Here is a 69,436-nt window from a genome sequence, read left to right as displayed (position 1 = left end):
TTGGGTTGTTTGGAATCCCCCCACCCCGCAACTTAACGGTATGTTTTGGAACTCACTTGGTCTAGATACACCTCTTTCTTAACTCCGTTATGATATTCCATGCTTTGCACCTTCATTCCTGTCGAGCATTCTCTGTTGTTTGCTGTTTTTCGTTTGTTTCCAGTTTCTCTCTATTCAGCTATTCATCCCAAATTCGTTTCTGGGGCACCTGCTGTGTGCCAGACCCAGACCTCTCCTAGGTTCAGAAAGTACAATAATGAACAAAATAGACACCACCTTCCTGGGCCTGACCTTCTACAAGGGCAACTGACAAGTATACTGTAGGTGGGTCAGGACGGGTATTTTATTTTTTTAAATAGGGACGGTTCCAATCACTAATATGGTTCAAATATCAAGTCAGTATAAAAAAGTACCGAGGGAGGACTTCCCTGGTGGTGCAGTGGTTAAGAATCCACCTGCCAATGCAGGGGACACGGGTTTGAGCTCTGGTCCGGGAGGATCCTACATGCCGTGAAGCAACTAAGCCCGTGCACCACAACTACTGAGCCCGCGAGCCACAACTACTGAGCCCGTGAGCCACAACTACTGAAGCCCATGTGCCTAGAGCCCATATTCTACAACTCAGAGAAGCCACCACAATGAGAAGACCGCTCACCGCAATGAAGAGTAGCCCCTGCTCGCTGCAACTAGAGAAAGCCCGTGAGCAGCAACGAAGACCCAACACAGCCAAAAATAAAGTATGAATAAATAAATAAATTTATATTAAAAAAAAGTATTGAGGGAAACGTCTTACTCCCGCACTTGCCCATCGGACACACGGGTAGCCACTCATTGGTTCCTTGTGTTATCCTTCCAGAATTTCCTTATGAAAATGCAAGTAGAAAAGAGTTGTTATGTATACTTCCCTTCTTTCCCGTGTAAAAGGAAGCTTGCTTACTTATATGTCTTGGCGCTATTTTCCTGTCATCACAAAGAAAGCTTCCTTGTTCAACTTTATTTGTAAATTGTTTCAGGTACACAGTGTTCTATCAATATGGTTTATTTTACCACAGTCTATTTGTGCCCTGTAACACAGGGCGTGACACAGGGTGTTTCCTGTCTCTTGCCCTATAACATTGTTGCAGTGAATAACTATACAAAGGTCAATTTGCCCACCTGGAAGTCAATCAATAGAGTGGATGTTCAGAACTGTGATAGCTGGGTCAAGGCCTTGTGTGCGCACAGTGTTGATGTGTGTTACTGCTTGCCCTCTGTATTAGGGTTCTCCAGAGAAACAGACCAATCGGATATAGGAGATATACATACATATACATACAATTTTATATATAATATAATATAAAGTAATAATTATAAGGAATTGGCTCACCGCTATGGAAAACAGTATAGAGGTTCATCAAAAAACTAAAGATAGAGCAATTCCACTCCTAGGCATATACCCAGACAAAACTATAATTCGAAAAAATACATGCACCCTTATGTTCATAGCAGCACAATTTACAATAGCCAAGACATGGAAACAATCTAAATGTCCATCAACAGATGAATGGATAAAGAAGATGTGGTGTATATATATATATATATATATATATATATATATATAATGGAATATTACTCAGCCATAAAAGGAATGAAATAATGCCATTTGCAGCAACATGGATGGACCTAGAGATTGTCATACTAAGTGAAGAAAGTCAGGAAGAGAAAGACAAATACCATATGATATCACTTACATGTGGAATCTAAAATACAGGTCAACACATCTGCAAAACAAAAACAGATTCACAGGTATAGAGAACAGACTTGTGGTTGCCAAAGGGGAGAGGGGGTAGGGGAAGGAAGGAATGGGAGTTTGGGATTAGCAGAGGCAAACTATTATATACAGGATAAACAACACGGTCCTACTGTATAGCATAGGGGACTATATTCAATATTCTGTGACAAATTATAACGGAAAAGAATATGGAAAAGAATATATATATAAGAATATATATGTATAATCGAGTCACTTTTCTATACAGAAGAAATTAACACAATATTGTAAATCAACTATACTTCAAAAATTTTAATCTTTTTAAAATAAATTTATTTTTTATTTTATTTTATTTATTTTTGGTTGCATTGGGTCTTCGTTGCTGCGTGCGGGCTTTCTCTAGTTGCGGCAAGCGGGGGCTACTCTTCCTTGCGGTGTGCAGATTTCTCATTGTGGTGGCTTCTCTTGTTGTGGAGCACGGGCTCTAGGAACATGGGCTTCAGTAGTTGTGGCATGCAGGCTTCAGTAGTTGTGGATCGCGGGCTCCAGAGTGCAGGCTCAGTAGTTGTGGTGCATGGGCTTAGTTACTCCACGACATGTGGGTTCTTCTCAGACCAGGGCTTGAACCCATGTCCCCTGCATTGGCAGGTGGATTCTTAACCACAGCACCACCAGGGAAGCCCTTCAATAAAATTTTTTAAAAAAGGAATTGGCTCACATAATAATGATTTGCAGTTGGCAAACTGGAAACCCAGAACAGCCCGTAGTGTAGTTCCAATCCGAAGGCCAGCAGCCTCAGGACCCAGGAAGAGCCAATGTTTCAGTTTGAGTCTGAAGGCAGGATAAAAATTGATGTCCTTCTTCCAAAGCAGTTAGGCAGGAGGAGTTCTCTCTTACTCAGGGGGAGGTCAGCCTTTTCTATACAGGCCTTCAACTGATTAGATGAGGCCCACCCAAATTTGGGAGGGCAATCTGCTTTATTTAGTCCACTGATTCAGATGTCAATGTCATCTAGAAACCCCCTCACAGACACACCTAGAATAATGTTTGACCAAAGTTCAGGGCCTCCAGTGGCTCAGTCAAGTTGACATATAAAATTATTCCTCATACCCTCACCAGTGTGTCTTTTTTAAAGTAGCATTATCAAAATACAATTCATGGGGGTTCTCTGATGGTTTAGTGGTTAGGATTCCGGGCTTTCACTGCCGTGGCCCAGGTTCAGTCCCTGGTCAGGGAACTGAGATCTCACAAGCCGTGCAGTGTGGCCAAAAAAAAGAAATGCGTGTGTGTGTGTGTGTGTGTGTGTGTGTGTGTGTAAAATTCACATATAAGATATAATTCATCCATCTGAAGTGTATTTTCAATGGTTTTTAGTATATTTACAGAGTTGTGCAATGATCACCACAGTCAATTTTGGAAACTTTGCATTATCTGCACAAGAAACCTCCTACCCCTAGCAGTCACTTCCCATTTGCCCCCAGCTCTCCCAGGCTTAAGCACCAATCTACTCTGAGCACGAATCTACTTTAGGTCTGTATGGATTTGCCTGTTCCGGAAATTTCATGTAAATGGAATCATACAACGTGGGGCCCTTGAGTCCAGCTTCTTTCTCCGAGCGCCGCGTCTTTGAGGTTCATCTGTGTGGTGGTGTATGTCAGTATTTAATTCTTTCCTGTGACTGAATGTTGTCTCATTGTATGGATGTACCACCTTCAAAAATCCATTCATCTGTTGGTGGCTACTTGGCTTCTTTCCACTGTTCGGCTAGGCACCATCTTACATTCCCATCAGCAGTGTACGAGGGCTTCACTCTCTCCACATCCTCGTCAACACTTGTTATTACCTGCAGTTTTGATTTTTAAAAAAAATTTTAAATTATTTATTTATTTATTAGGCCACATTGTGCAGCATGTGGGATCTTAGTTCCCCGACCAGGGATCAAACCCGTGTCTCCTGCATTGAGAGTGTGGAGTTGTAAGCGCTTGACTGCCGGGGAATTCCCACTGTAGTTTTGATTATAGCCATCCTAGTGGATATGAAGGAGTATCTTATTATGGTTTTGATTTGCATTTCCTTGAGGGCTAACCAATTTGTCTTTTGACTTTGATTTTTTTTAATAAATTTTTTTTCTATAAATTTATTATTCTTTTATGGCTTCCAAATTCTGACTTATGGAGAAAATTGTCCCCACTCTAGGGTCATAAAGAAAATTTCCTATATTCTCTTTTAGTACTTCTATGCTTTCAAGTTTTACGTTTAAAAGAAGAAGGAAGAAGATTACTGATTTACTACAGCAAGAGGAAGAAAGTTTTCTCCTAGCCCAGAAACCACCCCAGCCAATGAGAAACCACCACCACTCAGCCAATGAGAAACTATCACCACCCTGAACTCTGGCTTTCCTCCAATGGGCTTTTTGTTTATAATAGCCCCTCCCAAATCCCTCCTTTCCTTTATAAAAGAATGCTCCTCTCCTTAGTTTTCCAAACTTGCCTGTGGTTTGCCATAGCTTGCATGTCCCAAATTGGAATTCCTGAATCATCTTGCTGGTAAAATAACTGGCTATTTTATTTTAAGGTTGACACAATAAAGTACACATAATTATAGTGTATGATTTCGTAAGTTTTGACATCTGTATACACCCATGAAACCATCACCACGATTAACATAGTGAACACATCTAGCGCATCCAAAAGTTCCTCCTGCCCTTGATGATCCCTCCCCACTCCTTCCCCTTTGCAGGCAACCAACAATCTGCTTTTTGATAATGATTCCATAGTTTTTACTATATGACTGTTACATAATTATTTGAGCAATTCTATATTGTTGGACATCTGCATTTATCCCATTTTTGCTATTTATTAATCCAGCCATGATGCACATCTTTGTACAAACATAAATCTCCACATATCTGAATATTCTTTTGGGACAAATTCCTAGAACTGATATTATCAGACCAAAGGTTATGAATGTTAAGACTTTTGGGACAATTTGTCAAACCCTCTTTGTAAAGCTTGCTAGGTATGACATTCACTTTACATTTGGTTTTCTTTCTGGAAAGTTGAATCGTTTTGTTTTTATTTATTTTTATTTTTTCTTTTAATTTTTTTCTTTGTTGTTCTTTGTTGTTTCTTTCTTTCTTTCTTTTTGGTTGAATCTTTTTAATACAAGAGAAGCAGCAGCAGCAGCTAACTCTCCAAGTGTGGCTCAGATGTTTCTGCTTGGAATAAGGGCTGGCTGTTTGGGGGAGGTACTTTTGTGGCTGTGAAAGCAACAAACATTAACATCTGATGGGATTGCCTCTTTCCTGTGACCCAACAGCACTCTGTACCCTGGTAGGGTCCTGCCCAGAGCAGGCTGTAATGGCACCAGCAGCCCTCCTTCAGCCACGCCCCACCCTACAGAAGTCTGAAGACTTCTGCATCAAGGATGGTGAGATAAAAACCTTGGATCAACTTCTTTGAGCTCAACAGGCTTCTCTGATGGAGTCTGGGCCTCCAGGCACAGGGTCCTCAGAGTGGCTGAGAGCAGTTCTGAGGCAGGTGGAGGCACCAGACATGCCACTGCAAACTAGGCCCCTTTGGCCTTTGAATTATTTTGACCTAAAGGCCATTGAGAACCAGTAGACACAGGAAAAGCTCTAAAGATGGGGCACAGGTTTTCCTTTGTAAAGGAAATTTTAATTAAGTAATTAATTTTATTTTTGGCTGTGCAACACGGCTTGTGGGATCTTATTTCCCCAACCAAGGATTGAACCTAGGGCCATGGCAGTGAAAGCGCCGTGTCCTAACCACTGGACCATCAGGGCATTCCCGGAATTTTTTTTTTTTTTTTTTTTTTGCGGTACGCGGGCCTCTCACTGCTGTGGCCTCTCCCATGGCGAAGCACAGGCTCCGGACACGCAGGCCCAGAGGCCATGGCTCACGGGCCCAGCCGCTCCGCGGCATGTGGGATCCTCCCAGACCGGGGCATGAACCCGTGTCCCCTGCATCAGCAGGCAGACTCTCAACCACTGCGCCACCAGGGAAGCCCATTCCCAGAAATTTTTATTCATAAAGGCAATTTCCTTTTGTGAAGAGTCTCCTTCTCCTGTCAAGGAGGTAGAGAACTTGAAACTCTCATCAATAGAGAAGATAAGACTTAAATGTGCATAGCGGGACTTCCCTGGTGGCACAGTGGTTAAGAATCCACCTGACAATGCAGGGAACACGGGTTTGAGTCCTGGTCCGGGAAGATCCCATATGCTGTGGAGCAACTAAGCTCGTGTGCCACAGCTACTGAGCCTGTGCTCTACAGCCTGTGAGCCACAACTACTGAGCCTACACCACAACTACTGAAGCCAAGGTGCTCTAGGGCCCGTGTGCCACAACTACTGAGCCTACATGCTGCAACTACTGAAGCCTGCGTGCCTAGAGCCTGTGCTCTGCAACAAGAGAAGCTACCGCGATAAGAAGCCCGCACACCTCAACGAAGAGTAGCCCCGCTCGCCGCAACTAGAGAAAAGCTTGCGTGCAGTAACAAAGACACAACGCAGCCAAATAAATAAATAAAAATAAAATTTAAAAAACAAACCTGCATAGCAAACCTGACTAAACAACGCTTGGTTATCATTCTTTCCCAGTCACCTTCCTATAACTTGTACCCTGCCACCTCAAAGCCCAAGTACCCTTTTCCTCGGTTTTAAGCTAAGATAGTATTTAAGGTCAAGTTCTAATGAACGCAGTGGGTTACTCATCACTCGTGCTCCCTTGTGTCCGCATGAGATGACCATGTTAATAAACTTCTTTTTGTCTTTTTATTCTTCTTGGCTGCACCGCCCAGCATGTGGGATCTTAGTTCCCCCACCAGGGATCGAACCCGTGCCCCCTGCAGTGGAAGCACAGAGTCTTAACCACTGGACCAACGGGGAAGTCCCTGCCTTTTTCTTATTAACCTGTCTTTGGTCCGTCTCATTTCTAGAGCCCTGGCTGGAGAACCTATGATGGGTAGAGGAAAATAGTTTTTTCCTCCCCTGCTGGCACAAACCTCCCCAGTGAGGCTCGGGACACAGGCCACCTGGCCTCAAATCCAGGTGCCTCCACTTACTCGCGGTGTGGACTTGGATGTGTTTTTTTAACTTCTCCCAGCTTCAATTTCCTTATTTGTATTGATAATTAAAGGATAATAAAAGATTATTGTAAGATTATTGTGAGAATTACATGGGTGTGATGGTCAATTGTATGTGTCAACTTGACGGGGCTGAGGGATGCTAGTAAAACATTATTTCTGGGTGTGTCTGTGAGGGTGTTTCCAGAAGAGATTAGCATTTGAATCACAGAGTGGGTAAAGAAGGTGGCCTTGCCCTCATCAATGAGACCATCCAACCTACAGAGGGCCTGAATTGAACAAAAAGGGAGAGGAAGGGAAATTTTTTTTTTTCATAATTAAAAAATATATTTATTTATTGGGACTTCCCTGGTGGTGCAGTGGTTAAGAATCTGCCTGCCAATGCAGGGGACACACATGCTCCCTGAAGAGCGTGCCACTTCAGTAGTTGTGGCACACGGGCTTAGTTGCTCCGTGGCATGTGGGATCTTAGTTCCCCGACCAGGGGTTGAACCTGTGTCCCCTGCATTGGAAGACAGATTCTTAACCACTGGACCACCAGGGAAATCCCCAGGAAGAGTGAGTTTGCTCTCTGCTTGAGATGGGACATCCAACCTCTGCCCTCGGACATCAGTGCTCCTGGTTTTTAACCTTTGGACTTGGAGTGGGACTTACATCATTGGCTCCCTTGTTCTCTTGCCTTCAGGTTTGTAGTAGAATTATACTTTTCTGGGTCTCCAGCTTGAAGATGGCAGATTGAGAGACTTAGCCTCTATAACAGCATGATCCAATCTCTCATAATACATCTCTTTCTCTATATCTATATATATCCTATTGGTAGTTTCTCTGGACAACCCTGACTAACACAATGGGATTTTTGGGGGGATTAAATGTTGTTAACCTAAAACAACAAAATAGCCAGTTATTTTACCAGCAAACGGGTTTATTCAGGAGCAGCAAAGAATTGCAATACAGACATGCAAACATGGCAAACCACATGCGAGTCCAGTAAAGCAGAGGAGAGGAAACCCTTTTATAGAGGAGAAGGGGGAGTTGGGAGGGACTGTTATAAACAAAAAGTCCACTGGGGGAAACTGGGGGCTGGAAGTGTAGTGGCCTTTCATTGGCTGAGTTATGACAGTCTCTCATTGGCTGAGCTGTTGCCAGGCAAGGAGAAAATCTTTGTTTCTCCTGCTGGATGTAGTAAGTAAGCAGTGTCACTTCCGGAGGAGAATCTGAATTAAGGTCAAGTGGTGAGAGCTCCCCCTTGTGGCCTCCTGAATCCATTTTAATGAGGTTTCCCTTTACTAATTTTCACAGCATGGTATCTCACGGCAAAGTGCCTGGCACAGCACCTGGCCTACAGCAAGCACTGGATGAAAGGTAGTGATGGAGTGGGCGGAGCCTGCATGCTTAGCTTGGCCTGGGGCGGAGTCAGACACCTTGTAGAGGCGGAGACCTCCCACACCTGCTGTGGGTCACTAGGCAGTCCACCTGTAAACTGACCTCCAGTGACCTCACCTGCCAGGTCCCCTCCACTTTTCAGAGGTGGAAATTGAGGCTTAGAGAGGGTCGAGCACTGGCTCCAGACCGTAGCCAGTGATCAGTGGAGGCTGGAACCGAAAGTGGTCTGGGTGCGTCCGGGCACAGGATGAGATTCGGGTGACACAGGAACACAGTATCGATTTTCACAGTTAGGCATTTGTTTAATCTGTGTCAATAAACAGCTGCTACATCAAGGCTAGGACTTCATAGCTCTAATGGCTCATGACAAAGCTAAAGGAAGGGTTTAAGTAAAAATACAAAAGTGAGGGAAATTAGAGAGAAGTGTTAGGTATTAACACCCATGTTGGTAGGCTACAGCAGAAATCAGGAAGGTCAAAGTTGAAGGGAGCCTGGGAACTGCCACCTCGGCCCAGGCAAATCCCTTCCTTCTGGAATAGACATCAGGTAAGAAGGACAGGTGCGGAATGGTGGTCTTAAGTTTCCAGGTGCCCCACTCTTTCTGGGGCAGCAAGACAGGTCTCATCATCCTAGCCCTGCACCCACCCCTGGACCCCTCCCCACTCTTCAGGGAAGGACAAAGGCCACTGGTCCCAGGGGTCCAGATACCCATCCCCAGTGGAAGGATGGGGATGTGACAAGAAAGACAAGGCAAGAGTCTCTAGGGGAGGGGAGGTGTTTGGAGGGTGCCAGGTGTCCAGCTGGGACCACTTTGGCCAATTTTCCTTTGATGGGACCTCCACAATGAGTCCCCATCCTGCTGTGACAGCAGTAGCCCTCCACGGTCCCAGAGGGAGCTCTGGGCCTTCCTTAAGACCTCCTGGCTGCCCAGCTGCCGCTACCAACACCCATCAGATCTGCAGCTGACTGAGAGCTCCCGTGAATCTGACCCTTCTCTAGTCCTTCCTTCCTGCTGGCTTTTCCTGCAAATCATCCTAGAAACGTTACCGATCCTCTCGAATTTCCTTTAACCATTTCCCTGCATTATACACCCTGTACACCAGCAGTCCCCAACCTTTTTGGCACCAGGGACCGGTTTCGTGGAAGATGATTCTTCCACAGACCAGGGGTGGGCGGATGGTTCAGGCAGTAATACGAGCGACGGGGAGCGGCAGATGCAGCTTCGCTCGCTCGTCCACTGCTCACCTCCTGCCGTGCAGCCGGGTTCCCAAGAGGCCACAGACCGCTACTGGTCCACGGCCCAGGGGTTGGGGACCCCTGCTGTACACCATTTCCAAGCTGTGTTGCGATTTATAATAAGGAAAGTATATCTGGTCTTCATCCTTGTTTCTGGGGCAGAGTTCCTAAACATACTCTTGGAATTTCCTAAAGGATAAAAGTCACCAGAATGGAACGTGTGTCTTTTGTTATAACTGGTCCCTTTCAGCCACACCTGATTTATGTTAATGGGGTGACTTTCGGAAAGCTCCTAGCTCGAACTTCAAGCCTCACCCCCAACCTCTGAGGAGCAGAGAAGGGCTGGAAGTCGAGTTAATCACTGGCGGCCAATGATTTAATCAATCCTGCCAACTTAGTAATTATGGGATGCGGTGGAGGTGTTAGCTGACGCCATGGTGGTCAACATTCTGCAATATCTACGTGTATCAGATCATCATGTCGTACACCTTAAACATACACAGTGTTCCATGTCGATTATATCTCAATAAAGCTGGGAAAAAATCTTCCCCCCCACCCCCCGCCAAAAATAAATGTCATGCCTCTATAATGAAGCCTCGTTAAAAATCCTTAAAGCGCGGGGTTTGGAGAACTTCAGGTTTGGTGAACAGGAACATTCATGTGCCAGGAGGGTGGTGACTCCAAAGTCCACGGGGGCAGAGGCTTCTGGGCTCAGGGTCCGTCCAGGCCTGTGCTGTGTGCCTCTTCACCTGGCTGTTCATTAGCATCCTTTAGCATCCTCTGTAATAAGTGAGTAGTAAGGAAACTGTTTCCCTTCATTCTGAGGCTTGCTAGCAAACAGTCAGCCCTGAGGAGGAAGTCACAGAAATCTCTAGTTTATCGCTGTCGGTCAGAAGCACAGGTGACAACCTGGACCTGCCATGGGCGTCTGAAGTGGGGCTGTCTTGTGGGACCGGGTCTGGGCTCTCCCCAGGTGGATGGTGTCAGAATTCAGCTGTAGGACCCTCAGCTGGCGTCCCGAGATTCTGAGGATTGCTTGGTGTGGGGAAAGCTCCACACTGGGGGGCCAGACATGAAGTCCTGAGTGCGGAGCAGTGTGAGGGTGGTCGTAAGAGCAGAGCAGAGAAGAAACATACAGGTGTTGTTTCTATTCACAGGTCTCTTACAGTTTTTCTTTGTGCATTTGCTCATTTTCTTTCTACTTCGTTGTTGTGTTCTCAGAGGCATTGTTTCACTTTTTTTTGGCCATGCCGCATGGCTTCCGGGATCTTAGTTCCCCGACCAGGGCTCGAACCCATGGCCCCTGCAGTGGAAGCGTGGAGTCCTAACCACTGGGCCGCCTGAACCGCCAGGGAATTCCTGTTTCACTTTTTTAAAAAAAATTAAAGTTCTAAAGTTTTAATTAAAGTTCTAATACTCTTTTTTTTTAAAAAAATATTTATTTATTTTTGCTGGGTCTTAGTTGCGGCATGTGGGATCTAGTTCCCCAGCCAGGGATCAAACCTAGGCCCCCTGCATTGGGAGTGCGGAGTCTTACCCACTAGACCACCAGGGAAGTCCCCCCAAGTTTCACTTTAAAAAAAAATGTTTTCATGTATTTATTTATTTTTGGCTGCGTTGGGTCTTCGTTGCTGTGCACGGGCTTTCTCTAGTTGCGGCGAGCGGGGGCTACTCTTCGTTGTGGTGTGCGAGCTTCTGGTTGCGGTGGCTTCTCTTGTTGTGGAGCACGGGCTCTAGGTGGACGGGCTTCAGTAGTTGTGGCTCGCGGGCTCTAGAGCGCAGGCTCAGTAGCTGTGGCACACGGGCTTAGTTGCTCCGCGGCATGTGGGATCTTCCTGGACCAAGGCTCGAACCCTGGTCCCCTGCATTGGCAGGCAGATTCTTAACTACTGCGCCACTAGGGAAGCCCCTGGCAGGTGGATTCTTAACCACTGCACCACCAGGGAAGTCCCTTCATGTTTTTGAATTAAAAAAAATTTTTTTTCGGCCGTGTGGCACGTGGAACTTCCCCAACCAGGGATCAAACCACTGCCCCCTGCAGTGGAAGCGTGGAGTCTTAACCACTGGGCTGCCAGGGAATTCCTGGAAGGTTTTCTTAAGGAACTTTTCATATCAGGTGAAATACCAGTTTCAATTTCAAGGTATGGGTTTGACAGTAAAGCAGAGTCTTCCTTAAAGGAGCAGGCAAATCACATCTTTCCTTTTGTACGCATTGCACGGTCCTGTGAAGAGAACTTTCTGGAAGGTAAGAAACTGTCAGTGAGCCGCTGAGCAACGTGCCTTAACAATTAGCCATGATGCCCACGTTCACCCCAGCACACCCACTGGTGCAAGGCAAGGCAGGTGCCTCTAATGTCCCCACTTTTTAAAAAAAATGTAATTTTTTAAATTTTAAATTAATTAAATTTTGACTGCATTGGGTCTTCGTTGCTGCACGTGGGCTTTCTGTAGTTGCAGTGAGCAGGGCTACTCTTTGTTGTGGTGCACGGGCTTCTCATTGTGGTGGCTTCTCTTGTTGCGGAGCACGGGCTCTATGCACACGGGCTTCAGTAGTTGTTGCACACGGGCTCAGTAGTTGTGGCTCGTGGGCTCTAGTGTGCAGGCTCAGTAGTTGTGGTGCACAGGCTTAGTTGCTCCACGGCATGTGGGATCTTCCCGGACCAGGGCTTGAACCCGTGTCCCCTGCATTGGCAGGCAGATTCTTAACCACTGCACCACCAGGGAAGTCCCGCTAATGTCCCCACTTTACAACAAGGAAACCAACGCACACAGTAAGAACTTGCTCAGGGCAAAGATGAAATAAGTGGCAGAAGTGGGGTTCAGCCTTGCCGGGCTGGCAAGACTCCACTTTTCTTTAACATCTTTATTGGAGTATGATTGCTTTACAATGCTGTGTTAGTTTCTGCTGTATAACAAATAAAATCAGCTATATGTATACACATATCCCCATATCCCCTCCCTCTTGTGTCTCCCTCCCACCCTCCCTATCCCACCCCTCTAGGTGGTCACAAAGCACCGAGCTGATCTCCCTGTGCTATGCGGCTGCTTCCCACTAGCTATCTATTTTACATTTGGTAGTGTATATATGTCAATGCTACTCTCTCACTTCATCCCAGCTTACCCTTCCTCCTCCCCGTGTCCTCAAGTTCATTCTGTACATCTGTGTCTTTATTCCTGTCCTGCCCTTAGATTCATCAGAACCATGTTTTTTTTTTTTTTTTTTTTTTTTTAGGTTCCATATATATGCGTTAGCATATGGTATTTGTTTTTCTTTTTCTGACTTACTTCACTCTGTATGACAGACTCTAGGTCCATCCACCTCACTACAAATAATTCGATTTTGTTTCCTTTATGGCTGAGAAATATTCCATTGTATATATGTGCCACATTTTCTTTATCCATTCATCTGTGGATGGACACTTGGGTTGCTTCCATGTCCTGGTTATTATAAATAGTGCTGCAATGAACATTGTGGCACATGACTCTTTTTTTTTTTTGAAGATGTTGGGGGTAGGGATTTATTAATTAATTAATTTATTTTTGCTGTGTTGGGTCTTCGTTTCTGTGCGAGGGCTTTCTCTAGTTGTGGCAAGCGGGGGCCACTCATCATCGCAGTGCGCGGGCCTCTCTCTATCGCGGCCTCTCTTGTCGCGGAGCACAGGCTCCAGACGCGCAGGCTCAGTAGTTGTGGCTCATGGGCCTAGTTGCTCCGAGGCATGTCGGATCCTCCCAGACCAGGGCTTGAACCTGTGTCCCCTGCATTGGCAGGCAGATTCTCAACCACTGCGCCACCAGGGAAGCCCCCATGACTCTTCTTCAATTATGGTTTTCTCAGGGTATATGCCCAGTAGTGGGATTGCTGGGTCGTACGGTAGTTCTATTTTTAGTTTTTTTAAAACCTCCATACTGTTCTCCATAGTGGCTGTATCAATTTACATTCCCACAATAGTGCAAGAGAGTTCCTTTTTCTCCACACCCTCTCCAGCATTTATTGTTTGTAGATTTTTTGATGATGGCCATTCCGACTGGTGTGAGGTGATACCTCATTGTAGTTTTGGTTTGCATTTCTCTAATGATTAGTGATGTTGAGCATCCTTTCATGTGTTTGTTGGCAAGCTGTATATCTTCTTTGGAGAAATGTCTATTTAGACCTTCTGCCCATTTTTGGATTGGGTTGTTTGTTTTTTCGATATTGAGCTGCATGAGCTGCTTGTATATTTTGGAGATTAATCCTTTGTCAGTTGCTTCATTTGCAAATATTTTCTCCCATTCTGAGGGTTGTATTTTCATCTTGTTTATGGTCCCCTTTGCTGTGCAAAAGTTTTAAGTTTCACTAGGACCCATTTTTTAATTTTTGCTTTTATTTCCATTTCTCTAAGAGGTGGGTCAAAAAGGATCTTGCTATGATTTAAGTCAAAGAGTGTTCTTCCTATGTTTTCCTCTAAGAGTTTTATAGTGTCTGGCCTTAGTTTAGGTCTTTAATCCACTTTGAGTTTATTTTTGTGTATGGTGTTAAGAAGTGTTCCAATTTCATTCTTTTACATGTAGCTGTCCAGTTTTCCCAGCACCACTTATTGAAGAGGCTGTCTTTTCTCCACTGTATATTCTTGCCTCCTTTATCAAAGATAAGGTAACCATATGTGTGTGGGTTTATCTCTGAGCTTTCTATCCTGTTCCATTGATCTATATTTGTTTTTGTGCCAGTACCATATCGTCTTGATTACTGTAGCTTTGTAGTATAGTCTGAAGTCAGGGAGCCTGATTCCTCCAGCTCTGTGTTTCTTTCTCAAGATGGCTTAGACTATTTGGGGTCTTTTGTGTTTCCATACAAATTGTGAATTTTTTTGTTCTAGTTCTGTGAAAAATGCCATTGGTAATTTGATAGGGATTGCATTGAATCTGTAGATTGCTTTGGGTAGTATAGTCCTTTTCACAATGTTGATTCTTCCAATCCAAGAACATGGTATATCTCTCCATCTGTTTGTATCATCTTTAATTTCTTTCATCAGTGTCTTATAGTTTTCTGCATGCAGGTCTTTTGTTTCCTTAGGTAGGTTTATTCCTAGGTATTTTATTCTTTTTGTTGCAATGGTAAATGGGAGTGTTTCCTTAATTTCTCTTTCAGATTTTTCAACATTACTGTATAGGAATGCAAGAGATTTCTGTGCATTAATTTTGTATCCTGCTACTTTACCAAATTCATTGATTAGCTCTAGCAGTTTTCTGGTAGCTTCTTTAGGATTCTCTATGTACGGTATCATGTCATCTGCAAACAGTGACAGCTTTACTTCTTTTCCGATTTGGATTCCTTTTATTTCTTTTTCTTCTCTGATTGCTGTGGCTAAAACTTCCAAAAGTATGTTGAATAATAGTGGTGAGAGTGGGCAACCTTGTCTTGTTCCTGATTTTAGAGGAAATGGTTTCAGTTTTTCACCATTGAGAATGATGTTGGCTGTGGGTTTGTCAAAGATGGCCTTTATTATGTTGAGGTAAGTTCTCTCTATGCCAACTTTCTGGAGAGTTTTTATCATAAATGTGTGTTGAATTTTGTCAAAGCTTTTTCTGCATCTATTGAGATTATCATATGGCTTTTAATCCTTCAGTTTGTTAATATGGTGTATCACACTGATTGATTTGCATATATTGAAGAATCTTTGCATTCCTCTGATAATCCCCACTTGATGATGGTGTATGATCCTTTTAATGTGCTGTTGGATTCTGTTTGTTAGTATTTTGTTGAAGATTTTTGCATCTATATTCATCAGGGATATTGGCCTGTAGTTTTCTTTCCTTGTGACATCTTTGTCTGGTTTTGGTATCAGGGTTATGGTGGCCTCGTAGAATGAGTTTGGGAGTGTTCCTCCCTCTGCTATATTTTGGAAGAGGTTGAGAAGGATAGGTGTTAGCTCTTCTCTAAATGTTTGATAGAATTCGCCTGTGAAGCCATCTGGTCCTGGGCTTTTGTTTGTTGGAAGATTTTTAATCACAGTTTCAATTTCAGTGCTTGTGATTGGTCTGTTTATATTTTCTATTTCTTCCTGGTTCAGTCTTGGAAGGTTGTGCTTTTCTAAGAATTTGTCCATTTCCTCCAGGTTGTCCATTTTATTGGTATATAGTTGCTTGTAGTAATCCTTTATGATTCTTTGTATTTCTGCAGTGTCAGTTGTTACTTCTCCTTTTACATTTCTAATTCTATTGATTTGAGTCTTCTTCCTTTTTTTCTTGATGAGTCTGGCTAGTGGTTTATCAATTTTGTTTATCTTCTCAAAGAACCAGCTTTTAGTTTTACTGATCTTTTCTATTGTTTCCTTCATTTCTTTTTCATTTATTTCTGATCTGATCTTTATGATTTCTTTCCTTCTGCTAACTTTGGGGTTTTTTTGTTCTTCTTTCTCTAATTGCTTTAGGTGTAAGGTTAGGTTGTTTATTTGAGATTTTTCTTGTTTCTTGTGGTAGAAGTGTATTGCTATAAACTTCCTTCTTAGAACTGCTTTTGCTGCATCCCATAGGTTTTGGGTCGTCGTGTTTTCATTGTCATTTGTTTCTAGGTATTTTTTGATTTCCTCTTTGATTTCTTCAGCGATCTCTTGGTTATTTAGTAGCATATTGTTTAGCCTCCATGTGTTTGTATTCTTACAGTTTTTTTTTTCCTGTAATTGATATCTAGTCTCATAGCACTGTGGTCAGAAAAGATAATTGATACGATTTTTTCAATTTTCTTCAATTTACCAGGCTTGATTTATGACCCAAGATATGGTCTATCCTGGAGAATGTTCCATGAGCACTTGAGAAGAAACTGTATTCTGTTGTTTTGGGGTGGAATGTCCTATAAACATCAATTAAGTCCATCTTGTTTAATGTGTCATTTAAAGCTTGTGTTTCCTTATTTTCATTTTGGATGATCTGTCCATTGGTGAAACTGGAGTGTTAAAGTCCCCTACTATGAATGTGTTACTGTCAATTTCCCCTTTTACGGATGTTAGCATTTGCCTTATGTACTGAGGTGCTCCTATGTTGGGTGCATAAATATTTACAATTGTTATATCTTCTTCTTGGATTGATCCCTTGATCATTATGTAGTGTCCTTCTTTGTCTCTTGTAATAGTCTTCGTTTAAAAGTCTATTTTGTCTGATATGAGAATTGCTACTCCAGCTTTCTTTTGATTTCCATTTGCATGGAATATCTTTTTCCATCCCCTCACTTTCAGTCTGTATGCATCCGTAGGTCTGAAGTGGGTCTCTTGTAGACAGCATATATACGGGTCTTGTTTTTGTATCCATTCAGCCAGTCTATATCTTTTTTTTTTTTTTTTTTGTGGTACGTGGGCCTCTCACTGTTGTGGCCTCTCCTGTTGCAGAGCCCAGGCTCCAGACGCGCAGGCTCAGTGGCCATGGCTCACGGGACCAGCCGCTCCGCGGCATGTGGGATCTTCCCGGACCGGGGCACGAACCCATGTCCCCTGCATCGGCAGGTGGACTCTCAACCACTGCGCCACCAGGGAAGCCCTAGCCAGTCTATATCTTTTGATTGGAGCATTTAATCCATTTACATTTAAGGTAATTATCGATATGTATGTTCCTATTACCATTTTCTCAATTGTTTTTGGTTTGTTTTTGTAGGTCTTTTTCTTCTCTTGTGTTTCTTGCCTAGAGAAGTTCCTTTAGCATTTGTTGTAAAGCTGGTTTGGTGGTGCTGAATTCTCTTAACTTTTGCCTGTCTGTAAAGGTTTTAATTTCTCTGTCCAATCTGAATGAGATCCTTGCTGGGTAGAGTAATCTTTGTTGTAGGTTTTTCCTTTTCACCACTTTAAATATGTCTTGCCACTCCCTTCTGGCTTGCAGAGTTTCTGCTGAAAGATCAGCTGTTTACGTTGTGGGGATTCCATTGTATGTTATTTGTTGCTTTTCCCTTGCTGCTTTTAATATTTTTCTTCATATTCAATTTTTGATAGTTTGATTAATATGTGTCTTGGCATGTTTCTCCTTGGATTTATCCTCTATGGGACTCTCTGCATTTCCTGGACTTGATTGACTGTTTCCTTTTCCATGTTAGGGAAGTTTTCAACTACAATCTCTTCAAATATTTTCTCAGACCCTTTCTTTATCTCTTCTTCTTCTGGGACCCCTATAATTCGAATGTTGGTGTGTTTAATGTTGTCCCAGAGGTCTCTGAGACTGTCCTCAATTCTTTTCATTCTTTTCTCTTTATTCTGCTCCGTGTTAGTTATTTCCACTATTTTATCTTCCAGGTCACTTATCCATTCTTCTGCCCGTTATTCTATTGATTCCTTCTAGAGAATTTTTAATTTCATTTATTGTGTTGTTCATCATTATTTGCTCTTTAGTTCTTCCAGGTCCTTGTTAAACGTTTCTTGTATTTTCTCCATTCTATTTCCAAGATTTTGGATCACATTTACTATCATTATTCTGAATTCTTTTTCAGGTTGACTGCCTATTTCTTCTTCATTTGTTTGGTCTGGTGGGTTTCTACCTTGCTCCTTCTTCTCCTGCATATTTCTCTGTCTTCTCATTTTGCTTAACTTACTGTGTTTTGCATCTCCTTTTCGCAGGCTGCATGTTCCTAGTTCCTGTTGTTTTTGGTGTCTGCCCCCAGTGGGTGAGGTTGGTTCAGTGGCTTGTGTAGGTTTCCTGGTGGAGGGGACTGGTACCTGTGTTCTGGTGGATGGGGCTGGATCTTGTCTTTCTGCTGGGCAGGGCTGCGTCTGGTGGTGTGTTTTGGGGTGTCTTTGAACTTTGTATGATTTTAGGCAGCCTCTCTGCTAATGGGTGGGGTTGCGTTCCTGTCTGGCTAGTTGTTTGGCAAAGGTTGTCCAGCATTGGAGCTTGCTGGACGTTGGGTGGAGCTGGGTCTTAGCATTGAGACGGAGATCTCTGGGAGAGCTTCTGCTGTTTGATATTACGTGGGGCTGGGAGGTCTCTGGAGAACCAATATCCTGAACTTGGCTCTCCTACCTCAGAGGCTCAGGCCTGACACCAGGCCGGAGAACCAAGACCCTGTCAGCCACACGGCTTGGGCAGCCATCCTGTCATGGAGTCACCTGAGAGCTGGGCGTCCTATCAGGGGCTCCTCTCCTCAGGTCCCAGAGATGCCTGAGGGGCAGCCTCCTGTCAGGGGCTTCCTGGTCAGGTGCAGAGGCCTGAGGGCCGGGCGTCAGGTCTGAGTCATGTGGGGTACTGGGCACTTGCCTTCTCTGCTCCAGACTGCAGCGTTGGGGGGTTCGGCTGGTGTCTGAGGCCCAGATTACGGCTTCCACCCAGGTTTACATCTGAGCCCCAGGTTTAAGACTTGGGGAGTTTCAAGACACCACTTTGAACAATTCAAAAAAGCCCCTCAGGGACTTCCCTGGTGGTGCAGTGGTTAAGAATCCACCTGCCAGTGCAGGGGACACGGGTTCGAGCCCTGGCCCAGGAAGATCCCACATGCTACAGAGCAACTAAGCCCGTGTGCCACAACTACCGAAGCCTCCACACTCTAGAGCCCACGAGCCACAACTACTGAGCCCACGAGCCACAACTACTGAAGCCCGTGCGCCTAGAGCCCATGCTTCACAACAAGAGAAGCCACCACAATGAGAAGCCTGCGCACCGCAACGAAGAGTAGCCCTCGCTCACCGCAACTAGAGAAAGCCTGTGCACAGGAATGGAGACCCAACGCAGCCAAAAATAAATTTATATTAAACAACAAAAAAACAAACAACCCCCCCCCTGAAAAAAAAACCCCTCAGTTTTATATTTGTCCAAACCTTCAGCCCCAAGAAGGCCTCCCTTGGCCTCGGTTAAGGGGGGAGACTTGGCCACTGAGCCTCCTCAACCCCGGCCGCCCATATCAGAACTATCTGGGGAACCAGAAAAACACCTTCACCCCTCTATAGTTTAGTTTCTTTGTGTGTAAAATGGTGAGAAATGACAGTACCCACGTTGCAGGGCTCTTGGAGGCTTAGATGGTTTAGTGCACCTGGCACAGAGCATCTCACAGATGTCACCGTTGTCAAGGTCTGACCTGCATGGACCTCCCAGTAACGGCCTCAACTCTGCTCCTTTGTTCCCTCAGGGCAGGGGCTGCGTCTCCCCACCCTGCACGGTTTCCTCTTTGGCTTGCTGGCTGCAGGCAGGCCCCACGCCAGGCAATTTTACTTGAAAATGATCCCTCCACGAGGTGACCTTTGTCCCCCCGAGATCGTTCCAGGACAACCTGATAACGACTCTGCCAGTCCTGAACTTCTATCAGGAGACTGGGGTAGGGCCGGACTCTCTTTTGCAATTCTGTACTGCACACCGAGGCCTGGAAGCGTTGCCCGGGTCCCAAGGGGACGATGTGTCTCTGGTGGCCGCCCACGGGAGCAGAGGAAGAAGCAAGCCGGGTGGCGTCCCCAGGGAGGTGAGCATTCCAGGTTCTGCATTTCCCCATCTCTGCCGCGGGGCCTCGCAGGAAGTGGGTCAAGGGGCACCCAGCCGCCAGGTGTGCTGCCCTTATCTCCGAGAACCAGGCCCTGCGGGTTTGTGCCCTGACTCAGCAGAAGTGGCCCCAGGAGTCCGAGGCCCCAGGGGTGGGGAGACGTCGGGAGGAAGCTGCCCTCCTGACAGCTGGGCTCACCTGCAGGAACCAGAGCAGCCCCGCCGGCACTGTACAGCAATTTACATCTTTATTTAAAAAGTATTAAAAAAAAATTTTTTTGGCCATACTGCATGGCATGTGGGATGTTAGTTCCCCAACGACAGATCGAACCTGTGTCCCCTGCAGTGGAAGCACCGAGTCTCAACCACTGGACCGCCAGGGAAGTCCCAACTTACATCTTTAATGTTTGTAGAGCGCTGTCTGACTGTGGTCCTGCTGGACACCAAGGACTCCATCTTTTCTGTAAAGCTGCTGCACCAGCAGCCTCACCCGACGCTGGGCAGGCTCCACTGACCCTCCTCCCCCACTAGCCCGCATGCCCCCACGCCTGCGGCCCCAAGCACAGCCTGAGACCCACCCTGCAGACGGAAGGAGCCCCTTCAGCCCTCCCCTGGTCAGCAGCAGCGTGGAATTAGGGGTTGTGACAGAGACATTCGTGCATGCACCTGCATCCCTGCCGCGGGCCAGGTGTGGTCCTGGATGCTGCGTGTACATTAGTGAATAAAACAGATACGCTCCCCCCTCCTGGAGCTAGTGGTCCAGTGGGGGAGGGAGGCAGAGGAGAAACCCGGGACAGTAAAATACACGTGCGCTGACACCAGGTAGAAGACGGGGAGCAGGGACAGTGACCTGGGGGGGGACCTGCTGAGATGGGACAGCTCCACAGCCCCATCTGAGCCAGTGATACGTTTCAGTAGCAGCCAGGCCCCCTGGTTACTAACGGAGGTGACAGTCTGATCAAAGCCCTGTGCCTGGCCCGGGGCTGGCCTGCATCCCATCGTCCCCTTTCACGCTCCCCTACGTGCTCCACCCTCACTATCTGTCTGGACCTGCTAGGTTTTGGGGTGACAGCGGACTCGGGTCTCGGGCCACACCTGGCCCCGAGAGGGTTAGCCCTGCAGCCTGGCGGAGTGAACTGGGCGGAGGGTGGAGGGGCAGCCTGAGCTCGGGAGCTGGGCGAGGCCAAGGTGGTGCCCGCTGGGCAGGGGTCTGGATTAATGGGGTGGGGGGGGCAGGGAGGCAAGCAGGTGCTTGGAGGCCAGGGTGAAGGCCCCACTGCAGACGGAGCAGCAAAGTAGTCCTGTGAAAAAGGGAACAGAGACACCGGCCTGGGAGGACCCCGCAGGCAGCGAGGTGACAGGCGGTGAGGGTGGTGTGGCTGGAGCCCCCCGCCAAGCCCAGGTGACCTGCAGCTGCAGTGTCCAGGCACTGGCCAAGAACAGCTGGAAGGGAACAGTCATCAACAACAGCCAGGGGAATCCAATTTTTGCCTTTTTTTTTTTCAGTCAACTGATGTGACTCACTAACCTAGTGGGCTTTTTCCCTATGTTTAAAGAGTTGTGGTGAAATATACGTAACATACAATTTACCAACTTAACCACTTTTAACTGACAATTCATCGGCATTCATGACATTGACAAGGCTGTGCAACCATCACACTATCCACTTCCGGACTTTTTTTATGACCTCAAACAGAAACCCGGTGCCCAGGAAGTGAGAATTCAAGTGAGAATTCTGCTTCCCCTCCCCCAGCGCCTGATGACCTCTCACCTACTTTCTGTCTCTGAATCTGCCTAGCCTGGGTATTTCACATGAGTAGAATCATACCATATTTGTCCTTTCTGTGTCTGGCTTCTCTCACTCAGCGCACTGTCCTCAAGGCCATCTGCGCTGTGGCAAGTGTCAGAATGCCGCCAGTTCTCTCTTTTTTTGGCTGTGGCGGTTTGCAAGATCCTAATTCCCCAATCGGATTGAACCTGTGCCCCCTGCAGTGGAAGCGTGGAGTCCTGACCATTCCTTTCTTATTGCTGAATAAACACGTCCATTGTACGTGTAGACCACATTTGTTTACCCATCAGGATGGACACGAGCTATTTCTGCCTCCTGGCTATTGTGAATGTTGCCTAGTCCAGTTTTTAAAAGGAGTAATCTTTCACCAGTTCGACACCGATGTCAATGCTTTATGGGTACGTCACCAGTTCCCCAGAGCACAGTGGCTCTGCCCCTTTCTAGGATCACAAATGCTGACTTCGGCTGAGCAGTTGCTGTCGCCCAGAATCCTCACGGCGGTCCAGCGTGGGGTACTAGTATCGCCCCCATTTGAGGGATGAGGAAGTTGAGGCCCAGGGACCAGATAACGTGCCCAAGGACTCCTTGGAGGGTGGGTGTGGGGTTCACATCAGGTCAGTCTGGGTCCGGAGCCACCCGCCCCCTCCCCAACTACGTAAGCTGTGCTGCTGCACTACAGCAGACGACTTCAGAACCTGTTCTGTATTTCAAGCATATGGATGTGCATAAGATGAAGGATGTGGAAGGTGATTCCCACCTTACCTGCACAGGTTAAAAGGACCACAGGAGTGGGCCCTAGGCCGGCCGAGAAGACCCGGAGAGAGCCAGGGCCCGGGATCCGGAGCCGTGGCTCTCAGAGCAGTCCGCACGAGCTACAGCGTGTGGAAAGTTATCACAGATCCTGACGCGGCGGTGTCAGAGGGAGAGCACCCACGCTCTGAGGTGGGCCCACCACCCCTGCCGCCCACCCCAGGGGCACTGCAGCCAGTAACCGGCGGCCGGAATGCAGAATCTCCGCATCCAGTAGGACTGCTGCCCCCTGCTGTACATGGAGGGCACTGCAGGAGGGGGAGCGTCCCCACAGCCTGGCCAGCCAGCGTCCCCCAACATCCCTGAGGGAGACTGGGTACCTGAAAGGGGCAGGGAGGAGAGGGGTAGGCCTCCTGGTGCAGTGCCGCCTGCCTCACTCACTCCCCCGTCATGGGACTCTGGAAGAAAGTATTAACTACAGTTTGATAAAGGGTTTTATTGTATCCCTTGAAAGCCCTAACTTTTCTCTTGGAGGAAGCCCGGCCTCTGTGAAGGACACAGAACCAGACACCTGGGCCGCCTGGGAGCCCCCCGCTCCCTACACTTGACCCCCACCTCCACAACCTTCCATTTGCCCTCCAGCCCTGGCCAATCTGGTTCGGGATCCCTCCCTTGTCACAGGGGTCAGCTGCCGGCCTGACCCGCCCCAGACAGCAGCCCCCAACCCTTCTGGGACAGGAGGCTGCCTTCAGGATCAGGTTCAAAACTGCTCCGGCCCCTCTGCTCTGTCACTTCACATCCAGTTCCCAGCACGTGCTGCGCTGCCCCAGCTCTGCAGCCCCAGCGCCGTGCCCCGGCCTTGGACAGAGTGCCCCCCCTTCCCTGCTGGACCCAGCGGAGCAGAAGGACAAGGGCAGGGACTCTGCACCCAGATGCCTGGTTTGCATCTCGGCTTCTTGGAAAAGCAAATCACTAGAAACAGGTAGTTGGATTACCCGAGGGATGGGAATTTGCTCACATCTTTGTACATCTTGCCCAGGAGTGGAATCCAGATCGTGTCTCTCCTGCCGTCAGCTCCTGGGCCCCGGCTGTGTCCCCCACGTCGCGCACCTGCGGTGCCCGGTGGAGGGCAGCCAGTAATATCAGTCTGTGTCTTACACGAGCATCCAGGCTCCAGCCCTGGGAGGGCCACGCCTGTAATTCTTCCCAAATTCCTGTTTCTCCAGCCAAGGGAGACTATTCCTTACTAAGGACAAGCTCCCAGTCAGGGTGCTCAGCCTCCAGCAATCGACGACAGGACTGAGCCTGTTACGGCAGAGCCGCCGACCCCAGAGCACAGAGACCCGGACTCCTCGGAAAGTGGGTTTATTTTTATATTTCTAGAAACATGAGCTGGATGATCAGCACAGACGTGGAGCAATCCTGATGGTGTTTATCCGGAGGACGGTCTGAGGGCTCACGATAACTGCAAGACAGAGCAGGGCCCGGCATGAACACAGATCCGGATGCCATCAACCAGCTACCGCGAGACCCAGCCGCCGCCCGCTCTTTCCTCGAGGGTCTGCCTTGCACCAGCACCGCCCCGCAGCCGGGCAGAACTGGCCACCCAGTGATGTCCCACATGCCGTGGTTTTTGGTCATCACTGACCGCCTGCCTCACCACTCGCTCCGTGAGCCCCGTCAGACCCCACAGGGGCTGCAACACCCCGGGGCCTGGAGGCCAGGGGCGCCCTTGCTGCGGGCCCCCAGCCTGGCCTCCCCCACGTGCCCAGAGACCCCTGCCCTGCATGGGTGGGGGCACCCCTTCTGGCTACGCTGAGGCTACCGGAGGTGGCGGAGGGTACAGGAGAGGCTCCCTACTGACCCAACTCTAGTAAAGCTGCAGCTACCGTCTCTGGTACGTTTCACCGTTTGTAACCGAGGACTGTGAGAGACATACATCGTCCCTCGTTATCTGCAGGGGATGGGTTCCAGGACCCCCGAGGACACCGGCATCCAAGCATGCTCAAGCCCCTTAATAAGACGGTCTAGTGTCTGCATGTAACCTACACACACCCTCCCGTATACTCTAAACCATCTCTAGGTCACATGTGAGGCCTAACACACTGTAAATGCCATATGAACAGGTGTAAATACAACGTATAATATAGATCCTATGTAAGGACTTGGTGAAGCAAATTCAAGTTTTGCTTTTTGGAACTCTCTGGAATTTTTTTTTCTTGCAAATTTTTTTTTTTTTGGCCCTGCGGCACGCGGGCTCTTAGTTGTGGCATGTGGGATCTTAGTTCCCTGGCCAGGGATCAAACCTGCACCCCCTGCATTGGAAGCACGGAGTCAACCACTGGACCGCCAGGGAAGTCCCTCCTGCAAATGTTCAATCTGTGACTGGTTGACTGCGAGTATGGCAGACGGGGATATAGGGGCCAACTGTGCACCTCCTGAGACAAGATGCTGCAGCCTGTGGGTCCCGCCCCAAGGGGCTGTGACCTCCAGTGGAGGCCCCTGCAGGGACAGTTCTGTTCCCGCTTGTGGGTTTACTGGGAAATGGCAGGGGCCTCTGGATGGGAACAAAAGGTCGTGTGGGGTCAGGGACACGGGGGAGACACAGCCCAGGCCGTGGAAAGCGGGCAGCAACGGCTAGCTGAGGGCCGAGGGGGATCCCTCCGTGAACCCTCGTCCCGGCCCTGCTCCGTGAGGCCGGGCAGGGAGAGCGGGGTCTCCTGCCCCCACTCAGGGCACAGGCTCCCCTCCTGTCCCTATGATGAGCCGCCAACTCCCACAAGTCACCACAAGGCCGCTGGATGCGGTGGCCTCTCCACTCCCGCTCACCAGGCCCTGCCTGCGCCCCTGGGGGAGGCCCCTGCTGTGAAGTCCCCCCCCTCAGGTGCCAGCCCTTCCCGCCACCGCTTCCTCCCTTCCCGGCTGAGGTTCTGTCCACCCCACGCGCTGCACCTGCCAGAACCCGCGGCAAGTCCACACAGGGGCGCTGCTTCTTCACCTCTCCGACCTCTGACCTCACCCCTTCCCGCCTCCATCCCCTCCCCCCTCCCAGCAGACCCACCTTGGTGACGCCCACTGTTACTGGCCCTTTAAATCAGGGGCACCACATGCGCCTGGACGCCCCTTCGGCCGGGGGACAGGACGGAGGGGCCTCCTGTCCCTGGTCTCTCAGCCCCTGTGCTCGAGCCCACCCTGCCCGCTCCATCCCACCAGCATCCGGATGCCCTGGCCCTCCAGGGGCCACCCCGCCTGCCGCCTCCCCAGGGAAACCTCTCCTGACCTTCTCTCCCAGGACTGCCTTCTTTCGGGCTCCAAACGGGCCTCCCTCCTCCCCCAAAGCCTCTTTCACTCCTTCAAACAAACCAGCCCCACCTCCGCCTCCCGGCCCAGTCGACCTCACACCCTTCCAGCCACCACCTCTTCTCTTTAACCACCTTCTGAGGATGCTGTCTCCACCTGCCTTTGCTTCACGGAACAAACATGAACGAACGCCCGAAGCATTACGGTAAGATGAAGTCTGACGAGCCGCCCACAGGAATTGGAACACAGGACACACGAGCCCTCTGCATTTGTGACTCCTTCCTTCCCCGCCCCTCCAGAGGCAGCCACACCCGTGATTCTGCGCAAACCGTTCTTCCCTTAAAAATGTGCCATTGTTATGTGTGTGCGTAATGTGTGCGGGCGCGAGCGTGTGCCCAGCAGCACGAGGCTGAGCTCTGCCCACCTCCGGGCTTCATGACTCGGCCTCACCCTCACATAGTCTAAGATCGTCCCTGCCGTGTGGAGGTGGGCCATCCACTGCACTGGACAACATCCCACTGAGGGAATCTCCGTTGCTCGTCCATTCCCCGTGGTGGACACGTGACCTGCTTCTGGGTTGTCCGGCAGGAACCCAGCTGCCAGGGCCGCGCCCTCCACAAGCCCCGGAGTGGTTAACGACTGCTACCCGCCCCTCCCCGGCAGAGCCAGGACGCGGGCAGAGCTCTCACTGGTCTCTGGGCTGCTGCACCCACAAAAACGCCTGGCAGAGGGCAGGGCCCCGTCCAACCTGGCCCAGCACAGGACGTGGGGCAACACCCAGAGGACGGGAACGCAGCAGCCACGCTTTCTCCAACTTACTTCTTTTCCTTTTGTAGTTTTTCCTTTTCTTGAATCTCATGTTGATTTTTGGCCATGATTCTGTCTTTTCAATGACTGTGGCTTCTACTTGAACAAGATCCTTTCTGGAAGAGAGGAAAACGAACAGTAATGTACCTTCCTGATTATTTTTCAGTTTTACTAGTGCTTTACGTGAGAACATCTAAATAAAGTTTAACTTCCTTTTCTGCCGGTTATCAACGTCATACGCCCTCCCTGCAGGCACTGTGAAAACTACCAAAAAGCACAACAAAGAACAGTGTCATCCCACAGCAAATCTTAAAAGGGCCAAACTGCAGTGAATGAGTAACAGGTCAACGATTTGTCCTGGATGCTCTGTACGTGGGACACTACACACCCACGGTGAGAAGCGTAAGCGTGTTGAGCTTGGTGGTTGCAGCGGGTGTGACGGGAGCCCCTCTGCCCAGCCTCCCCGCCGGCATCTGAGAGCACGTTACCCGAGGAGGGGTCTGCCGAGCAGCGTGAAGTCGTCGGCCCCAACCAGCAGGACCTGGAATCAAACAGGCGTGTTACCAGCAAATAACACAAAGCCCCTAGAACAGGCAGTCGCCCGAGCACACTGGAAAGGAAGCAAGGTGTCGGTTCCCCGAAACCAAAACGTGGGCTTCCTCTGCTATCTAACTAGCCACTCCCTCAACCTGGGACAGAGGGGGCGCCAGCTGGCGGCGTGGCTGTGTGTGCAGGGGCGCCCGGCTGCCTGTGGACACGCCCGCGCTGTCAGACCCGGACACGTGGAACTCGGTCATCTGGGCGAGCAGGTAACCTCCTATGGCAACAGTGGCTTTTAAAATACAACAACTTTTTTATTGAAGTATAATACATACGGGGAAAAAAACGCACAAACCAGACTGTGGTGTCTTTTATGCAGTTCATAGTCCTGCTGATACTGCAAAGATTGAGGTTCAAGGTATTCTTTTAATGACTGCAAAACCCTGCACGGCCAGGCAGCCTCTCTCACTGGAGGGAAACTGTGATGCTAAGTGTGGCCTCAGATGAAGACAGTTCTGCGACCCAAGTGCAGTGGGGTTCTCATTAGACATTGGGAGACTGTCTGAAATTCTCCTGATGAGAAAAAAACTCGATTGCATTAAGCTTAAATGTCTAAAGACAAAGCCTCTTTTATAATAACATCAACGCGCTACGTGTGTTAGGTGATGACAAATAGCGAAATCTTGCTTGACTCACTCTCAGCCCGACACGTTCTCTGTTGCTGGGCTTCCGACGTTACGAAAAACCACCCGCATTAGGTGGAGCTTCCTATGTTTTTGTTAATGTGAAATGTTTCAAAATAATGTCTTTTTGGAGATCCTCACAAAAACACTCCAGAAGCCTCTTATTTGAGATGTAAAAGGTAAATGTACTCTTGTTCGTGAGCTCATGACAGAACCACGGGGGTCACCAAGGAGAAGGGGCTGTGCTGGCTGCTGGCGTCCACACAGCGCCCTGGCTCAGCCTGAGCCGTGGTCCTGCTCGGATCACAGGCCGTGGGAAGGCCGTCTGAGAAAGGAGAGTTTAATGCTCCCCTGGGTGTAAATATGCAAAGAATCTACAATCACAAAGGAAGGAGGAGTTTTAAATTATAAAGAAAACCATATGTCATATCACATCACACCAACAGTTAACCACGTCCTAAAAAATGATCCGGTACAGAAATCTCATATTTTATCTACAGTTTTATGAACAGAAGCAGAATAGGCAAAAACCAAATAGGCCCCCGAACACAAGCGGAGGGCAGAGGCACTTGGCTAAACACGCAGGACACACCACGCGGCAGCTCAGGAGGGTCGGAAGACGACCAGCGCCCTGCGAGGTGCCTCTAAACCGTGCTGGCCGTTCAGCACAGCGGCAGCTGTCACGCCTAACGTCAGGGCAGTGTTCGAGCCGAAACGGAACATTTTCTCTTCATAAATCCGGGCCTGAGAACTCTTTACATCCATAACTGGGATTTTCACTGTACCTGTGATCAAATATTTTCCTCTAAGAATACACTAAGGAGACGTGAGACAAACCCTTCTCTGTCTGACGTGAGACAGACACACGCGTCCCCTTAGAGAAACGTGCTGATCGGCTCCCTGTAAGGAGGGGCCCTACCGAGTCGGGCCGCCCTCGGGGAGCAGCTCTGCCCACACCCCCCTGACCCCACCGTGCCCACTGGCCAGCCTGCCACGTCCCCAGAGCTGACTCACAGTCTCACCTTCTCCAGCCGGATCCTCTCTCCACACGCAACGTCTAACTTGTTTTCAATTAAGATCAGGTCTTCAGAGGTCACCTTCCACTGGTGGCTGGCAAAGTGCACCACTGCGAAGAGCCTGCCGTACCGGCCCCGGGCGATCAGCTCGTTCACCTTCTCCACGACCTCTGCGGGGAGAAGGGCGGTCAGGGTTACAGCTACACCCTCACCCGGGTGCCTGCTGCCCCGCCGCAGGCCAGGGTGAGCCGCTGCTCCCAGGAGCTGGCACTGGGGTGCGCGGGGCACACGGGGCTCTTATAGACGATCGTGCCCCGACGCACAGAAGCCCCCATCCCCCTGCCATCCTCCCGCCTGAGCGCTCGGTGCGCCTGGCTGGGTTTCTCTGACCCTGCGGTGGAGAAACCCTCACCTGGTTTCATTCCCAGTCGTTATTAACGAGCCAGCGGCCTGGCAAAGTGAGAGGAGAGGCCTTCTTGCAAACAAGGAAAACCTAGAATTATACCCTCATGGCGCTGGATGCTACCTGCTCGCATCCGCCCACACCCAGTCCCCGCTCCCATGGTCACCGCCTCGTCTTAGGCCCGGCCCTTCTCTCCTGCCCCGACCCTCCTGGCCTCGCCTGGGGCTGGGCGCAGGGCACAGTGTCTGCCCTGGAAACCGAGTCAAGCCTTCGGCTGCACCTGGCCAAGAGGGTGGAACCTCGCCTGCAGCTGTACTTTTCGGGCACAGCATCCGAAATAGTATTTAACAACTGCAAGATTCCACGCGTTACTATGGACTTCCAGCTTTTGGAAACTGAGGATCTCGCACTCATCCCGGTGCTGGGCGTGGTGGCCACACTGCCCTCCTGGCGACACGCATCCTGCGTGACATGCCTCCCGACACCCTGATGGCCTCTTGAACACCTGGGCTGGGGCCGGCTTCCACCGAGGACCGGGCACGTCGTTCTTCTTCCCTGAACTCCCGTTTCTACCAACAGCGGGGAGACAGAGCTGGGCCCTGGCCCTTGCGCCACCCGCGTTACCTGCCTGCGGCTCGGCTGGTGCCTTGCTGCCCTAGGAGGACTGGCTCAACGAATGAGGGTTTTGAGCTCTGGTGTTGAGCGAACCTGAGCTTTCACGCTGCGCCGTGTCTCGGGCACCTGGAAACGTGAAGTCCTTGTTCTGTGGCCAGGAGGCCCCCTGTGGTGGAAGCAGGGGCGCCACCCCCTAGCTTCTGCCTCTCTTACCTGCGTGGTGTCTGGCCTCCTCGACGGGGTCTGGCACAACAACTTCTGGCCAAGGTGGTGAACTCAGTGACGTTTTAGGAACGTATCTGTAAAAATATTTTACAGACGTGGGTCACACACACGTGAAAAGACGGTTCAAGATGTGTGAGAAATGACTGCGCTCAGCACACTAGGAAGGGCAAGGATCCGGCACGTCTCTGATGCTTGTGTGGCTGGCGGGACAGCTGCCCCCGCAGTTGTAGGAGGGCAAAACCTGCTCGCCCCAAAATGTCTCTTAGGCGTGCAGATTACTTCAAGCCGAAAACAATCAAGGCCCAAAAGACGCAGGAAGAAACTTTGGCAGGAGGCAGGCAGGCCTGGGTCTGCGCGCAGCTTCCTGAAAGACTCGAGATGGAGGGCCTGTCCTGGGACACAGCATCACCAGAGACGGCTGCGAGGAACACAGGGGCCCAGAGATCTGAGGCCGCTCCTGTCCCACTGTCTCTGCAGGCCCAGCCAACATTTATTCACCAAACATCTGCTTTTCCACCTCCACGTGAATTGCCTTCGTCCCCTTTGGAGTCTCAAACCCCCACCCTCAACATCGTCTTTTGTCTTTAGCTGAAGGCTACTTAAGGTGAGGGCTTCTGCCATTTGCGCGAGTGGCTCACTTCTCCCGGGTCTCTCCTGCGTGCAGGTTATTAAACTGTGGTTTGATTTTTCCCGTTAACCGGTCTCATGTCAATTTAACCCTTAGACCAGCCAGGAGATCCCAGAAAACTGGGGACCCTGCCGCTTCCAGCTCACTGTTCGCTCACTGTGAAGTGAGCGAACGCCTTCCCTGCCGGAGTCCACTGGCCCCCAAATGAAGCTGTGCACTCCCGTCACGCATCGTGTCTGAGCAGCCCCGGGCGGCCCGGCAGCAGCCAGCCGAGGACCGAGGGACAAACCTCGGAACGGGACTGGGGGCAGCAGTGGCCACTCACGGCGGTCACAGGAGAAGTCAGCCGAGTTCATGAAAGCACCCTTTAGGGTTTCTGCCTCCACCCTCACCCAGGGTGCCCACTGCTCCTTTAGGGAAACACCAGGCCCTGCGTCCCCCCTGCTGAGAATCTCCGCTGCAGGAGCGCAGGTGGCTGCACTGAGAGCTTACTACGTGCCAGGCGCTCTTCTCTTTTTTTTTCTCTAATTTTTGTACTGAAGTATAGTTGATTTACAATGTTAATTTCTGCCGTACAGCATAGTGATACAGTTATACACATACATTCTTTTTTATATGCTTTTCTGCCATGGTTTATCTCAGGAGACTGAATATAGTTCCCTATGCTCTCCAGGAGGACCCTGTCGTTTATCCATTCTATGGATAATACTTTGTATCTGTTAATCGCAAATTCCCAATCCATCCCCTCCCCATGGCAACCACAAGTCCTTCTAAGCTCTTTTTTGTTAAAAAGTTTATTTTATTTTTGGCTGCATTGGGCCTTCGTTGCTGCGCGCCGGCTTTCTCTAGTTGCGGCGAGCAGGGGCTGCTCTTCGTTGCGGTGCGCAGGCTTCTCATCGCGGTGGCTTCTCTTGTTGCGGAGCACGGGCTCTAGGCACGCGGGCTTCAGTAGTTGTGGCTCGCGGGCTCTAGAGCGCAGGCTCAGCAGTTGTGGTGCACGGGCTTAGTTGCTCCGCGGCATGTGGGATCTTCCCGGACCAGGGCTTGAACCCGTGTCCCCTGCATTGGCAGGCGGATTCTTAACCACTGTGCCAGCAGGGAAGCTTCCTTCTAAGCTCTTTAAATGCAGAAATTCACTCGACTCTCATGAAAACCCACTGAGACGGAGACTAATACTGCTTCCATTTTGCCGAAGAGGAACGAAGCTCAGAGTGCGTGGCCCTGCTCAGGGACCCGGGCTGACAGGGCGGGGCAGGGACGGGACCCTGTGTGTTCCTACCTGAGTACGATTTTGTCAAATTTACCTTCTGTAGTTTATATTAATTTTATGTGTTTTCTTTAACACTGAACATGCTCTTTCAAATTATGTAAGGTCCTCCTGGAGATTCTGACACAACCATCCCGTGATTCGACCTTCCCAGTTGGAAATAAATCCCCAATTAGGAGTTAAAAGCTTTTGCCTGGAAAGACACAGCTGTGCAAGGCCCAGAACACCTTTGCCTTTGGGTGCTTGAGGTTCTGTCTGTATTTCTATACGTCAAGGGTCTGAGAAAAATACTGTCAAAAAGTTAAAAGAAAACTAAATATTCTTGAAAACCCAAATGCTTAAAGTTCTGACTTTAGAAAGGAAAGGAAGAGAGTCACCAAAACCCACATTTTGATATTACCCTTGTGGAAATGAAGCGCTCTGCGAACTGAACCTTCGAGAAGCAGACCACAGGGAAGCTGAGGGAATAAAGAAACACGCGTAGTTACTAACACGAAACGCAAACCGCCCTTTACGACGCTCAGTGTGCAAGTGCCGCTCCTGTGACTGGCACGCGACTTAAACCACCGCATCACGACATGTCTACAGAAAAACCTAGGCCAACAAAACTAAAAGGACATCACTTATAGTCACTGGCTATTACCATAAGCGTCAGGATGTGCTTGTCACGCCATTGAAAAGGGCCTAAAACCAAATCACCTACCTGCTAACCCACTCCTTGACCACAGGTGCCCACTAAGTTCAGGCCCTGTTCGGTACCCCAGTGTGGGAGCGGCCTCCAGGACGCCCCGACGAGCCCACCTCCTCGTGTTCTCACCCCTGTGTTGTCCCCCGACAGGGCGCTGGTTTCTGTGACCAACAGCATGTGGCAGAAGTGACAGGACAGCACTTCCGAGAGTAAGTTATACAAGGGCAGCTGCTGTCCTGGGTGTCCTCTCTCATCTCTGCTGCAGGGCTGCTGTGCGGTGAGCAGTCCCTGGAGGGGCCTCCTGCCAGCAGCCCAGGGAGGGAGCTGGAAAGCAGATTCTGCACAGCCTGACTTGAATCTCATGAGGGACTGGGAGCCAGAAGCACCCGCTAAGCCGCTGCTGGATCCTGGCCGTCAGCGATGGATAATACACGTTAGGTATCTTAAGCTGCTGGATTTGGGGGTAACCTGGGACATAGCAGTAGATAACTAATGCACCGACAAAGGCACCCACAGCCTCGTGAGAAGGACTCAGAAATAAAATGCCTGGTAAGTGCAAAACGCAGAGGGCAGGTTCCTCAATAACTACTGTTGGTTTTATGTTTTCAATTGGGCTCTAATTTATAAACCATGACATTCACTCTTTCAAAGCTCACTCATTAGCGGTTGTTCCCAATTCTTGGTCTCCTGGGCTGGTTTCTCTTCCCCTCTGCCATCTTGGTGCGCTTGTGGTTTAGACATTGGATCTTACCTCTTCTTTACCTATAGCCGTTCCTCTGGTGATTGTATGAATTTAAATGTCACCTATACACTGGTGACTCCCAGGTTTACACCTGCAGCCTGTCGGACACGACAAACACCTGTCTCTTTGTCATCGTCACCTGCATGTCTAACAGGCGTCTCAGAACCTAACAAAGGCTCCTGATCTGCCCCTCATGCCTGCTTCTCCCGCACCCCTCCCCATCTCACGTAATGGCGACTCCATCTTTCTAGTTGCTCAGGCCCCAAATCTCAGTCATTTATGACCCTTCTCTCTCACACCCCTCAGCCAACCTATCAGCAAGTCCCCTTGCCTCTCTTTGAGAGATCCAGGCCCTGACCACTTCAATCACCCAAGCCTGCATTATTACTAACACCCTGCTCTCGCCCTAGCCTCCCTTCTCTGCACAGCAGCTAGAGGGATCCTGTTAAAACTGAGGTCAGATCGTGTCACTACTTTGCGAAACTCTACAAGAGCACCCCATTTCACTCAGAGAAAAAGCCGAAGTTCTTACAGCGGCCACAGGGCAGTGGGCATTGCGGTTCCATCTGTCTCTCTGAGCCCATGCCTCACGAGCTTCCCCTCGCTGCACACCTGCCATTCTGGCCTCCTGGCTATTCCGGGAAGATGCCAAGTGCAAGGGCCTATGCCTGACCGCTCTTGCCCTGGACGCTCCCCCACCCCACGTGGCCCCCAGGCTAATTCCCTATCTCCTTTGGGTCTCCACTCCAATACCGTCTCAGTAGAGAGGCCTTCCCCACCCATTCTATTTAAAATTGAACCCTTTCTTCCCAACTCGTGCTTTATTTTTCTCCATGAGTCGTAACAGCTTCGAACATACTATGTAATTTGCTGCTTCTTAAAAATCTGCTTGTCTCTCTGCACAACCCTTCCCCCTGCGTCAGAATGCTAGCTCCATAAAAGCAGGGATTATTGTTTTATGTTTATAACTGATGTATTCGCTATCCTGGACCAGTGTTTGACTTGTAACAGGTGCTCGATAAATGGTGAATATACGAATAAATGAATGACATCTACTCTGCTAAGCCATCAAACGAGGCCCCTGTGGAACACTCCACGACTGGGAACTTGTGATTGGCCTCTCGAGAGCCATCCCACCGCTGAAAGCTCACAAAGTTTCTGCAACTGATCTGCTTCCCTTGCCTGTGGTCTTAGCTTAGCAGTGACCCCACTGGGAACAAATGGTGCCCCAGGATCATCCTTTAGATCCCTAAGGAGGCTGCCAGTGTCCACCCTGTTTCCTTCACTCACTCTTCGAGGTCCTGCCTGTTCACCATTTTGGTCACCCTCTCTTTACTCAGTTCACTTCATCTGTGCTTCTCTCTGAAAACATTGGGTCTGGAATTGAACACAGCATTCTAGAGGTGGTTTTATAATGGTAGAATGCAGTAAGTCCCACTGCTTTTGTAAAAACTTCCCTGCCTGCTTAAACCCAAGTTTTATTATGGAAAATGACAAGCATACAAAAGTAAAGAGAAGAGCGAGTCCTCCTGTATCTCTCCCCAGACTCAACAGTTATCAACTCTTGGCCAAGCCTGATTCATTCACAGTGCCTCTGGCCCAACTCTGTGATTAAAGCAACTGTCAGTGTATTTCTATGAAAGATAAAGATTCTTAACAAAAACACAACCACAACATCATTATCACACCTAGAAAAGGGAACAATTATTATCAATTCAGCCCCAATTCTAAAACATACATAAACATTCCCTCACACAGATACACACTCCAACCGTTTCAGACAGAAGTTTATAGTGTTTCTGACAAACATAATCTTTTTGAGCCTCATGACAACCCAGTGCCTAAAATACAGCTGTCGCTTTTGCTGGATTGGTTACCATTAGGCAAGGACATCCATCACCATTTTCCAGATGAGGACGGGGAGGCTCAGAGCGTGGCTCGCAGCCTGCGGGTGATGGTTAACGCACAGGCCTTGGAGCCGGACCGAGCTGTCTGATTCAGTCCTCTCCCACTTCCCTGCTGTGTGACCGTAAGCAAGCTACCTAACCACTCTGAGCCTCAGTTTGTTCCCCCGGTTAAATACAGCCTATATGGAAGTTGGGGAGCTTTCATCAGTATTTAAGCTACTAACTAAAGGAACCAGGATCTGAACCTAGGTTTCCCCAACTCTAAAGTCCGCGTTGTAATCACCGCATCAAAAAAAAGCGATTAACATCGGTCGGACACAGACACACATGTGGCGGGACGGCAGGGCGCCCCACTTCCTCCCTTCACCCCGCGGCCAAGGTCTCACCCTCTCCGGGCCCCGACGCTCTCAGGACACTGCGGCTGCATGCAGACACCAGCCGTCCGAAAGTGACCGGCAGGGCCGAGGCCGCCACAGCCGCGGCCGCCACAGCCGCCGCCATCTTCCCGCAGCCTAGACCGACACCGGAAGCGGAAGAGGCGCGAACCTGGTGCGTCGACGCACCGGGCCCGGCCGGGAGCACCGCCCCTCGCGGCAGCCGGAACTCGGCGGCTCGGGACCTCGGCTGCTCCGGGCCCAGGCCGGACTGCGGCCATGGCGTCGGCGACCGTGGAGAGCTTCGTGAACAAGCAGTTGGACCTGCTGGCGCTCGAGAGGGACGCGGAGGTCGAGGAGCGCAGGTACGGCCGCCGGCCCGGGCCTCGGGTTCGGTCCGGCGGTTCCCCTAGGCCCCCGTACTCTCCCAGCTCAGACCTCGGGCGGACCTCCCTCCTGGGGGCTCGGCCTGACCAGCCTGGGGGTCAGGATTTGCCCTCCTGACTCCTCGAGTCCGGGTCGCGGCTGTGAAGGGGCTCGGCCTCCCACACAGATGGAAGCCTCTTCAACCCCCGGGACAGCCCGTTCCGTTTGGGGGACCCTTAGGAAGGGTCTGTTCTCCCCCTGAAGTTCCCCTCTGAACTTTGCCTCGTAGGTCCTGCCTCTCTCCCCATTTCCATCCCCAAAGTGTTCTCAGCCCTCTTCCGTCATCGTCCCCTCTGTCAGTGACTGCGCCTGTTCCGTGCCAGGCCCCGAGTGAGATAGTCACTGATGGTCCCCTGGCGGCTGGGTTTGAGCGGAAGGGGCAGGTGGGAGCGGAAACAGTTCCCTCCCAGCGTGATAGATGCTGACCCGTGTGTGCAGGCAAAGTGCTGTGGGAGCAGGAGGGTGGACAGCTGAGCCTGGGGAGCCTTAGGTTGAGGCTGGCTTCGTGGAGGAGGTGGTGCCTGAGCACAGCTTGCAGAAAAATAGGGATTCAGGTGGAGGCGGGGGAGGATATTCCTGGAAGAGATGTGGGGAGGAAGGGCAGCCCTGCAGGCGAGGGTGGAGCCCTGAGAAAGCCAGACTTGTTTCCGTAGGGCTGAAACTTTGAGAGATGACACTGAGGCCTGTGAAAGCACCCCACATACATCAGCCCCTTTAAACCTTACGTCACCTCTGCGAAGTTGGTTACTGTAATTCTCGTTTTATGTCTAAGGAGGCTGAGACAGAGGTTAAGTCATGTGCCCCAGGTAACACAGGTCGAGCCAGGATTTGAGTTCAGGCAGGCTGATCCCAGAGTTTGCACTCAACCGTTGTGCTACCCAAGTGGAGAGGATTTGTTTTAGAGGTTTTTGATCGTGATGGTTAAGAGCATTTGCAGTCCTGTCGACGTCAGTGGGATCCCAGCTCCATGATTTATGGCTGGATGACTTTGCAGCCTTAGTTACCTCATCTGTAAAATGAGATCATTCTCACAGCAGACCAGTGAGGTGGGAACACAATGATCTCTAAGTCAAGTGCTCAGCACGGTTCAGAGTACAGAGTAAGCACCCATGGGAAGATAGGCGGGGGCCAGATTGGGAAGGGCCTTGTGGAGAAGATTGTATGATATTCCTGTGCAGAGGATGGGCCTCGGTGCAGTTAAGCAGGTCAGAGAGGTAAATAGATTTTCATCTTAGGGGGGATCTGTTGGATGTTGCTGCTGGGATTGGCTGGGGAGAACCCAGAGATAAGGAAGTTAGGAAGCTCGGTTTAGTCCGGAGACGGCCAGTGATGTGGGCTTGAACCAAAGCTGTGGCGGCGAGGATGAGGCAGGGGTGGATTCTGGGTACAAATGGGAGGGGCCTGGTGGGACTCAGCGACACACAGGACTCAGGACAGAAGGTGAAGATGAGCGAAGGTTCTGTCTTGGGAAACTGGGAGGAGGGCACAGATCGCGCTGGGGCTATAGGGGGGGTAGGTTTGAGGGAGGGCAGTTTTGGAGTTTCCCTGGTCACCCTTCGTGCCTGTGCAGAGATCTCCATCTGTTCTTCCTGCACGGTTGGAAGTGAAAACTGGTAAAATACAAATACTGAAGTCTCAACATTGGGTGTCTCCCAGGTCCTGGCAGGAAAGTGTCTCTCCGAAAGAACTCCAGAGCCGAGGCGTCTGCTTGCTGAAGCTGCAGGTATCCAGCCAGAGGACCGGGCTGTACGGACGGTTGCTGGTCACCTTTGAGCCCAGGAGATGCATGTCTGCAGCTGTGCTTCCCAGTAACAGCTTTATTTCCGGTCTGTGCATTTTTGACATAGGTGGACTTTGAGTATTGCTGTCTTCAGATGTGGGTTGTAAAGACCAGGTCACATACGACCAGTGGGGAATAAAGCATTGTAATGGAAAGCTCTCACTTAGAAATTCAGCAGTTACGAGGCTTTTTGGTAGTTTAGAGCAGCGCTGCCCAGACTGGCAGCCACTAGCCACGCGGGCTTATTGAACGCTCGAAATGGGGCTAGTGATCGCTGCTGGTGTAAAATGCGCGTGAGATTTTGAAGATTTAGTGCAAAAAATTTAGAATATCAACAGTAATTTCTTTGAAAACTGATTATATCTTGAAATGATAATATTTTTCATGTATTGGGTTAAGTAAAACGTGATTAAATTTACCTGTTTCTTTCGGTTTTTTAATATGGCTACTAGAAAATGTAAAATTACACATGACTCTCACATGTCTCTTGAGTAGCCCTGGTCCAGATGGTTCAACGTGTGTAGTTGTGTATTCCCAGACCTTCCTTGTGCCAAGGATACTTTGGCTAAACTTGTGGCAGCTCCGCTGGAAAGGAGGGGCAGTTAGAAGAAGCTTCTTAAGCTCACACCTGGGATGCTTGTTTTATTTATTTTTATTTTTCCCTTTGGCCACGCCGCACGGCATGCGGGATCTTAGTTCCCTGACCAGGGATCGAACCTGTGCCCCCTGCAGTGGAAGCGCAGAGTCCTAACCACTGGACCGCCAGGGAAATCCCTGGGACGCTTGTTTTTGATCAGACCTGGAAACTGGGAGAGAGCAACACTGCCGAACACTGCACTTCCCCTAGAAAAGTCTCTCTGCCTTGTTTTGGTGGTGACAGTTTGTTGGTTTCATATTTCGATTTTCTAGACTCTTGCCCCACAGTTTTTGGAATACGGGCTGGGTTAGGAGACAGATAGGAGGAGGGGAAGCTGCTGGTTTGGAGTCAGATCTTACACTTTGCTGTTAAGTGGCCGAGAGTCAGTCACGTGTCCTCTGAAGAACAGAACCAAGGGGATTATAGTTGAGCTTTCGGCCTCGCCATCAGGATGAGTGTGTGGGACTGAATGTGCAGGGCGTTTGTAAACTCTGAAAACCAAAGGAATAGTATGTGTTCAGTTAGTAAGTGTTGCAGAGTGAATGACCTGAGAGGTTGATGAATAGCTGATAAACAGGAAGTCAGCTGTTCATGTGAAAAAGTGTGGAGCTGAAAATCTGATGTGTTGCTTCGGCTTCTGATCAAACGTAGGTGGGGTTGTTAGTTTTTCGTCTCCTGAAGAGCAGTTTTAAGGCTCTGTAGCTGAGAGGTGTGAATTCTGCAATGTGGGACCCTACTCAGGGCAGCTGGTGGGGAAGTCACAGTCGGGACGGGGTCGCCTGCACTCAGCCTCACGGAGGTCCCCGTGCACAGAACCAGACCTCGGGCCCAGGGGCACTGCTGCCACCTGCTCTTTGTCTTTAGAAGTTGGGGCGGGAGACAGAAAAGATTCAAGGTGCAGATGAAACTCATTGCCTAGAAGGAAAACAGCTGGGACTAAGAATACGCCTCATGCTTGGTTGACGTGTGGCATGTACTCTGACTCGGAATAAATGGGGTGTGAGTATGTGGGAGGCCCTGGCTGCATCTCAGCGTGGATTCTTGTTTGGTCAGTACTGTCTGTGTTCAAGTGACAGAAACCCCGAGCCAGATGGGCTGGAACAGGAGGGGGACGCATGGGTTGTGATAGCTGGAAGGTGGCTGCACGGCTCAGAGGAGGTCACCTGGGCTTAGTTCCGCTCCGTGTTTCGGCTCCGCCCTCTCCTGGGTTGGCTTCCTTCTCAGGCCCCAAGTGGTAGCAGCTTCAGCCCTCACGTCCTCTCCAGTTTCTGGTCCAGCTGGGAAGGGTGAGGGCATCCTTCCAGCTGTCCACCCAAAAGTCTCACCACATCTCAGGGGCTCTGCTTTGGTCCCTTGTCCATCCCCGAGCCAGCCACTGGCCAGGGGGCTTGTGAAGCCCTGATTGGCTCAGGTGTGGGTCGTGTGCTCCGTCCCGGCATCGGGGGAAGCCTCTCAGACTCGCCTGGTGATGGGTGAATCACCAAACAGCTGTCGCAGGAGTGGGGAGGCCCAGCTGAGTGGGCAACAAACCACCCTCTCCCTCCTTCATCAGTGTTCCCTTTCCACCTGGAATGTTCTCCCCCAGGTGAGCTCGTGGCCCCCACTGTTTCCAGGGCCCACCCTGCTTACGGGTCACCCCTCAGAGAGGCCCTTCCCACACACTCTGCAATGGCACCCTCGTCCCTCTCCACCCTCTGCTGCACTTCATCTTTTTTTTTTCTTTAATACATTTATTTTATTTGTTTTTGGCTGCATTGGGTCTTTGTTGCTGCACGCGGGCTTTCTCTAGTTGCGGTGAGCGGGAGTTACTCTTCGTTGTGGTGCGCGTGCTTCTCATTGCAGTGGCTTCTCTTGCTGCGGAACGCTGGCTATAAGGCGCGCGGGCTTCAGCAGTTGTGACGCATGGACTTCAGTAGTTGTGGCTCACGGACTCTAGAGTGCAGGCTCAGTAGTTGTGGCACACGGGCTCAGCTGCTCCGTGGCACGTGGGATCTTCCCGGACCGGGGCTCAAACCCGTGTCCCCTGCATTGGCAGGTGGATTCTTAACCACTGTGCCACCAGGGAAGCCCCTGCACTTCATCTTAACTAAAGCCCTTGGCTCTGACCCCTGGTAGGTTTTCGTATTTGCTCCTCTCCTCCCTAACGTGAGCTCAAGGACCGTGTTTTATTCCTAATATAGACCAGCACCCAGAACAGTGCTGGGCACAGAGGAAGACTTTAAATATTTTATTGACTGTCATGTTTGTTTTAAACAGTTCATTGAGCTCCAGTAAATTTTCACATATGATGTTAGTTAAAAGTATTTTTTTTATTGATTTCATTTCTAATGAAAGTAACAGATACAATGTTTGAAATATGCTGGAATTTGTTATATGAAGTAATTCACGTTTAACGTTGTTCAGCGTTTATGTAACTGGTGTTTGCTTCTGTAGGTGACATAGTGGGTCTGTATGAGGAAGACAGTCAGTTGGCCACTGGGATCCTGACCCGGATCACCCAGCAGTGGGTCACCGTGGCCTTTGACGAGTCCCATGATTTACAGTTGAGTTTGGACCAAGAGCATTCCTACAGGCTGTTAAAACTTGCCAACGACGTCACTTATAAGCGACTGAAAAAGTAAGTGTGTGTGACTGGAAGTCACATGTGACGTTTTCCTTAAACACCTCCCTCCTGCTGGGCAGAAGAGGGCAGGCACATCCGTCTGGGGTCGGTCGCGTGCCCCTCATGGGAGGTGGCGGGCAGCAGCGTCGCGTGGAGCCTCGGGCGCTGGGGTAATTGCTGGTTTTCACTAAGCTCCTAATTTTCATTTTCTCCTTTGGCAGAACTCTGATTACCCTAAAGAAGTATCATTCTGGCCCCGCGTCCTCGCTCACAGAGGTCCTCTTCGGCGGATCAGACCCCAGCCCTGCCAGTGAGATACGTAAGAGCTTGTGGTTTTCTTTTTCTGGTTGAAATCACCATGGACAGGATCTCGAACAGTGAGACCCTGGGCCATTTTAGCAAGAGTTTGAGAATGTACAGAGAGAAGAAATCTACCTTAGTGTCTTTTTATAAGCTTCTTTGTGTGACTTGCTAGAACTAAGTCTCTTTCCTGTACACGGCGTCAAAGAAGTAGTTCATTCCATTTTTTTTATGATGTTCTTTCTAATATATCTAAATATCGAATATTTTTGTTTTGAAATGCGAGGGTATTTCTTCTAGCCCAGTGCCCTGTGAGAACAGAGGATGACTTATCATGCTTCATGCTCGATAGCATTTTTTTATAGTTTGAAAAGTCTCAGTTCTAAGTGCATTTGATTATTTTCTCAGTATCCTGTAAATTGAAGACAGTTTATTTCTAATTGTAAGAGTGCCGTGTATTAGTCATAGAACGTTTGGAAATAAAGAAGTGTATAAACAAGGGAAAGAAATCACTCGAAAACCTGCCACTTAGAGTGAGCCTCACTGGTACGTGTGTGTATTCTTCTAGTTGTTTTTCCACGTCCACATAGAACAGTCTGACTTACATACAGACACACGCATGTGTCCATGTACACCCCCCCCCCGACTGTTCTCACGGTGCTCTGGGCAATTTCTCATCTCCTTCAGTGTCCTGGAGAAGCTCATTTTGAGAGGAGTTTATCACCTCATCAAGCAGCTGCCCGTCACTGAACCACCCCGTAGGTGTTGGACTTGGCTGGTTTTTACAGTATAGCTTCAGTCATTCTCACACAAGGGCTGCCCCACACCCTTTTCCTGTCACGCCGGTGCTCGTACCCTGGCGGTGTGTTGGCTCTTAGCTCAGGGCTGCTTTGTACCTTCTCAGATTCCAAAAGCACTCACATTTCAATAAGATTTTATTTCTGCCAACTGTTTACCGAGAGGCTACTATGAGCTGGGAAGGGAACTAGCATTGTTTTTGCTGTGTTTCAAGGAACACGATGTGCCCTGGTTGTAGCCAGCGTCCAGGGGAGAAGGGAACACGCAGGAGCTCTGGGTCGGATGCTCCGTTGCTCTGTCCGAATCTCTTTCCGTCTTAACCTCCGGGTCGGCGCCCTATGCCCGTGGGGGTCAGCGCGCTCGTCTCTGCTGCGGGCACCGCGGGGCGGAGGCTGCGGGTGCGAGGCTGGATGCAGCGGCACCTGCTCTCAGAGCACGGAGCTTACGAAGCAGGTCATTAGAATCGGCCATGGAAGATTCAGAACAGAAACATGGTCCTGGATCTGCTCATAATTCTTGTTTGTTTTCATCGTTTTACGGGCGCTTAAAAAGGGCCACTATGGTAGAAATGAATCTGTTCCCAGAAACATTTACTTTACAAGAAGCTGTTATTCTGGAGCATGAGTTGGCAGACTTTTTCAATAAAGGGACAGATGGTAAACATTGTAGGCTGTGCCGGCCGGTGCGACGGCGGGCTGCTGGGGACAGTGTCCCGGGACACCTGCCTCACTGAGCAGGCGGCCGGCTGGGCTTGGCCTGCGGGCCACAGTCTGCAGATTCCTGGTCCAGGAAAACAAAGCAGGTTGATTTTGCGTTGACTGGCCGACCCCTGGGGAGGGCCGGCTTTCTCCCCGTTACAGCCCGTATTTCTGTCGGCACACGCGGGGTCAGGGGCGGGGAGTGCCGGGTGACGGGGAGCTGGGTCCTCACTGTCGCTTGTTCCGCAGCGCCCCTGACTTTCTACAACGCCACTCTGGACGCCTCCCAGCAGGAAGCGGTCTGGTTCGCGCTGTCCCAGAAGGAACTCGCCATCATCCACGGGCCTCCCGGCACCGGGAAGACCACCACTGTGGTTGAAATCATTCTCCAAGCTGTGAAACAGGGCTCAAAGGTGGGCAGTGGGCACCGTGTCCCCGCCGGCACCCCTCACTCCGGTCTGCTGCGCTCGCAGGTGCCCAGCAGGGCCCCAGCCTGGGCTCTGGGGGACTCGGTCGGCAATGTTCCTGAGTGTTTACTGACTGAGCACTGGGCTGGGCCCTTTTCAGTCTCTGCCAGCGCTTGGGACTGTTGGTCTGGGGTGGTGAGGTCTGGGTTACTGTCAGCCAGGCCACAGTCCAGGAGCCGCGTCTGCTCAGCACCCAGGCTCTGTGCTCAGACCCCTGCTGGGCATGCCGGGCGTGCAGGTGACCAGGGACTGTCTGTGCCGTTCGGGAGGAGACCGTGCAGCCAGTTCCCGGAGACAGAAGTGTTTTGGTTGATCAGGTGGTCTGGTGAGTTGTGCAGAGTGCAGGTTACCGGTTTCCGAGATGTGGAATGTGATATCGTGTATTGTTGTTCACGTAGATTTTTAATGGTTGAGAAAGGATCTTTCATCCTCATCTGTATCAACACAAGTCATCGTGGATTCTGAGCACATGGAAAGCTCTTTAGAAAACCTTTCTGGGTCGTAAACGTTGGATAAGGATAAGAATTAGAGCCATATGGTCCACGTTTGCAGGTTGACATCTCCTGGGTGCTTCTTACGAACGAGGCACGTTTCTCAGTCTTTCCAGAGTTCGCCCCTTTAATCCTCACAGAAGCCCCGGGTGCGGGGACTCCATGGTCTCGGGCCCCGTCCCTCCACAGTGGGTGGCAGAGCCAGGACTCAGACTCGGGCGACATTCTCCCCAGAGCCCCTGCTCCTGCAGGGAGATCCATGTTGGTTACAAGGCCACGTCCAATGGTCTCCTGCAAATGACTGTCTTGGCAAGATGTTTACCAAGAAAAGCTGGTGAAAGATGACTTACTGGCAGGGAGCAGATTTGATGGTTTAATTGGGTGCCTCTGTTTCAGGAAACAGTGAAACAGGAGATACCTGTGTTCACGCTTTGGTGCAAACCGCCTTTGGCCACCTAGATGGGGTGGGGACTCTCCTCTCTGCCTCCCCTTCCTGCTCCACCCCCTCCTAAGAGCCAGACTGCAGTTCTGGAAGCAAGATTGAGCCTGTTCACAAAGGGTTTTCCTCATTCCGCTTTGTCAGACGATAAAGTGACTTGATGGGTGATGAGACGGGTGTCCCAGCCCTGATTATCTCAGGGCACCTTGAGGCCTTTCCTTCCAGTTGCCGGGCATCCTTTCTGGTCCTTTGGAGCCTAACAGGTTCTTAAGACCCGAGGTCTAGTATCCAGATGTTGTGTCAGTTTCCAGTAACTCATGTCCTGCAGACTGTCTGCATCCGTCCTTATAGCCGGACGTTTACACTGTAATGTTACTGGTTGCGCACGTTCCACCCTCCTCTCTTTAACTTTTGGACTTTCCATTTGCTTAATAGAAACTTAAGTGATTTCGTTAAAAAAGAAATCACCAAGCCCGAGTTTGCGCTGTGCTTCCCCAGGTTCTGTGCTGCGCCCCCTCTAACATCGCCGTGGACAACTTGGTCGAGCAGCTGGCCCAGTGGAAGCAGAGGCTCCTGCGCCTCGGGCACCCCGCACGGCTCCTGGAGTCTGTCCAGCAACACTCCCTGGACGCGGTCTTGGCGCGGGGTGACGGCACCCGGATTGTGGCTGACATCAGGAAGGACATCGACCAGGCCTTCGTGAGTAGCTCTCAGCCGGTGTCTGCTCTGCGTGTGGTTTCGTGATCTGCAGTCTTTGCCGGGAGTACACTGTATCCTCTTGCTTTTCTCTGGCCTTTGCCGATTCATGTACTTATGTTGAACGTTGGGACTGCCCCTGTGCTCAGCACTGAACAGGGACTCACCTGTCTTCAAGATAGTTTCATGAAGAGGCGAGCAATTGTCTTGCAGAAAATATTCCTCTTAAGGATTCCCTATGTCTGGCATGTTGGCTGGATAATATCAACCAGCAAAAAAAAAGCAGCCTGAAAATAAAAATTCAGAAAATATGCATCCTCCCTAAATTTCTAGTCAATTAATATAAAACATGGTGTAATCCTTGTGAAAGAGAACTAGGTAGGTGATAGGTTAATCTGAGATGGAGTTTTCTCGTGCAGTTCAGAACTTTCGAGCTCTTTGGTTCTCTAGTTTACACGTCCGCCCCCAGTTCCCTTAATCGCGTGTCCTGCCCTGTATTTGCTCACCGCCAGCCCATCTCACTGCCTCACATTTCTCTCCTCGTGTCGGGGGCTGGTGCAGAGACTCAGCCTTCCCCACGGACCTGTGGAATAGTGGGAACCCCAGGGACGGAGACCAGGACACACGCATGTTACTGAAGGTTAAAGGCGCTGTAGGAATTAGCAGTGATGTGATTCACGCTGTCACACATGTGGATGATTTCATTTTCCTTTTTTAATAAATTATTTAATTAATTAATTTTTGGCTGTGTTGGGTTTTTGTTGCTGTGCGCGGGCTTTCTCTAGTTGCGGCGAGCGGGGGCTGCTCTTCGTTGCGGTGCGTGGGCTTCTCATTGTGGTGGCTTCTCTTGTTGCAGAGCACTGGCTCTAGGCGTGCGGGCTTCAGTAGTTGTGGCTCTTGGGCTCAGTATTTGTGGCGCACGGGCTCAGTAGTTGTGGCGCGTGGGCTCTAGAGTGTAGGCTCAGTAGTTGTGGCTCACGGGCTTAGTTGCTCCGCGGCATGTGGGATCTTCCTGGACCAGGGCTCGAACCCGTGTCCCCTGCACTGGCAGGCAGATTCTTAACCACTGCGCCACCAGGGAAGCCCAATTTCATTTTCTTGTTCCTTTTTAAATCCATGCTTTTTGGGACCTCCCTGGTGGCGCAGTGGTTAAGAATCCGCCTGCCAATGCTGGGGACACGGGTTCGAGCCCTGGTCCGGGAAGATCCCACATGCCGCGGAGCAACTAAACCCGTGCGCCACAGCTACTGAGCCCGCTCTCTAGAGCCCGCGAGCCACAACTACTGAAGTCCACGAGCCACAACTCTTGAAGCCTGTGTGCCACAACTGCTGAAGCCTGCACACCTAGAGCCCGTGCTCCATGAGAGAAGCCACCGCAATGAGAAGCCTGCGCACCGCAACAAAAAGTAGTCCCCGCTCGCCGCAACTAGAGAAAGCCCGCATGCAGCAACGAAGACCCAATGCAGCCAAAAATAAATTAAAAAAAAAAAAAGTCCATGCTTTTCAGAGTTCTCTTCTCTGTAAGTTACACCTCCCTCCTGTCATTCCGGCTAAAACCCCTTCTCCAAAGCAGAAATCACAGATAAGGAAGGGGTTACGTGTCTTTTGCATATGGAAGTAAGTCAGGGTCTAGGTAGACATTTTGGGGGTTGAAGAAAATATTTTACTCTCTTGACAAATGTGGAATAGTGAGAGAAGCTTAGCTTCTCTCTGTATAAACTACTAAGTCCCCAATCCTGGCACGAGCAGGTGCTTTTTCTTCCCCAGGAGTATGTCTGATGACTGTGCAGGGTAGGGCTGGGCTCCCACCCCTGGGCTCGGCTGAGCTTACGGTTCTTGGAGGACCTACACTCTCCCTTCCTCCCTCTCCCTGTGGAGGTGACAGTGGCTCTAAGGCCAGTCAGGGTGTCACCTGTGTGGATCTGATGCTCCTTCAAGAAAGACTTTTTACTTTTTAGCGCCTTTGAAGGGACTTACATGAGTGGACCAACTGATGAGAAATAAAAGCATTTTGTGAATTAAAAGGAGCTAAAATAAGTGCAAAGTCGAGCCAGAATTATGATGTTTTCTTTGCTTTTCTTTACAGGCAAAAAGCAAAAAGACCCGGAATAAAAGAGAGAAAAGTAATTTTCGAAATGAAATCAAGGTGTTAAGGAAGGAGCTGAAGGAGAGGGAGGAAGCAGCCATGCTGGAGAGCCTGGTGGCGGCCAACGTGGTCCTCTCGACAAACACAGGTGAGGGGATGGGCCTCCACCCCGTGTGGCCTCGAAGAGGGCTGGGGGTGTGCCCTCTTCCTTGGTTTTCTGGAAGAGTTTGGTAGAATTGTCTTTACAATTGGGTAGAACACACCAATTCCAGCCCTTCTGGGCCTGCAGTTTTCTCTGTAGGGAGGCTTTTTCTTTTTTTTTTGGCCACACTGCATGCTGGTGGGATTTTAGTTCCCCAACCAGGGCCTGAACCTGGACCATGGCAGTGGAAGTGCCGAGTCTTAACCATGGAACTGCCAGGGAAGGGGACTCCCTGTAGGGAGGTTTTTAACTGCAAATTCAACTTCTTTAATTGATATAGGATATTCAGGGTGTCTCTTCTTGAATGAGCTTGTGTCTTTCAAGGAATTTGCCCATTTAATCTAAGTTGTTCAATTCCTAGGCATAAAATTGTTCATAATAACTCCTTATTTAAAAAATGTCTATAGCATCAGTAACAATGTCACCTCTTTTGTTCCTGATGTTGGTAATTTGTATCCTCTCTTTTTTCCCTGATCTTCTGGCAGGAGGGTTATTAATTTATTGATCACTCAGAGCACTGGCTTTTGGTGTCACCGGGTTTCTATGTTATTTTTCTGTTTTCTGTTTCATTGATCTCGGCATTGGTTCTTATTATTTCCCTCTTCCTGCTCACTTGGGTCTAGTTTGCTCTTCAATTTCTGTTTTCTTCAGCTGGAAGCGGAGGTCATTGATTTGTATTGATTTGAGACCCGTTGTGTTTTATGCTATAGGCATTTAGTGTTATAAGTGTTTCTCCATGTACTGTTTTCACGGCATCCCATAAATTCAGATGTATTGGTTTTCATTTTCATTCATTGTGAAATATTGTCTCATTTCCCTTTTAATTTCTGTTTTTGACCCATGATGGTTTAGAAATGTGTCATTTTCTTTCCAAATATTTGGAGGTTTTCCAGATAGCTTCCTATCATTGATTTCTAATTTAATTCCATGTGGACAGAGGACGTACTATGTACGGCTTGGATCATTTCATTGAGACTTATCTTATGGTCCAGAATGTGGTCTCTGTGAATGTTCCACGTACACTGGAAAAGAATGGGCTGTCTGGTTTTGTCACAGCGTTTTATAATGGTTGATGACTGTCGTTCAAGTCTGTATCTTCCTGATTTTCTGTCTGTGTGTCCTGTCACCGAGCGAGGGGTGTTGAAATCATCTGTAACTACGCATTCGTTTATTTCTCCTTGGAGTCTGTCAGCGTTTTCCCTGTGGCCTTTGTAGCTCTTTTACTTGGGGCGTAAACGTCGTGTTTTCTTTATTAATTAACCAATTTATCATTATGAAATGACCTTCTGTATCCCTAGTATGTTCTTTTTTTGAAGTCTACTTTGGTATAAAGATAGCCACTTCAGCTGGAGACCACACTTAGCTGCTTTAGGCCTTTCTAATGTGGCCGCTTGGTTCTTAAAAGCCAGCAAGTGAGAGAGTCTTGTCGCAAGATGGGTTACAGTCTTCTGTAATGTTACCATGACGTGACACCCCATCATCTTTGCTCTATTCCTTTGGCCAGAAGCAAGGCACGGGTCTGGCCCACGCTTAAGGGGAGGGTATTCCACGAGTGTGAATACCGGGAGGCCAGGGTCAAGGAGGGGGTTGCCTTAGGGTCTGTCTGACACAGCGTCTCATGGGGGCTACTCTAGGGAACGGAGTCCAGGTTCTGATTGACTTTGTAATTATTGTTTCACCCAGTTGCCTTCTAAATCAGATAGGACAAAACCAGAATTACAAAAATGCTCTCATACTGTCTTTTGTACGTACCTATGGAGTTGCCTCTGTTGGTGCTCTTTGCTTCTTGGTGTGGATTTGAGTTACTGTCTAGGGTTCTTCACGTCACCCTGAAGGACTCCCTTTAGTATTTCTTGAAGGGCAGGTCTCAGCTTTTCTCTACCTGGGATTATCTTTTTTCTCCTCTTGTTTTCGAGTGACTCTGTTTTTAGACGTAGCGTTCTTGGTTGGCAGCCTTTTCCTTTCAGGTGTTTGACTGTGTCACCCCCGCCTCTCGGCCTCTGTGGTTTCTGCTGAGAACGCAGGGTTAGTCTTACTGAGGATCCCTTGTATGTGACAGGTTGCCTCTCTCCTGCTGTTCCTTCTTTGTCTTTCGGCAGCTTGACTGTGGTAAGAGTCTCGGCGTGCTCCCTTCGGGTTAAGCACGTGGATGTGTTGAGTCCCCTGGATGTGTGCATTGTTTTCCATCAGATTTGGGAAGTTTTCAGCCATTATTTTTTCCAATATTCTTTTGGCCCCTTTCTTGCTCTCCTTTCCTTCTAGGGCTCCTATTATGCACACGTTCGTGTACTTGATGGTCTTCAAGGTGCTGGTCATGGGATTCATTCTTTATTCTTTCTGTTCCTCAGACTGAATAATTCAGTTGGCCTGTTTCCTGATTCTTCTGCCTGTTCAGATCTGCTGTTTAGCCCTTCCAGTGAATAACAGTTATTGTACTTTTCAACTGCAGACTTTTTTTTTTTTTTAAATAATTTCTGTGTCTTTATCGATAGTCTCTATTTGGCGGGACGTCATTCTCAGACTTCCCTCACCCTCACCTCCTGTGGGCGCAGAGCCCCAAGGTGAGCCATAGGTGAGTGCGTAGGGCCTCCTCTGGTCTTTCCCGAGTGTGCACACAGCCCTTACACGAGTGTGGCTTCTAGGTTCTCGGCCACGTGTCGGAGCTTTCAGAGCCCACAGACGTCTCACTCCCCAGGTTTTCCTTCAAAGCTTCTGGTCATCCTGCTTTGCGCCAGCTGTTATCCTCGGCCTCCGAGAGCACTCGTGTGCAACAGTGGCCTCTGGTTGTTTCCCACTGACACCCCCTGGGGAGGGGCTGTTTGCACAGGGCGAGCTCCAAGTCAGGTCAAATAAAGACAGTCTTGCGAGTGGGACCTTCCAGGGAACCAGCAGCAAGTCTGACAGTGACAGTTCTCTGGGGGCGTGGCTTCGAAGGAGTTCTGTCCCCAGTGGGGCAGGCCGCTGCTCTTCACTGTGACTGCAGGCCATTGGTTTCAGGGCCAGCACAGAGCTGGGAGCGGTGCCTGTGCCCAGGAATGCCACAGAGCCCACTCTGCTTGCCCAGAGTTAGTCAGTTTTCGGAGCATACACTCCTGGATTGCTGTAAGCGTTTGATTGATTTCTGGAGTTCTGAAAGAGTCGGTTCTGCCAGTTCTGCCAGTGTTCTCGTTGCTCTGGTGGTGGAGGCAGTTTTCAGAGGCCCTTATCCAGCCGGTTCTGCTCACATTCTTCTCTGACTGACTTCAGTGCAGCACCCGCTGGAAATCACAGCTGCCCCTCCGTGCAAGGTCAGCATGTGGCCTTTTAGGTCCCTCCTGGTTAGACTGGGGAACTGGAATGAGATTCCTAGAAGCGCTTCCCTCTGCAGCGTGAAATCACAGCCATAATCCAGGCACAGCTCTTAGCCATCCAGAGCCCCGTCCAGATTCTGCCCTCTCTGCAGACAGACTCCCTAACCGTCTCTGAAAAGTCGGGCTCAGGAAAGTTATCGAGATGTAGGTCTTAATCATAAGATAATATACGTCGTATCGTCATTAATCTAGGGGAAAAGGGCAAGAACTCACATTTGTAGCGTCTGTTAAAGCCTCTCATCTTGTGGCAAGTACTTGATACGTATTATTCAACACGTGCTACATTTTTATATATGTATCTGGGTAACCAGTATGTGTTATTTGACACATCCGTGCTCTGTTAGCATGTGGTGTGTGTAACAGTCTGTTTGTAGGGGTCGGGTGGCTTGCCCAAGGCCTCACCGCTGTTTGTGAGTGTGGGCGCGGGCCCCGGGTCTCGCCCACACTGGACCTCATTCCACTGTACGGCTCTTGTGTTCCACGGAGGAGGCACTGGTGCAGTGGTTCTGTGTTGCTGGTACGTAGGGGTTTTCCTCTGGGTGAACGCCCAGCAGTTCATTTTCTGTGTGTTCAAGAGAACACCTAAGAAGAGAATTAACTAAATTCTAAATTCAGAAAATGATACAGAAATTACATTTAGAATTAAGACAGCCTTCCAAGGATTTGGGGTCCCAGCCCCAAAGCGGTGATTGATTTTGGTGAATGAAACGTTGGAGTGGCCGTGACCAGGGGCGCACTGCTTCACACTTACACGTGGAGTGGCTGGAACCGTGAGCTCCGGAACGTCCTGCCCAGGTTTTATTCCAAGGTGCAATCATATTGCACGAGCCTTAATACAAGACTAGATGATGAAACAGTGGCTTGTCGGTGGCTCTTTTGGGGTGACTGCAGCCGGTGCATCCTGTAAAGGCTTACGGTTCTGATTTCGACCAGGTGCCTCTTCAGACGGCCCCTTGAAGCTGCTGCCAGAAGGCCACTTCGACATGGTGGTCATTGACGAGTGTGCCCAGGCCCTGGAGGCCAGCTGCTGGATCCCCCTGCTGAAGGCCAGGAAATGCGTCCTGGCTGGAGACCACAGGCAGCTGCCCCCCACCATCTTCTCTCACAAGTAAGGCCCCTCCGCCCCCAGCTGCCACCCCTGTGTCTATCCCTCGAAGCCCAGCCCAGAAGCCCCGGGCTTAGCCGGAGGTCCTGGAGGTGCTGGGAAGCCTGGCCGATGTGCTGACTTAAGGATGTGTGGTGGGCAGGTGGCTCCCTGGGCATCTGAGCCCCCACTTTGGCAGAGGGAAAAGCCTGGGGTCCCCCTGATCGGAGGCGCGGTTTCAGTTACACCGCACAGAGGAAGTAGGGTCTCAAGATGTATGACTCACAGATCCCAGAAGAGGGGACGCGGCCAGCAGGGGAGGGGCAGCCGTCCAGCCCAGGTCACTAGAGAGCGGCTAGCAGACCTGTCATTTATAAGCTGGTTGGGGCCGAGGCCGCTGGCTTCTCCCGGGCTTCACTCTCAGGGGTGGCTGTAAAAGGTGCCCCGGGCGAAGCAGAGCGGGAGCGGGAGCCCTGAGCTCGGGTCCTTCTCTGGGCGTGCGGGCTCTGGCGTGAGCTGGGTGGTCACACCGTGAGGCCGCCCGGGCAGCAGCGCCGAGAGCAGTGGTGTTTCTCATCCCGCCGGGGGTGCCGTCCTCCGTGGGCTCCTGTACTTGCTCGTTGAGACGGCAGCTCGGTCAGACGTGTGTCCCTGAGGTCGGGGGTCGAGTGGTGTCCATGCTTGTGGCCCCAGAACCGGGCGCGTGCTCAGTCCCTGCCTGTCGAGTTGACGTCCTCTAACGCGGCGGCAGGTGGGGGTGCGCGCTCGCGCGGGGGTCCCGGGGGAGTGTGACTGGCTCTGGCTCGTTGGCCCTCATCTGCAGGCACGTCCTTCCGCTGAGGACACGAGGGGTGGCTCAGGGGACTGCGCTCCTGCCGCTGTAGGGCCGCAGCAGTCAGTCCCTGGTGGTGTGACTGCTTCCCGGGTGCGGCCTGCTGCTGCCACTGGGCCTCTTCACCCTGTCCGCAGACCCCCAGGGCTCCGGCCACGCGGGCCCCTCCGTCCCTCCTCCCCGGGTGTCGGGCCCCGACCGCCCTTCATTCACTTCTCTGTCATCCCCGTTGACGGCTCGCTCGCCTGGCTTTGTCAGCACTCGGCACTCCTGGTGGTGGTGTGTGTCAGTCCATCGTTTACTTCCCAGCGGCAGTGTGAGGCCTGTGAGGCCTGGGGACAAGGCCTGGCACTTGGCGTCCCTGAGCAAACTGGCCTCTTCCGGGCCAGCTCCCACGCCCAGGTCCAGAGGTGGCTCCCAGAGGCTGAGGCCCCCGCGAGATCAGATGAGCAGACCTCTCCCTGCTGCTGCTGTTGGAGACGAGGGTCTTCTCCAGTCCGTGCGAGGGAGGCCGTCGGTGGAGCTCGCAGGAGGGGAGTGGCGACCCTGGAGCTGAGGGGTGTGCAGGTCAGGGTCCCCCAGGAAGGGGCGTCCGGCCGGGGGCTTCAGAGTGAGGGCGCAGAGCGTGGGGTAAATAGAGTGGGAGACGGGGGAACGTGGTTTGGAAGATCGTCCTGGTGGGAGCGGGCGTGCGCGTGGGGAGGGGCTCGGATGCTCTCCAGAAGCGGGGCCTCGGGGGCGTCGATTCAGCAGCTGGTTCCGGAGGAGGCCCGGGGGGTCCTGGGAAGCGGGTCTCTGGGTGGATGGTGTGGGCTCGGGGAGGGGGCACCGTATGGTGTCTGTGGAGAAAGCAGGGTGATTTGGGGGGAAGTCTGTCTGTGGGGTCATGCTGGGTGTTTCTGGGTTTGTGGTTGGGGCTGGTAGTCACCTCACCCCTCCTGTCCTTGGCGCTGCTTTTGGTTGGTACCTTTATTAAACAGCATTAACTGCAGAGGCCTGGTCAGTTACGGAGGGAGGACGGATGCCTGGGTAACACTGGGCACTTTCCCTCCGTGGTGAGAGGAGGCTCTGGAGCCTGACCTGGTCCTGGCTCTGCGGCTCACTGGCTGGGCGGCCTCGGGCTGGCCTCACTCTCCTCGTGTGGAACAAGGGAAGCGTACCAGTAACCGGCTCAGGTTGTGTGAGGATGAGGCGAGTTAATCGGTGTCAAGTGCCCAGAGCAGTGCCTGGTGCGTGGGAAGCACCCAGCAACTCCTGTTGTTAGTAGTGGACTCCTGACGGCCGGAGTGTGTTGGAATTTTCAAAAACTTGTCTGTGTTAGTTCCCTTCAGCTGCTGTAACAAATTACCACGAACTCAAGCAACGGGGCTTTGTTACCTTACAGTTCTGGAGGTCCAGAATCAGCCTCTGCGGCTTGAGATCAAGGTGTGGGCGGGGCTGGTTCCTTCGGAGGCCCCGGGGGGGAGAGTCTGGGCCTTTGCCTCTCCCGGCTTCCGGAGCCACCTGCCTGCCTCACCTGTGCCCCCTCCTCCGTCCTCAAAGCCGGCTCTGCAGCATCTTCAGGGCTCTCTTGTCACATCGCCTTCTCTGATGCTGGCCCTTCTGCCTCCCTCTTAGGAGGCCCTTGTGATGACGTGGGCCCTCCCGGATGACCCGGGATCATCTCCCATCTCTGCTCCTCCCCTTTGTCACTGAGGTCCCATGCTTGCAGGTCCCAGGATTAGGACGTGGGCACCTCTGAGGGGCCGCACCCTTAGTTCTAGGTCAGAAGTGGGCGGCGTGGGTTGCGTGCTGAGGTTTGAGGACTGCTTTCCTCCCTGGCCCCTGGTTTAGGCTGGACTCAGGACTCAGACCCTCCTTCCTTGTCCTCTCCTTGGGGCAGGGCCGCACTGGCGGGGCTGTCGCTGAGCCTGATGGAGCGCCTGGCGGAAGGGCATGGCGCCAGGTCGGTGCGGATGCTGAGCGTGCAGTACCGCATGCACCAGGCCATCGCGCGCTGGGCCTCGGAGGCCCTGTACCACGGCCAGCTCACGACCCACCCTTCCGTGGCCGGGCGCCTCCTGCGGTGAGTGACTCGGCTACACCCCCGTCCCCTGTGTCACCGGAACCACGTTCCACAAAGATCTGAGCATGAAAGGCGCTTCTGAGACTGGATTTCTGCATCTTGTCCTGGAGAGCTGGGTCGGGCTCCTGCAGTCTGAGGTCCCTTGCTCTCTGCACTCTCTGCACCGCCCGTTGTCTTGTCGGGGGAGAGGGGCAGCTGGGGGAGAAGGGCAGCGGGGCTTCTGTTCCTGGGACCCCAGTGCCGCTCTGTCGCCGGGGCCTCGTGTGTTCAGTCTCACCTGTGTGCAGGGATCTCCCGGGAGTGGCTGCCACAGAGGAGACGGGTGTCCCCCTGCTGCTGCTGGACACGGCTGGCTGCGGGCTGTTTGAGCTGGAGGACGAGGATGAGCAGTCTAAAGGGAACCCCGGTGAGCCTGCCTGCAGAGGCCCAAAACGACCCTGGGCTGCTCTTTAAAGATCGAAGCCCCTCTCAGCTGCCGCGTCAGAGAGGAGCGGAGCGAGCAAGGGGAGCAGGCGACGGCGCGGCGCTCCTTGGGGCGGCGGTCCTGAGCCAGACGCCCTGGGAGGTCGAGTTCTCGACGGGTGGGCGGCCCCAAGTCAAGGGAGCGGGTGGGCCCAGGCCACGTCCTGTGTGCTCGTTCAGAACCGAGTGGCCTGGCGCGGCCTGGCTTGGCCTTGGGACGCGACCCTGGCTCACTCACAGGGCTGCCAGTCAATGGGTCGCACGGCCGTTCTTCCACTAAGAGGAGACTCCCGTCAGCTGTGGGTCCTGTGCGCTGTTTGCTGGGCCTGGTGGCCCCTCTGCCCCAGGTTGTTGGCTTGCAGGAGTCAGGCCCAGTGTGAGAGCAGCCTGTCGTCACAGACGGAAAAGTGCTTAAAAAACAGGCGTCGCCCCGCCTCGTGCTGAAGAGTCGTCCATTTCCCTCCAGGTGAAGTGCGCCTCGTCAGTCTGCATGTCCAGGCGCTGGTGGACGCCGGTGTCCAGGCCGGCGACATCGCCATCATCACGCCGTACAACCTGCAGGTGTGGGGCTTCGCTGTCTCTTGTGTGTCGGGGCGACTTGCCGCCCCAGAGGGGCCAGAGGACGAAAGCTCCAGGGTGGAACTGACCACATCCTGACTGGATCCAGGGCTCAAATGACCTCAGCAACGGCCTCCGTCCACCTGTCCGTGTTTTCCGCCTGCCATGCCATCCCCTGCCCCATCCTGGGCTCTCGCCTGGTTTGCTGTGTCGGCTGCGTTTTCAGGCCTGCCCTCGGGGGCCAGGCAGCCTCAGCACGACGTCGTCCTTCCAGGGTGGTCCCGGGGGTGCCGCCTGTCTCTTTATGGCATTTCCCACGGGAGTCTCAGCTTTGAGTCTTATCGGTCCGGCTCAGGTTGTCCCGTCCCTGAGCCGCTGGGATGAGGGGTCCTCGCCCCTCCTGGGGTCAGCCTTCTGGCTCGTGGGGCACCACGGGGCTGGCGCGGCTCCGGAGGCTGCCTGAAGGAAGGTCGGGGGCGCGGCTGTCGCCTGGAGAAGGCGGTGGGTCGGGACCAGCAGACACAACAGGCGTCTGCTGCCTTCTCTTGGGCTTTTCTGCCGTTTCCCCTCTCCGTGCCTCTGTGCTTGTGAAGCAAAGCCTGCCTGCTTTGGTAGGAAAGACGTACCTGCTTCAAAGCATTCTGAGGCTGATCAGTTGCCGTCCCGGTTTGGAGGCGTCACACGTGGGGATGTCTGAGCCAAGCGAGATGGTGACACGCACGTCAGCGCTGGGGTGTGGGTCACAACTGCCATGTTTGTGTGCTATGTTGGTCTGTCGTGTGCACGCCCGTGGGAAGAGCGGTTCTCGGAAGCCTTCTCCCCGAGGCTCCTGCGGGGCCTCCCTGGGGCCTGGCAGCTCTGCAGGGCCAGGCCTCTGCCGGGCTGAACGGCAGCGCGTCCAGGCCGCCCCAACCTGGGCTGTGATATGTGGCCTCGCTTGGTGTTTCAGGTGGACCTGCTCAGACAGAGCCTCACGCACAGGCACCCGGAGCTCGAGATTAAGTCTGTCGACGGCTTCCAGGGCCGAGAGAAGGAGGCTGTGATCCTGTCCTTCGTCAGATCCAACAGGAAAGGTGTGGAGCCGGGACATCCCTGGTGGTCCAGTGGTTAGGCCTCGGCGCTTTCCCTGCCCAGGGCCCAGGGTCGATCCCTGCTCGGGGAACTAGGGTCCCGCAAGCCGAGTGGGGTGGCTGGGGAGACTGGGACACTGCTGCAGAGGGGGCCCAAGAGCCCAGAGCTTGTCTCCTGGCCTCCAGGCCAGTTTAGCCTCAGGGCATGGCTTCTGCGGCCAGGGCGTGTGGATGTACCATCTGGTAAGAAAGCTGTACCCAGAAACAGTTGTTAGTTAACGGGCTCTGTGAGTCGTTTCCAGTACGAGGTTGGCAACAGATAAGAGGAGGGGATAAGCTGAGGTGGGGGAAGAACACACTGGAACGTCCCTGGCGCTTTCCCTCGTGTGTCGGCCGCAGCTGCAGCCCTGGGCTGTGTCCTGGGTCTGGGCTTAGGGAGAGGACTTTGTACCGACTTGGGAATGAGCGGCAGTCTGGAAGCTGCCAGAGCTCCAGGTGGGGCCGTGGGACGGTCCTAGACGGTGGCTGGGGGCTGAGGGGTGGGCGCTGAGTGACGGGGCCCCTGGCTGTGGGGGTGGACGGAGCCGCGTGGTCCTTCTCGGGTGACGGTCGCTGATGGGGGGAGACCTGCCTTCCTAGCCCTTAGTCCCTGCTCCCTGCGCCCCCTCCCGGCTCGTGTGCAGGTGAGGTTGGCTTCCTCGCCGAGAACCGGCGCGTCAATGTGGCCGTCACCCGCGCCCGGCGGCACGTGGCCGTGGTCTGCGATTCCCATACCGTCAGCAGCCACGCCTTCCTGAAGACGCTGGTGGACTACTTCACAGAGCACGGGGAGGTGCGCACAGCCTTTGAGTATCTCGACGACATCGTCCCTGAAAACTACTCCCGTGAGGGTGCCCAGGGCCCTGGCCAGGCTGACGTGAAGACCCGCGGCTCTGCCGCGACGGCCAGGAGGGCTCCCGGGAGCAGGCAGCCCACGGGGGCCGCGCTGGGTCGGAAGAAGCCGGGCACGGCACCTTTGTCCTCCGAGGCCCAGCCTCAGCTCAGCCTCAACGGAGGCGGCCGGGAGGGGGCCAGGAGCAGAGATGGCGCAGAGCAATTCAGGGCTGTGATAACGGAGTTCGTGGCGAGTGAGAAGGCACAGCTAGAGTTCCCTGCCTCCCTGGATTCGCAAGACAGGATGTGGGTCCATCAGATCGCGGAAGAGTACGGGCTGAGGCACGAAAGTGCTGGGGAGGGGAAGGAACGGTTCATCACCGTGAGCAAGAGGGTCCCAGCGGCCCCTGCGGCTCCAGCAACCCCGGCAGGGCCTGGCAGCAAAGCCCCTCTGTGTCCAGAGCCCCCCAGCCCTGCGCAGGCAGAGCCCGCCATCGGGGAGCAGAGCAGCCGGGGCCAGCCGGACCTGAAGGCGCTGCACCTGGACAGACTGCAGAGGGCGGGGAGCCAGCCGGAGCAGCGGGCCATGGGCTCCGGGCCGCGGAAGTTACCAGAAAAGAAAAAGAAGAAAGAAGCAGAAGGTAAGCTGGTCGGCTCGCGAGAACACAGGCGTGGCGTCCCCTTTACTGGGGAGTTTGCCCCACCACAGACCCACCTGCCACCCTCGAAAGAATCAGGACCCCTTCCCGGTGGTGCCCCTGCCCTAATCCTGCATTTTGTGCCCGGTTTCAGTCGGTGTGGTCTGAGTTCCCTGAGTTCCGTGCTAGTCACAGTGTCCTCTGTGTGCCCGGGGCCTCGCCTAGGGCCCGGCAGGTAGGGAGCCCTCAGAGCTTCTACTGCAGGTGAAGGGCCCGGAGGAGCAGCTGGGGTGGGCCCGGGGCCCCTGGGAACGGAGGGGCAGCCGCAGCGCCCTGCTCCGGCAACGGCGCTCCTTCCATGGGCTCGCGGGGTCCCAGGCAGGGCCGCGCACTCCGCTGTCGCATCCCAGGCTGTGCTGGCCCTCTGCTGGGGCGCCCGGGGCCTGTTTACTCTGCAACCCCGTCCCGTACTGAGATTGAAGGTCCAGGGTCTGGATTTTCTGTAGACGCCTAGGTGAGCTCTGTCACAGCCGCTTCCCTCTTGGCAAGACCGCGAAGGCGGTCCCGTTCCCCGTATCCCTTGATGCCTGTGCGCAAAGCTGCGTAATTCTCAGCTTCCGAAGCAGCCTCCCTGCGCCTGAGGGTCCGTCTGGACTCGCTCCATGGCATTTAGTGAGCGACCTCCGTGTGCCAAGCCTTGCGCTAGTGAGCAAGACGGACGCCACCTCCGCCCTGTGGGAGCTGACACTCTGATGGGGGAAGGAGATGCTTCCCTCCTGTTTAAACCCCACTGAGAACATGTAACTGCCATGGAGGACGGGGGCCAGGAAGGCATGACTGGAGGAACTGGGCTTCCTTCCAGAGGAAGGCGTGGGCATGGCCACTTGAGGACCGAGCGCCCTGGGGAGACATCACCACATTTCACAGCTGCTGGCACTGCTCGGGGTTTGAAACGCTTCTTCAAGCAGCCAGAATTATGGTGTAATTACAGAATTACGACCATATTATAATTGTATCTCTCTTCCTCTTCTGAGCATTTTCCTACAACTGTAAAAGATTTTCACACACCTGGTTACGAACATTAAGGTTTCATGAGCCCTGGCCGGTGAACGTGCAGGAGTTCATCTGACCATTACCCTGGAGGCGTGGTAGTTCGGGGTTTTTATACTTAACGAGGTAAGGAGCATTCTCACATTTAAGTGCTTCTCTGCATTTAAGAGGATGAACTTTGTGCAGGCCTGCTCCCTGCACGGCCAGCCCCTTCCGGAGACTCATGCCTTCCCTGCCTGGTGCGAGTGGTCGTCGGTTCAGTGAGGGGCCCAGCTCGATGGTGCCTCTGCTCATGCGCTATGGCCCCGAAAGCAGGAGGCCGGGCGCAGCTGCCCGATAGGGCAGACGTGGGCCCAGCGGGAGAGCTCCGGTCCGACTTCTTTCTCCTTGCCTGTTCGGGTGACGCCTTTCTCCCCTCAGGACCCATGGCCATAGATCTGCCCGCCGGGGAGGACTTTGACGCCCTGGTCTCGGCCGCCATCAAGGCTGACAACACTTGCGGCCTCGCCGAGTGCACAGCCAGCGTCGTAACCCTGGGCCAGCTCTGTCTGCACTGCGGCCGCCGTTACTGCCTCAGCCACCACCTGCCCGAGGTACGCGGACCCCCGGGCTCGGGCAGTGGGGAGGGCGGCAGGGCTTTGTCTCCAGGACGCAGATCCTGGGTGTATGCACCCCATATAGACCGGGCCTGTGCGCGTGTGTGTCACCCACATACAGACTGTGGGCCTGTGCCTGTGTGTCACCCACATACGAATTGTGGGCCTGTGTGTATGTGTGTCACCCACATGCAAATTGTGGGCCTGTGTGCGTGTGCGTGTCACCCACATACAAATTGTGGGCGTGTGTGTGTGTGTGTGTGTGTGTGTGTGTGTGTGTGACCCACATATAAACTTTGGACCTGTGCATGTGGGTGTGTCACCCACATACAAACTGTGGGCCTGTGCGTGTGTCACCCACATACAGACTGTGGGCCTGTGCGTGTGTGTGTGTGACCCACTTTCAAACTGGGCCTGTGCGTGTGTGTGTGTCACCCACGTACAGACTGGGCCTGTGCGTGTGTGTGTCACCCACATACAAATTGTGGGCCTGTGTGTGTGTGACCCACATATAAACTTTGGACCTGTGCGTGTGTGTGTCACCCACATACAAACTGTGGGCCTGTGTGTGCGTGTGTGTGTCACCCACATACAAACTGTGGGCCTGTGCGTGTGTGTGGCACCCACATATAAACTTTGGACCTGTGCACATGGGTGTGTCACCCACATACAAACTGTGGGCCTGTGCGTGTGTCACCGCCAAGCAGATTGACATCACCCTGCCAGGGAGGTGTGGGAGCCGACCCTGCACTGGCATCTGCTCGGAGGAGGGTCTGGGCAGGGCTGCAGGAAGGGTTTTGGGCTCTAGCTGCCAGCCCTGTGAGGGTGTGGACCCTGCCTGCCCCCCACCCCTGGGAGCCTGTAGGTGAGGGTCCATGTGCGGGAAGGGTAGGGAGTCCCTCCGAGGTTGGTGCTGGGGCTTCCTGACCCCCAGGCTCTGCGATGGCAGAACTGGGGGCCTCTTCCTCCACCCCCAGCACAGCACTGCCTCTTGTGTCCCCCAGATCCACGGCTGTGGGGAGAGGGCTCGCGCCCATGCGCGGCAGAGGATTAGCCGGGAAGGGGTCCTCTACGCCGGCAGCGGGACCAAGGACAGGTCCCTGGACCCTGCCAAGAGGGCCCAGCTGCAGAGGAGGCTGGACAAGAAGCTGGAACAGCTGACCGGCCAGCGGAGGGGCAAGAGGAAGGAGAAGGGGAAGTGAGGCTGGGAACACCACCGCCTGCACCGCCTCTGTGTCTGAAGCTGTGGCTGCCGGTGAGCGGCGCTGCCCCCGGCGTCTTTCTGTCCCTGGCGGCAGCTCCTGGCGACGGTGCTACAGGCAGACCCACGCTGTCTCCCCGGTGACGGGGGCGGTGAGCTGCTCTGATGTGGTGGGTCGCGGTGGAGAGGCCATGGGGCACAGCTAGGGCCAGTGGCTGCTTCTCAGGGCTGTTGTAGGGAAGGCCCTGGACTGCTGCGTCCCCTTCCTCACTCCCGGCCCAGGCCATTTTCCGAGATCCCGCCCTCGGAATCATGGGCTGCTGCTTCCGGCGTTGGGAAGGTTCTGTTCCCTCGGACCCCTGCCTGGGCCTCAAACTCCATAAAAGTGATGTCCCGCCGTCAGGGCTGGCCAGCGTTCAGCCCGTCAGGGGAGAGGGCGCCCAGGTGGCGTCTCGGAGCTGGCATGTGTCCTGCGTGCCCCCGTGCACGGCTCGCCCCTCGTTGGGGCTGTGACTTCACCGAGGCCGTCGTCTGTCTGTGCCCTCGTGGTTGCAGTGGCCCCAGCCTGACCTGACAGCCCTAACCATTCTGCTGCTGTGCAGGCCCTAGCTCAGGCCCGGGTGTGGTTTACAAAGGCTCCCGGGCCGGCACCTGCCCGTCCTCGGCGCTGTTCTTGGTGACGGTCTCGGGAAAGAGCCACCCCAGAGCGCCGGCGCTGCTGACCCCTGCAGACCCAGAGCCCCCGGAGGTGTCCTCCCGGGTCCTTCATTGAAGAGAACCCCAGGTGGATGTATTCTTTTATCCTCAGAGTTTTTTGTGTTTCAAAGGGATATAAGTGATTTAAAAACCAAATAAAAATATGTGCACGTTGTCCACAGTATGTGTGTTATGTGTCTCCGATGTTCGTTCTTCCCCTCTTTGCTCAAAGCATCACTTTCCGAAGTGGTTGAGAACCGGTGAGCACAGGACACTCGGGGCCTTAGGGGGGAGGTGGGCGCCGGCCACGCGGGGCAGCTCTTGTCCTGGGGACAAACGACAAGGGGGAGAAAACGTACCTGTTCTGCTTGATTTTCTACCAACTGGAATGAAAGTTTCAGGTTGGCAGGTGTAGCACTGTGAACTGGAGAGGAAAACACAGGGTCCGGCTCGAAGGAAGGACAGCACTGAGGACGGCGCTTTACCTAGAGCTGCCGCTGGAGAAGAGGCCAGGCCTGCACGGGGCCTCCGGGCATCGGTCTGGCTCCTTCTCTGTCACCAACTGCACCCTCCCGGCCCCATCGTCATTCCCATCCCCGGGGCCCTCAGAGCCACTGGTGTTCAGGTGTCTGGGTTTTTGGCCTCAGTCTCCCTCAGGAGCACCCCCCAGATGCCATTTATCCAGCATCTTGATGGAGCCTGTCCTTCCCGCCAGGCCCACACGCTTGACCACCCTGCGTTTGCCAGTGCTGGGCCCCGCCCCCCGCCTGGCGGCCCTCCCTGTGCCCCCTCTCGTGGGGACGCCCCACCCCTGCCCAGGCCCGACACCCACTCTGCACCACGGCCCCTCCTCCTGCCCCTTCCGTGGGTGCCTTCCTCACTGGCTCCCGTGAAGTGGCTGCAGGACTGAATTTTTCAGGAAGAGGAAGGAGTGGGGACCCGCGTGCATTGTGTCTTTAAGTGCCACACACGTTCTGGTGATGATTCACGTCAGCACAGGGGGCACTCGTGTAGAGGCGCAGCTCCCGCTGCCCTTGAGGGCCCAGGCTGGTGGGAAACGTGGGCGTGGCTACAAGGTCACGAGGTGTCTGCGTCTGAAGCATCGTTACGTGGTTGCTGAGCGGTACGGTGGCAGCTTTTCTGCCTCCTGAGGGTGCTAATCTCCCTGCCTCTGTGGTAACAAGCCCCGATCCCCTTGCCACAGGGAGGCTCTGGGTCCTCAGCTGGATCAGAGAACATACGCTAACAGCCACAGGAGGGCCAGGTTCAGGGATGGGCCAGAATCCAAACAGGGCCCATCAGGGATCTACCCTGGGGTCCGCAGACAGATGCTAAAAGAAAGGTGTTGGTTCTTCTTCCACTGGGGATGACCCACAGCCACCCCTCCTGCCATCTAGAGGAAGCCTGTCTGTAGGAGAGAAGGAGGCCAGCACAGAAGCAGCGCCAAAACGGGGTGTGGGGGAACCACCTGATCACATCGAGCACCTGGGTCCAGCCGCGCCTGATCCCCAGCCCATTCTCAGCGTCCTGGACTAATAAATCCCCTTTTCTAGCCTTGGGTCTCCGTCTGCCTTGGGTTTCTGTTGCTAGCAGCTAAAAGGATCTTCGCTGATCCAGTTGTGCCCACGTCTGTGTATCTTATTGGGTCTATCCAGTCCCGGCACAGAGGCGGTGCCGAGTCAGGGCACTGGAAAGGGCAGGCCCTGTACCTTCGTCCCATGGGCCATCCCGCCAGGAAGAGCTCAAAGTAGAGGAAGGAAGTTGGCGCGGGGGTGGCGAGAGACCTCCCGAGTTGGGGGGCCCTGCGAGTGGATGCCAGCTCTACTGAACGTGGCTTCTTCTGTCACAGGGACGGGAATGGGCCGCCTCTCCGGCTATGCTGAGAAGTCCGCAGCATGGCAGTGGGCAACGGGCAGTGGGCAGTGTGTGTTGGCAAGGCCTGGGCCGGGCTACTGGGCTCTTGGCAGTACCCCGTGTGGTTTGCTGTGGTTGCCTCACACCCCTGCCCCACATGGAGCCTTCACCCCTCCACCACTGCCCTCCACTCAAACCGGCTTTGACCCATGGTTAAAATGTCATGAGTTGATGGTTACAACACAAAAGTTTTCCGTTTCTCATCCCAGAGAGACTTTGTTAGGAAAATATTTGTAGCTGGTTGCTCAAAAAAATGTCCTAGAGTTCAGCCTGGGCAGGGTAGCCCCAAAAAAGGAGAAAACATCCCAGGCCAAAGAAGCGTGAGCTGCCGGCACCTGCAGGCTGCAGCCCTTCCTGAAGGAGCAGCTGGCGTTGGGGTCCCTTCCGGGTGGGCGTGCTTCTTCGCCTCTGTGGAGGCACCAATGAGGGAGCCTGCCGTTTTCTTCTTTTGGGGTAGGGACGATACGGCCCAGGACGGAGCCCCGGCTTCAGAGCATGTCAGCCCTGGGGTGCATGCCCAGATCTACCCTGTACGGGCTGCATGGCCCTGGGCCTCAGTCTCCTCGTCTGTAAAATGGGGAGGTAACAGGACCCATCTCACAGGGTTGCTGTGAAGATGAAAAGCTTTAAAGTCACAAGGCCCTTGAAAGAGTGCTTCAGTGCTCCGGAAGTGTCCGCTGTCCTTGTCATCTTGTTGCAGAGCTGCCGTGAAGGTGACACAAGACAGCACATGTGGCTCCTCGTCTGGGTTCGGCAAAGGGTGTTTCCCGCACTCAGCCACGGCCAGGGTGCCCGGAGTCCCAGGAGCTGGTCTGCTGCCAGCCGCTGTTGCTGATTCGGCGAGGCCTGCACCTGGGCTGGCACCCTGGGCTTCCTTCCGTGCAGCAAGGCGCACCCTCACCCCCTGTCGGTGGGCCAGCCCTGCCCTGCCCTGTGTTTACCTGGGTTTGTTTGGAGCGTTACCAGGCGATCAGAGTGGGCTGATGGGCACCAGGCTGCTTTGGGGATGGTTTAGGCCTGAGTTACAACCTGGTATTAAAAAGGAACTGTGTGCTGTGCCAGGAGCATTTCAAAAGCTGCAGCCTTATTTGGTCTGGAAACTTCTTTGCTCGGAGGAAAAGTGGAGCGAGTGAGCCGACCTGGGCTCACTCTAGGCGGGCAGATTCTTAGTTATGCCAGCTTGGGTTGTCCAGTTTGTGAATTATTTTGATCTCTGACTTCTCTCTTTGTTTTGGGCTGCCTGCCTGTTTCAGCAACGATTCCCCCCTTTTCTGCTGGAACCATCACTCAGCTTTCTCTCCCCTGCCCTCAGCTGCCGATGAGTTATTTTGTTGTACAGGTTTATTGAGGTGTGAGTATCATACCATAAAATCCACCCATTGCCAGTGTACAACGCAAGAAATTTCAGTTAACGTGTAGGGTTGGGCCGTCCTTCACCTCCACCACATTCCCTAATGCCCATTTGCAGTATCAGGGGAGGAAGTTCCCTTCCATCCTTAGTTTGCTGAGAGTTTTTGTTTGTTTATTTATGAATTTTTATTAGCTTTTTAAATTTTTTTATTTTTTTCATCACGGATAGGTTTTGGACTTTGTCACAGGTTTTTCTGTGCCTGTGGGGATGGCCATATGGGGTTTGTCCTTTACGAATATGGTAGACTGCATGAATTGAATTTTGAATGTTAAACCAACCTTGAATTCCTGGGGTAAATCCCACTTGGTCATGGTGTATAATTTTGTATATGTTGTTGATGGGGCTATATGATCAGAAACACTTGGAAATCACTGTTTTGGGGTCTGCCACAAATCAGAAGTGAACCTCCTTAGGGGGAAGCCATACTTGGATTCTTTCAATGCAATGAGTTAGAGATTCCAGGACCCAGAGAAACAGAAACCCAGCAGAGGACTTCTCACGCCCCTCTCTTCCCTATTAAACACAGTGTCCACACCATTCTGAGATCGTAATGCCACTCGTTTTAGCCTTTAGCCCCACGTGGAAAACTTCAGCAGTCAGAGGGTTCCTGCCCCCGAGCTGGACCTGCTCACCTTTCTCTGGAGTGGACTGAAGTGGCTTTTGGAGGTGATTTGGGGCTGAAACCCAACTGTGCCCAGCCTATCAAGTCTTACAAAACTGGCTGTGGCCACTCAGAGGAAGGGCTTTCAGTTTCTTTTTTTTTTTGTCTGTGCCGTGTGGCTTGCGGGATCTTAGTTCCCCGACCAGGGATTGAACCCAGGCCCTCGGCGGTGAAAGCGCAGAGTCCTAACCACTGGACCGCAGGGAAGTCCCTTTTCTGGTGGGGGGAGGGGGCTTCCAGTTTCTAATTTGCCCAGAGATGCTACGGAAGCTGCTAGTGGCCCCGGACAGACAGAGGCTGTGGACGGGCATGGGGTGCCCAGGTCTGGATGACACAGCCGAGCTGGGGCAGGGAATTTCTGGTTGATCCTCTGCAGTGAATGCAGGAGTGTCCTGGTGTCTTTCACACCCTTTCCTGGAGTGAGAGGACAGAGGTTACCCTTGCTTGTGGATCTCCCTGCTGGCTTCAGCACTTAGATCCACGCAGCCAAGCCCTAGCAAACCCTGTACGGACTGCTGGCCCTGTCTCTGAATGTACGGGGAAGACACCAACAGGCCATTGATCCGGGGCCTCAGCTGGGGATAAACTTGCGTCTTTCTTCTAGAGCACAGAGACAGCCGTCTCCAGGCCAAGGCGGGACCCTCTGCCTCGGCAAGCCTGAGAACAGGGGTTGTGCCACCCCATTCTTTATTCTCCCCTGGTGAGGCAACGGGAGGGGCAGGCCCCACGGGGGTCCGCCGGGCCCCCATCGCTGAGGGCAGGAGGCATAGAACTCAGGCTTCCGGTCAAGATGACATTGCAAGTTTACGCTTCAGGGCACGGCCCTCACCCCCGTCTCTGACCCCACCCCCAGCCGTGCTAATAAAATGGAAAAGAGGTTTAAAAACATGAAGCCACACCCCACCCAAAGATAAACATCCCTGTGTTCCAGAAAGCAGACAGAACTAGGGCAGTCAGAGGCGGGGAAGCAGTGGGCCTGCTAGGCTCCTGGTCTGGGAAGAAGCAGGGGTGTTCTACCTGTGGGTGATGGGGGCAAAAAGGGCCAGTTCCGAGGTGGGGTGAGGCTAGGGCCACACTCGAACTAGATGCCGGCCGGGGCTTTCCCATTCAGCTGAGGGAAAAAAAAGGCTGTTCCCGTTGCTATGGCCGCATAACAAATTTACCCAAAACTCTGGTATAAAACAACCGTTTATCAGACTCCTGGGTTCTGGGCTCAGGAATTTGGACAGAACTCAGCAGGTCACAGAGATTCAAGATGCTGGCCCTTGGCTCAAGGCGGGAGCACGCTGGTGAGATCTGTCCCCCAGCACTTTGCCCCAGCCGATGCCTGTCTCCAGCTAAGACCTACTCTTCGCTCAGCTTCCCCCGAGCCCACCTGCTTCCGCACTCTCTTCCCTCGAGTGGCCGCTCCCCATAAGCCGGACACCTGAATGCTGGATGCCCCCTCTGCTTCTGGGAGACTGAGGCCTGAGCCATTCAGGGCTTTAAGGTCAATTATATGCTGCTGGCTCCCCGGTGACTGTCTTCTCGGCCGTCTTCCCCCAACTCCAAATGAATGCCTGCTCCCGTCTGCACCTGGGTATTTAAGACGCATCTCAAACTCCACACGTCCCAATTTGAGCACCTGACTGGCTCCTCGGCAGTGGGCGGAAGGGTGGCCCCCAAAAGATATGCCCTCATCCTACTACCCAGGACCTATGAATAAGACTTTTTGGTCTATGCAGACGTAATTAAGGATCTCAAGATGGGATCATCCTGGCGGCCCGTGGGCCCTCAAGCCAACGACAGGTGTTCTTATAAGAGACAGAGAGGGGCTTCCCTGGTGGCGCAGTGGTTGAGAGTCCGCCTGCCGATGCAGGGGACGCGGGTTCGTGCCCCGGTCCGGGAAGATACCACGTGCCGCGGAGCGGCTGGGCCCGTGAGCCATGGCCGCTGAGCCTGCGCGCCCGGAGCCTGTGCTCCGCAACGGGAGAGGCCACAACAGTGAGACGCCCGCGTACAGCCAGGAAAAAAAAAAAAAAAAAAAGAGACAGAGAGGAGAGACACGAGAAGAGGAGGCCACGTGACCACAGAGGCAGAGATTGGAGGGACGCGGCCCCAATCCCGGGAACACCTGGAGCCCCAGAAGCTGGGAGAAGCGAGCAGCCTCCTCCCCTAGGGCCTTGGGAGGGAGCGTGGCCCTGCTGACACCTTGATTTTGGACTTACGGCCTCCAGAACCAGGAGTGAACAAGTTTCTGTGGTTTTAAGCCGCCCAGTTGGTGGTCATTTGTTGCAGCTGCCCCAGGACACTGACATGCCGTCTACATCTGCAGCTCGGTCTTTAAGGTCGCTCACCCCTGAACTCTCATGCTCATCCCGTGCACCTTTCTCTCATACCCCACAGTGACCTGCCAGCAAGTCCTCTGTTCTCTGCCTTCAAACCACGCTCGGAATCTGCCCGTGTCTTCCCATCGTACTGCTGCCGCCCTGGGCCAGACGCCCGCCCGCAGCCCGCCTCCGCGGATCCTGGCACAGCCTCCTCCTGTCCGCCTCGGGGTCGCTGGCCGCTACACGGCACCTTCCTCCTCCAAGTCCCCCTTTCTCTGCTTTGCTCTGTGATGCTGGGCGGACGCTCAGCAGACCACACCCTGGTCCTCCTGTTCTGCCAGCAGCCGGCTCCAGAGGGAGACTGGGAGATGGTAGAAGGGTCCTGGGCCCTATTTTTCTGTCCCTCTCAGTGTCCCTCCAGCAGGACAGCTGCCTTTGGTGCTTCCGGAATCAGCGTCTCACCTGTCCTCAGAGGCTGCACAGCACCCACTCCTCAGCGAGCTGTGGGGCCCGCCCTTTGAGCTCGCGGCCCTTCTGTCCTCTCAGCGCTGAGGGTGATGGGTAGCTGCTTATTTTCTCTGTGCAGCCAGCGTCCTGGGTGAGATCCTTGGACTGCAGTGCCCACCGTGGCTTCCCTTTTTCCTGACTCCACTGGTGCTCTGGTCTCCCCGCTTCCAGCCTTGCACCTACGAGCTGTTCTCAACAAAGCAGTCGGAGGTGGGGGTCCTGCCACACACGGACAAGGGGGCCGGGAGTTTGCTGTCAGAGGGAGGGCTCTGGGGTTTGTGGTGAAGTTTCAAAGCTTAGCAAAGTGGAACACATGAGACTTTATTACTACACCATTATAGTGTCTGCCGTCCCCTCTAGCGTTTTGTTTTATTAGCATTATTATTATTTTTTACTGTAGGTCCTTGTTGGTTATTTTTTTTTTTGCTGCGCTGCACAGCTTATGGGATCTTAGTTCTCCCAGCAGGGATGGAACCCGTGCCCCATGCAGCGCGAGTGCGGAGTCCTAAGCACTGGCACCAGGGAAGTCCTGTTGGATAGCTATTTTATTTTATTTTTTATTTATTTTATTTTTTATTTTATTTCATTTTTTTGCGGTACACGGGCCTCTCACTGCCGTGGCCTCTCCCATTGCGGAGCACAGGCTCCAGACGCGCAGCCTCAGCGGCCATGGTTCACGGGCCCAGCTGCTCCGCGGCATGTGGGATCTTCCCGGACCGGGGCACGAACCCGCGTCCCCTGCCTCGGCAGGCGGACTCTCAACCACTGCGCCACCAGGGAAGCCGGGTTATCTATTTTAAATATAGCGGTGTGTACATGTCGATCCCAAACTCCCGATCTATCCCTCCCCTCCACCCTTGCCCCCTGGTAACCATAAATTCCTTCTCTAAATCTGTGAGTCTGTTTCTGTTCTGT

At 52.5% G+C, this 69,436-nt stretch overlaps 2 protein-coding genes across 2 annotated transcripts; one reads left to right on the top strand and one right to left on the bottom strand.

The window, feature by feature from the left end:
• Positions 1–23,776: 23,776 nt before the first annotated feature.
• Positions 23,777–35,804, bottom strand: MRPL21 (mitochondrial ribosomal protein L21). Its single transcript, XM_004278044.4, has 7 exons — positions 35,635–35,804; positions 32,312–32,369; positions 30,005–30,090; positions 28,780–28,943; positions 27,023–27,075; positions 26,547–26,650; positions 23,777–23,892 (listed from the first exon to the last, which is right to left on the bottom strand). Exons 1-7 carry the CDS (start codon positions 35,747–35,749, stop codon positions 23,828–23,830), a joined length of 645 nt encoding a protein of 214 aa, XP_004278092.1. The 5' UTR covers positions 35,750–35,804; the 3' UTR covers positions 23,777–23,827.
• A 25-nt stretch (positions 35,805–35,829) lies between these two features.
• Positions 35,830–61,901, top strand: IGHMBP2 (immunoglobulin mu DNA binding protein 2). The gene is made up of 15 exons (XM_012536133.3): positions 35,830–35,987; positions 37,705–37,874; positions 40,899–41,082; positions 41,289–41,386; positions 43,113–43,276; positions 44,759–44,959; positions 47,043–47,190; positions 51,528–51,702; positions 54,393–54,575; positions 54,863–54,981; positions 55,504–55,598; positions 56,545–56,668; positions 57,349–58,179; positions 59,647–59,819; positions 60,827–61,901. Exons 1-15 carry the CDS (start codon positions 35,902–35,904, stop codon positions 61,022–61,024), a joined length of 2,949 nt encoding a protein of 982 aa, XP_012391587.1. The 5' UTR covers positions 35,830–35,901; the 3' UTR covers positions 61,025–61,901.
• The last annotated feature ends 7,535 nt before the right edge of the window (positions 61,902–69,436 follow it).

This window comes from Orcinus orca, chromosome 8 (assembly GCF_937001465.1).
Source record: "Orcinus orca chromosome 8, mOrcOrc1.1, whole genome shotgun sequence".
NCBI classification, from domain to species: Eukaryota; Metazoa; Chordata; class Mammalia; order Artiodactyla; family Delphinidae; genus Orcinus; species Orcinus orca.
This window is presented reverse-complemented; position numbering and strand designations above follow the sequence as displayed.

What these genes read in the sequence shown, in the direction of transcription:
- MRPL21 (XM_004278044.4), bottom strand. Translation starts at nt 35,749, where the DNA reads ATGGCGGCGGCTGTGGCGGCCGCGGCTGTGGCGGCCTCGGCCCTGCCG. An exon ending in AGCGCTTCATTTCCACAAGG is followed by an intron (nt 30,091 to 32,311) that starts GTAATATCAAAA and finishes ATATTTTTACAG; the next exon opens with ATACGTTCCTAAAACGTCAC. An exon ending in AAACTACAAAAGGAAAAGAA is followed by an intron (nt 23,893 to 26,546) that starts GTAAGTTGGAGA and finishes TCTGTCTTGCAG; the next exon opens with TTATCGTGAGCCCTCAGACC.
- IGHMBP2 (XM_012536133.3), top strand. Translation starts at nt 35,902, where the DNA reads ATGGCGTCGGCGACCGTGGAGAGCTTCGTGAACAAGCAGTTGGACCTG. An exon ending in AGGACATCGACCAGGCCTTC is followed by an intron (nt 44,960 to 47,042) that starts GTGAGTAGCTCT and finishes TTTTCTTTACAG; the next exon opens with GCAAAAAGCAAAAAGACCCG. An exon ending in AAAGAAGAAAGAAGCAGAAG is followed by an intron (nt 58,180 to 59,646) that starts GTAAGCTGGTCG and finishes TTCTCCCCTCAG; the next exon opens with GACCCATGGCCATAGATCTG.